Below are 72,089 nucleotides of genomic sequence, written 5' to 3'. Positions count from 1 at the left end.
TTTGATTGATAGTGGAATTCCATTTATTGCCGAACTCACAAGTCCTTTTAGACTTGCACTAGGAACTAGTACTAAAGTTTAAAATAACATTTACGTAACAAACAAAACATACATTTTTAAACCTATACTAGCTTGTTCAAAACATAAACAAACAAAACATAAACTTAGTTGAAACTTTCGTTGAAATCTTAGATTAATCTAAAGTTTATTTAGTTTTAATAACTCTTTACGTCTGTGATGTAACTTAAGCAAGAAAATAAATTGTACAAAAGAACTAAAATTGAAACATTTAACAAAATAATTTAAGTGGTTTCTTATTTTATTTTTCGAGTCCACAGTCAGACTTGTCAAAGTTTCTTTATTATATTTTACCTTTAAATGACTTTTAAATAGTTATTAATTTAGAAAGTAGAATGATCAAATTAAGTTTGTTTACTTATATTTTTGTGTTAACAACTGTTCTTTCACCCTATTTTTTTAATAGTCGGTAAGTTTATGTTGTTAAATTTTTTAGACCTTACATTTAAATTATGTTCAAATTTTTTTTTAATAAAAAGCTTAAAATAAATAAATACTGCAACGGCTTTGCGTCGGTTAGCGGGGAAAATTACTTTTCTTTTTATTGGGTTCATTTTATTGTACTGTTATGGCAGTAACTTGTTGCCGTTGTTATGAGCTCATTTTGGCTGTGCTTTTGCACAGTTAACTTGACGCCATTATTATCTTGCTCAGTTGTTCAAGAATTTAGTTTAAACGAAAATTTTGTGTTCTGTTTCTTTGATTCGGTATTTCGATTAGTTGGCATTCATGTTCTTTAGTTTTTTATCATCTTTTTGTTTCGCAGTTTATTAATTGTAAATACACCATTTCCTTGACTCGATTTTATTAAAACTAGTCTAAATTTAAATAGTTAACTGTTTTTTAAATCCTTTTTAATAAACAATAGTTCGTTTAGCACCTATAAAATATTAAGTTAATAGTAAAAGTTTAATTCGGATTTAATACATCGACTTTATTAACATGTCAACTTAATTTAAAAGTAACTTAAGAAACTATCTACGACCTATCTTATAATAACGTGTTAAGTCAGTTAAACGCTAAACCCGCATATATAAAAGTAACAATATCGGCAGATGGTAAAATGCAAACATGAGTACAAACACTTTTGAAACAATCGGCTTAAAATAATCAAATAAAAAATTTACTGATCAAACTTCAAATTGTACTATTTCTTAAAATTTAAAAGAACAGAAAACCTAAATAGACAGGGAAAATTGTAAAATAGTTTTATTTACTTTTGTTGCAGTCTATATATAAATTTCACACATTTACAGTTTTATTTAACGTATTTATTAATATACTAGTATTTATTAGTTGCTAGGTACTTTTGTTGCTAGGTTTAAACAAGTAGTTTTACGTTTAAAATATGATAGTAAATATTTAAATACGTTAGTTAAAATATCTTAATAAAATGATTTGATAGAATTCTTAAAATTATATTTGTATTGTTATTATTAAGTTGAGGTTTGCCATAGAGTAACTAGTGTAATTCTATATTAAATACAAAGTTTTAGTTGAAGCTTTAACTTGAAACATATTAAAAGCTTGTAGTATTATGTTGCATAGTTTATTTTTATATTTTTCAACATAACATATAAGCATAAACAAATGTGTCATTCCATGCTAAAATGACGCCGTGCGAAAGTGTCACACCGTGCTAAAGTGACGCCGTGCTAAAGTGTCATCCCGTGCTAAAGTGTCACCCCGTGCTTAAGTGACGTTGTGCTAAAGTGTTACCCCGTGCTAAAGTGTTACCCCGTGCTTAAGTGACGCCGTGCTAAAGTGTCACCCCGTGCTAAAGTGTCACACCGTGCTAAAGTGACGCCGTGCTAAAGTGTCACCCCGTGCTAAAGTGACACTCCGTGCTAAAGTGACGCCGTGCTAAAGTGTCACACCGTGCTAAAGTGTCACACCGTGCTAAAGTGTCACCCGTGCTTTTCTGACCCGTTCCCTTTATATATACAGTTTTTGAACGACAAAAAATATATTTGGTTCTAGGACCTGGTGCACAAAAAAATCTTTCGGTTATCGAGTCGCACATCAGGGATACCTTTTAGTGTCTTGTCCAGTACAAGACATTAAACCATTGCATTAGGTTGAAATTGATCCAAGTATCCGAATCAGGCCAGATAATGCATTTTTGGATCTAATTTGAAAGTATTATTCAGATTCGGATCCGGATTAGTTAAATAAAAAATATCCGTATTTGGCTAGATCCTATTGTGAAAATTTTACCCCAATCAGGCAGGATCCTAATATTATGGATATGGTAGATAACTGAACATATTTTACTCGGTTTTGTTCTTTTCATTGGTCTGCTTAAACAAAAAGGTAGTAAACATAGTTGAGAAACTTGTACTGGGTATTTTATAGTTGTTCATCGTGAAAAGAAAAAAAATATGCGTGTTACAAGGTAGTTTTGAAAATTACAATAGATATTACGAGAAAATTTAAACTTACATTAGATAATACTAGAAATTTAGAAAACTTAAAGTATTATAGTATCTGGCCGGATTCTAATTTTAAAATAAAATGAGGATTCGGTTCCGGCCGGATCTTAATTTTAAAATAATGTCCTGAAATGGACGGAAACTAATTTTATGGATCCAGTATATTACTAGATAAAATGTTTCTATAATATACGCTTGTTTTGTCTTTTTCTCTATCAAAAAATGAATTTAATATATAAAATAGCACTTCCAAACAATTTTTTATGTATAAATGCAATCAAAATTCTGAAACAAAATAACTTCAAAAATTAATATGTTTTTTTTATAGTTAAGTGTGAACAGAATTTATTTTACAGTAATATACATTGAACGGCTTTTAATTTTTTTCTAGCTCCATATTTTTATTTGATCCCCATTTACAGATGTATTGTTGTTAAGCTATTTATATCTATTTACTACTAAAAACTTTCGTAAGATTTTTATGTACCAAGGGCGTGTCTAGGTTTTTTCAAGTGGGATAGCACTTTTTTTCTGTTCATTAATAAAGATGTTTTCTTAAGGTATTTTAAACAAAACTCGTTAGAAAATGAATTATGTGGCTATTATTATGTTATAGCGTTTGTAAGTTATAAAGTAAATAAAATTATGCTTTAACTAAACTTTTATTAAAAATTTGAAGTGGTCCTTTATTTAAACTTATTTGAGGATTTTTTTCAAATAAAAAAGTTTTAAAAAACAAAAGGTTTTAATTTCTTTATCTTGTACAAATATTATGATACTAGTTTACTCTGTATACTAGCCATTTATTTAAGATGCAATAGTTAAAGTTGTCATAGCTGTTTATGAATTATATGTTTTTTATTGTTAGTTTAATTATGTTACCACAGTGTCCTTAAAAGCTTTTTTTTAATTATTTTTTATTTCTTTATATTTAGTTATTTTCAGATAATTAAAGTAATTAACTTAAAATACTTCAATTTAATTTAAAAAATTAAAAATACAATACGAATAAAAATATTTTAGAGTTAAACTATACTAATCAAATTAAATGATGAGAAATAAGTAAGATAAAAAAATTTAAGAAAGAAAAAAACTTAAAAAACATGTTGAAATGTCAATATATATTATGAATTTTGTAGTTTAGTAGTTAATTAGATAATTTAACGCTAGGCTTTAATTTAGTTTTGCAATCCTATTTTTTAATGTTAAGAAGATCGGGCCAAGAATTAAATTTACGATTCTTTATGAAACGTCTGCTAATTTACATTTCTACTTATAACAATATGGCAGTGTATAACTTTTTAGTTACCACAAGTTTCAATAAATATTGTTTTTATAAGTCTAGTGTCGTAGTTGGTATGCTATTTACAATAATTTATATATTTTACACAGATTTAGATTTAGCTTATAACAAAACAAAATGGCATTTAACAAATAAGAGTACAAGCAAAATTAAAATAAGTAATAAAAGTTTTAAATACGCTAAATTTTAAAATAAAATTTTCTAAAGTGCGGGCAGGTGTAAAAGAACTCTTGTATTTTATTTAAAATTCGTTTCTTGTTAGCAAGTGCTATTTCAATTTTTTCCAGGTTGCAAGTTTTGAAGATTTTACCTATATTTTTTATTTCTCTTGTCGCTAACCGAAGCTTCTACTTATACACTATTATTGGCCTGATTTATTACGCAACGTGCGCTCTAACTTGTATAATAGAAGTCCCCAAGATAACGCTTAAATTATAGTTGACTTAAATAAACTAATATTAACTACTTACTATTTACTAAATGTATAATAAATCAGTCACTTATACTAATTTAAACTGAGTTCGAATTTGTGATAATGATTATATTTACAATGAATTTGCGAAACGAAAAGATGATAAAATACTGCACAACATTACACTAATAAACCAAATTATCAATTCTTTTAAAAGACGACAATACTCGAATAAAAGAAACTAAAAACTAAATGTTTAAACCAAACTCAAAAAGTGTTCTAAAGTCGAAATCAACCATTACAACAACAAGATTGAAACCATTAAAACTTTAGTGCAGCGAAAAGCTGCACTGACTTCACACTGCTGCCATGCAGTTGAAACTAAAAGCCCTCTCTATTACTCGAGACTGTTGAACTTATACTCGCTTGAGAAAAAAGAAGAAAGTAAAAAAGAGACAATTACCTCGTAAGCGGTACACTCTAACCTTATGCATGATGTTCCACCTTTAATCGTAGCAAGTGTTATTGTTTTTTTATTCTCCAAATGTACTTGGAAAGTTCTGTTCCTTTGTTATTTTCATTCCTAATATCACTAATGTGTGCATACCATCTCTTTTTGAATTGGTCTCCGGTGGGTCCTATATACTCCTCTGTTTCGATCTGACTAGTGATTGTCGCTTTATATACAACATTGTCCCGCAAGCATTTTCCACTTAAGTGGCAGGAGTCTTTGTCGCGGCAAATTCACGTCTTATTCTCTTTGTCGTTCTTTTGATTCAATTTACTTACTATCATCTTGTTGTGGTTACTTATTAATGATTTATTATTTACATACAACAGTACGATATTTTACAATTGCTTCTGTTGAAGATCTTTCTCATGCTCTCTGTTTTGAAGTGTTTGTCAATTAGATCTAAGAACTTTCGCTTAATCTTAGTTTTAACTGACTGGCAGTATGGGGACTAAAGAATATAATTTTTCTTGTTGGTTTACGTTTCTTTTTGTCAACAGGGTTGCTTTTTTTTCATATTTAAGTTTGTGTTTGAAGTTAGATTGGTGTAGAGCAGAGGTCGGAAAACTGCGGTCCGTGGGCCAATTGCGGCCCTTGAAGGATAAATCTGCGGCCCGCGAGCACGATTTTTTTTGAATGGAATGCGGCCCGCGAAAGAAAATTATGCGGCCCGCGAGCATATAAATGTGGCCCGTTGAGCAATAATATATTCTAAGTTTAATTTTTTATGGTAAAAATAATGTAATTTGTTTAAATTTTATTAGTTTCATTTGAAGTCCCTGTATAACATTTTGAAACAATTAAAAGGTTTCACTGCTTTGGGTTGAAAATGTAAAAAAGACAGATTAGCATTCGAGCAGTGTTTTTCTCAGTTGAATAATAATTTTTTTCTAACAATAACAAACTATGATCTGAAAAAATAGTTTTAAAAGTATTTGGACTTAAGTTATTTAAATAACACTTATTAAGTAAATGAACAATGTGCAAATGTTTTCTCTTAGAAACAAAAGTAATGCACAGTTATTAACAAAAATGTCATTTCTATACAGTTTATATATTTTGTTTAATACGTAAATTATACCTAAGATATTTTATCACTATATTTTAATGTACACAAAAGCATTAAAAATAACATAATAAAAATAAATAAGGTTCATTTTATTTAGATTTTAACACATTTTGAATGTTGTATAAGTTTTCTGTGCACTTTAAGCTAATTCCTATGCACAACAATGTACAAGGTACAATGTTCATTTTTAAACTTTTTTCAAAACATTATTAAAGTAAGATTAAGTTCAATTAAAGGGAACGGGTCAGAAAAGCACGGGTGACACTTTAGCACGGTGTGACACTTTAGCACGGGATGACACTTTAGCACGGTGTGACACTTTAGCACGGAGTGTCACTTTAGCACGGTGTGACACTTTAGCACGGTGTGACTAATTTAACTCTTAGGAATAATGTAAACAATTTCAGGGTTGCCAAAGGTTTTTAAGAAATTTTTTCCAGGTTTTTTGAATTTCTTCTATGTTTTTAAAAGTGCAAGTTTTTTGATCTATTTTTTGTATAAAATTAAGTTTAAAGAAAAAAAACTGCCTAAAAAAGTAAAGCAACATTAAAAAGATACTGTTAGGCGACTTTAAATGAGTTTTTTAATAAATAAAATTGTTTAAAACAAAAAAACATTTAAATGATAGATCTTTTGTATAAAGTCTAAGTTTAATTACTTTATATGTAAAAGTTATTTAAAACTCAAGGTTTTTATCGAAAATTCTCGAGTTCCAATTTTTTTTAGCCTAAAATGTTAAAATTCAAGTTTTTTTCAAAATTCAAGGCTTTTTGGCTACAACGATTGATCAAATTTATATGTAAACAATAATAAAAACAATATTTTCAACTATAGCAGCTGCAAAACTTAAAACTTAACATATATCATAAATAAAACCAAAACTGTGAAATGAACAAAACATACATCATAAGTTTACTTTGCCACTCTTCAAAGCAAAAAATCCTGCCTGAGTGGTCAAAAAACTATCCTAATATTTTAGAATAAAAAAAAAAACAATTTAAATCAAAAACTGAAAAATGTATAAATAAGCCTTATATTCGGAAAGTTTATAAACTAGCCTGATTTAGTCTGAGTGTGTGGCAACGTTAAATTGTTTATTTGCTTAAATTTAAACTACAGTAACCTCTCGGATCTTTACGCACTCGTGACGTTACGCACTCTCGTTTAGTTACGCATTTCAGAATTCTATAAAATTCAGAAAATAAAAACTTTCATTTTTTTTAATATTGCACAAATTAGGTTTAATGAAAATTTTGAATTAAAATATGTTTTTTAATGCTAACACACCTCTCTATATCTTTAGACTTTGTAAATTTATGTTACTTGACTAATTGATAAACATTTAGTTATACCTCAGTATATCAGAAATTTTGTTAACAATAAGAGATTAAATTAAAATTCTGAAATAAACATGACTGTGTTTAATAATAAAAGTATAATAAAATAATGAGAGTTTAAAACACAAAGAAATAATACAGCAGTCTTGCCCTATATATTAATAAACACCATTTTATAATTGTAAAGAAATGCTTAATTATAAATTGAATTTGCTAAGTAGAAAAATATATAAATGTCACATATAAATAAAGATAATTTCTACTTATCATAAAAATAGTAAAACTATTTCTACTCGTATTATTATTTTACAGTAATTCAAATCCTTTTTTTAATATATGTATAGTTTTATCTGTTGTTTTCATATTTATAAATTAAGTAAACTAATAGTTAAAAGTGGGAAAGTGCCCAGTCTGCTTTTAACTAGAAGCATAATTAAAAAACAGCTATTATAGTCAGTATATTTGGTACCTCTCGTTTCTTTATGATCTCTCATATCTTTACGCACTTTTTCTGTGGACACAATGTGCGTAAATAAGCGAGAGGTTACTGTACTTTGATTAATAATACACAGACTCAACAAATTTATCATCCCTAAATCTAGTTTGTATTAAATAGGTATTTCCGAAAAAGAGAATCTGCGTATATAAAAGTGCAATGCAAAGAATTTAACCTAAGTTGCCAAAAAGTTTTGTTTGTAAAATAAAAATATATACTGAACAAAAACCAATTTAATTATGTCATATTTATTGTTTTAAATTTGTCTATACACTCTTAGATATTGTATGTAAAAAGAATTCTAATCTAAAGTAATGTTTTAATTGAACTTAATCTTACTTTAATAATGTTTTGAAAAAAGTTTAAAAATGAACATTGTACCTTGTACATTGTTGTGCATAGGAATTGGGTAGGTGTCAGAAAAGCACAGCGTCACTTTAGCACGGGGTGACACTTTAGCACGGTGTGACACTTTAGCACGGGGTGACACTTTAGCACGGTGTGACACTTAAGCACGGGGTGACATTTTAACACGGAGTGACACTTTAACACGGGGTGACACTTTAGCACGGTGTGACACTTTAGCACGGCGTCACTTCAGCACGGAGTGGCACTTTAGCACGGAGTGACACTTTAGCACGGAGTGTCACTTTAGCACGGGATGACACTTTAGCACGGCGTCACTTTAGCACGGAGTGTCACTTTAGCACGGGATGACACTTTAGCACGGCGTCTCTTTAGCACGGGGTGACACTTTAGCACGGCGTCACTTTAGCACGGAGTGTCACTTTAGCACGGTGTGACACTTTAGCACGGAGTGTCACTTTAGCACGGCTTCACTTTAGCACGGGGTGATACTTTAACACGGAGTGTAACTTTATCACTGATTGATTCTTTTGCACAAAATGATTCTTAAGCACGGAGTGACACTTAAGCGCCATCGATAGTTTTAAGTAACTTAATCAAATACGTGTAAAGTTTGTTTTTAATAAAACGTTTAAAAATTAATTTATATAACCAGCATGCTGTTAATAATGCAATTTAGGCACTTTAAAGTGTGATTTCAAGAAAGAGTGTGTCTTCCAAAATTATTTTTAATAAAAATATTATTTAAGTAAGATGTAAATTGTAAGATAAAGTTTGGCAGTCTTTTCGAACTATATTTAGAAAAATCATTTGTAGGTAGAAAAACGTTAGAAAACATCTTTAGTGGCCTGTATTTTTTAAGAAAAACTATACTTAATAACAAAAATAAGTACTGAAAAACAATAAGTTGGTAAATTAAATGGTAACTAGTTTTAAAAATCCTTAATTATATAAATGTTCTTATACTGTATTGTTTTTTACTTCTGTTAATAAAATAGTAATACTTTACTTACATTTTATTTAATTACTTTGCTCAGCTGACATGGTTAAAATAACTTTATTTATGTAAAACAATAATAAAAAATTTATGCATAGCACTAAATTTTATTATAAAAACGAACACAAACGAAATTTACAAATATATACATTTAATCTATATCAAAATTGTATTGAATACCGCGTAGGTATTCAAGTATATTATTATTTTCATTAAAACTTGACACCAGATAAAACAGACGCTCATCTGCTTGTCTGAACCTTATTCTTTTGGGATCTGGTTTTATCCCTGCCAGAAGGTGTTCTAGTCCCATATCCCGAGAATTCTGAGTCGTTTTCAGAATATTTATAAAACTCCACAGATTGGGATGGTTTCCATTTAATACTGCGTACAAAGCTCGATGCGCTGCTTCCGCAATATTGTTCGTTCGATCACTTTTTGTAAGTACTCGTTCGTACTGACTCCACAAAGGAATTGGAAACAATGGCTCACCTCTAGCACCTTTAAGTTTAATTTTTTTTAACCTAAAGTTTATGTACATTTCAAAATATAAACTCATAATTTAAATTCAAAAAGTTACGCTTAAATTTTAAATAAATATACCAATCAAGCATTAACAAATAAAATATTTAATTTTAATATTTACAATTTTATTCTAACAAACTAAATAACAAATTTAAATAGGCAATAAATTAAAGTGTACTTAACATTAACACAAACTTTTAAATGTATTTAACCTTCAACATAGTAGTGTCGAAACCACTCCAGAACTGTCACTAGTTCTTCAGAAATGTTAGCAATTAAAGCCTCTAAACCGTCAACAACTTTCTCTGTTGGTAAAAATGCTAATGACAGAATCATTTTTGCATCTCTTGCAAAATTAGAATCTGTTTGAAACCTAAAAAAAAATGTAAGCTAGTTATTTGAATAATTAAAATAGTTGTGTTTATTTTTAAAGTGATAACATATGCGCTTTTAGTTTATATTTGTTGGTAAAATGACTAAAAACCTATCCTATCTATTTGAAATGAATTAGTTGACCGTAGTGTTTTAATAATAATATCTTAAAAACAAAATAGCTCTTGTTGTGGTAAAATAGATAGTATATGTAAACCGAACCTTGATTGAAGACCGGACCTTTGCAATTTTCTTAAAACATTTTGACCTAAATGAAAAAGGCACCCTCTAACATTACAGCTTGGAAACTCATTCTGATTCATACAAAGTTACATTTAGCTAAATTTATTACAATAAGCTTTACAGTTAATATTACTTACTTTTACGGCATTTATTAATCCGAGCTCAAAATCGCAGGAAACGGCCGATGGTTGAATACCATGAATGATATTTTTAATCATTTGAAACATTGCGATGTAAGTTCGCTCAAACTTGTTCTGAAATGTTATAGAAAAATTTGTTATAATTTAAAATAAACTGATAAATTATCAACTTATTTTTCATGATAAACTTATTTTTTCATGATAAACTTATTTAACTAAAATTTCACTTATAAATACCTTTTGTTTGATTGTTACAATCAGAAATTACTCAAAATAGTCTAACCTGTAACAAGCAATACAGAACAGGTACCGCCAGTTCTCTCTTCTTGCCTATGATGACAACCACCTGTGAAAATTTTGGCGAAGAAAGCTTAAAGGTTCCATCGATGAACAAACACTCACTATGCATCAAGATATTAAGTAGTGCTTCTCTAAAAAGTCATTAATAACTAAAAGGCAAACTACATTTTAGTTAATTTAAATGAAAGATGATAATTTTTACCTTCCAAAAATTAAAATTCTGTTTGGGACATTCCCACTGTCCCCAAGCAAAAAGTTTTCAACGACTCCATTCCCTTTATAAATCTTTAGATATTCTGGAATTTCGATATCCTCTATTTTGTCTGCAATGGGTGAGTGAACATTATGTGATTTTCTTGCACGTCTAAAATTTATAAGAAGGTTTTTATAAAAAGCTTACTTTTAAACTTGGTTATCTTTTAACTTGGTTTACTTTAAAAGTACAAAAACTCATAATCTAAATAAAATAAAAACTCTATATCTAAAGGATATTGACTGGTATAAGCTAAAACTTACACTAAAATGTAATTTAATTATATGAAAATACAAAATAATAAACACTTTATCAACATATAAGCTCTACGTCTAAAGGATATTGACTGGTATAAGTTAAAGCCTATACTAAAATAAAATTTTGTTTTGTAAAAACAATAAAAATCATGCACTTTTTGGAAATAAAGTTGTTAGTCCAAAAGGTATTGATACTAATTTGAACAAATTGAAATCCGTACTAAAATGAACTTTACTTACATTGCAGCTCTTTTCAATGACTTTTATTTTGGTAATGAGCCTTTGATTGATAGTGGAATTCCATTTATTGCCGAACTCACAAGTCCTTTTAGACTTGCACTAGGAACTAGTACTAAAGTTTAAAATAACATTTACGTAACAAACAAAACATACATTTTTAAACCTATACTAGCTTGTTCAAAACATAAACAAACAAAACATAAACTTAGTTGAAACTTTCGTTGAAATCTTAGATTAATCTAAAGTTTATTTAGTTTTAATAACTCTTTACGTCTGTGATGTAACTTAAGCAAGAAAATAAATTGTACAAAAGAACTAAAATTGAAACATTTAACAAAATAATTTAAGTGGTTTCTTATTTTATTTTTCGAGTCCACAGTCAGACTTGTCAAAGTTTCTTTATTATATTTTACCTTTAAATGACTTTTAAATAGTTATTAATTTAGAAAGTAGAATGATCAAATTAAGTTTGTTTACTTATATTTTTGTGTTAACAACTGTTCTTTCACCCTATTTTTTTAATAGTCGGTAAGTTTATGTTGTTAAATTTTTTAGACCTTACATTTAAATTATGTTCAAATTTTTTTTTAATAAAAAGCTTAAAATAAATAAATACTGCAACGGCTTTGCGTCGGTTAGCGGGGAAAATTACTTTTCTTTTTATTGGGTTCATTTTATTGTACTGTTATGGCAGTAACTTGTTGCCGTTGTTATGAGCTCATTTTGGCTGTGCTTTTGCACAGTTAACTTGACGCCATTATTATCTTGCTCAGTTGTTCAAGAATTTAGTTTAAACGAAAATTTTGTGTTCTGTTTCTTTGATTCGGTATTTCGATTAGTTGGCATTCATGTTCTTTAGTTTTTTATCATCTTTTTGTTTCGCAGTTTATTAATTGTAAATACACCATTTCCTTGACTCGATTTTATTAAAACTAGTCTAAATTTAAATAGTTAACTGTTTTTTAAATCCTTTTTAATAAACAATAGTTCGTTTAGCACCTATAAAATATTAAGTTAATAGTAAAAGTTTAATTCGGATTTAATACATCGACTTTATTAACATGTCAACTTAATTTAAAAGTAACTTAAGAAACTATCTACGACCTATCTTATAATAACGTGTTAAGTCAGTTAAACGCTAAACCCGCATATATAAAAGTAACAATATCGGCAGATGGTAAAATGCAAACATGAGTACAAACACTTTTGAAACAATCGGCTTAAAATAATCAAATAAAAAATTTACTGATCAAACTTCAAATTGTACTATTTCTTAAAATTTAAAAGAACAGAAAACCTAAATAGACAGGGAAAATTGTAAAATAGTTTTATTTACTTTTGTTGCAGTCTATATATAAATTTCACACATTTACAGTTTTATTTAACGTATTTATTAATATACTAGTATTTATTAGTTGCTAGGTACTTTTGTTGCTAGGTTTAAACAAGTAGTTTTACGTTTAAAATATGATAGTAAATATTTAAATACGTTAGTTAAAATATCTTAATAAAATGATTTGATAGAATTCTTAAAATTATATTTGTATTGTTATTATTAAGTTGAGGTTTGCCATAGAGTAACTAGTGTAATTCTATATTAAATACAAAGTTTTAGTTGAAGCTTTAACTTGAAACATATTAAAAGCTTGTAGTATTATGGTGCATAGTTTATTTTTATATTTTTCAACATAACATATAAGCATAAACAAATGTGTCATTCCATGCTAAAATGACGCCGTGCGAAAGTGTCACACCGTGCTAAAGTGACGCCGTGCTAAAGTGTCATCCCGTGCTAAAGTGTCACCCCGTGCTTAAGTGACGCCGTGCTAAAGTGTTACCCGTGCTAAAGTGTTACCCCGTGCTTAAGTGACGCCGTGCTAAAGTGTCACCCCGTGCTAAAGTGTCACACCGTGCTAAAGTGTCACCCCGTGCTAAAGTGACACTCCGTGCTAAAGTGACGCCGTGCTAAAGTGTCACACCGTGCTAAAGTGTCACACCGTGCTAAAGTGTCACACCGTGCTAAAGTGTCACACCGTGCTAAAGTGACACTCCGTGCTAAAGTGTCACACCGTGCTAAAGTGTCATCCCGTGCTAAAGTGTCACACCGTGCTAAAGTGTCACCCGTGCTTTTCTGACCCGTTCCCTTTAATTGAACTTAATCTTACTTTAATAATGTTTTGAAAAAAGTTTAAAAATGAACATTGTACCTTGTACATTGTTGTGCATAGGAATTAGCTTAAAGTGCACAGAAAACTTATACAACATTCAAAATGTGTTAAAATCTAAATAAAATGAACCTTATTTATTTTTATTATGTTATTTTTAATGCTTTTGTGTACATTAAAATATAGTGATAAAATATCTTAGGTATAATTTACGTATTAAACAAAATATATAAACTGTATAGAAATGACATTTTTGTTAATAACTGTGCATTACTTTTGTTTCTAAGAGAAAACATTTGCACATTGTTCATTTACTTAATAAGTGTTATTTAAATAACTTAAGTCCAAATACTTTTAAAACTATTTTTTCAGATCATAGTTTGTTATTGTTAGAAAAAAATTATTATTCAACTGAGAAAAACACTGCTCGAATGCTAATCTGTCTTTTTTACATTTTCAACCCAAAGCAGTGAAACCTTTTAATTGTTTCAAAATGTTATACAGGGACTTCAAATGAAACTAATAAAATTTAAACAAATTACATTATTTTTACCATAAAAAATTAAACTTAGAATATATTATTGCTCAACGGGCCACATTTATATGCTCGCGGGCCGCATAATTTTCTTTCGCGGGCCGCATTCCATTCAAAAAAAATCGTGCTCGCGGGCCGCAGATTTATCCTTCAAGGGCCGCAATTGGCCCACGGACCGCAGTTTTCCGACCTCTGCTCTACACCAATCTAACTTCAAACACAAACTTAAATATGAAAAAAAAGCAACCCTGTTGACAAAAAGAAACGTAAACCAACAAGAAAAATTATATTCTTTAGTCCCCATACTGCCAGTCAGTTAAAACTAAGATTAAGCGAAAGTTCTTAGATCTAATTGACAAACACTTCAAAACAGAGAGCATGAGAAAGATCTTCAACAGAAGCAATTGTAAAATATCGTACTGTTGTATGTAAATAATAAATCATTAATAAGTAACCACAACAAGATGATAGTAAGTAAATTGAATCAAAAGAACGACAAAGAGAATAAGACGTGAATTTGCCGCGACAAAGACTCCTGCCACTTAAGTGGAAAATGCTTGCGGGACAATGTTGTATATAAAGCGACAATCACTAGTCAGATCGAAACAGAGGAGTATATAGGACCCACCGGAGACCAATTCAAAAAGAGATGGTATGCACACATTAGTGATATTAGGAATGAAAATAACAAAGGAACAGAACTTTCCAAGTACATTTGGAGAATAAAAAAACAATAACACTTGCTACGATTAAAGGTGGAACATCATGCATAAGGTTAGAGTGTACCGCTTACGAGGTAATTGTCTCTTTTTTACTTTCTTCTTTTTTCTCAAGCGAGTATAAGTTCAACAGTCTCGAGTAATAGAGAGGGCTTTTAGTTTCAACTGCATGGCAGCAGTGTGAAGTCAGTGCAGCTTTTCGCTGCACTAAAGTTTTAATGGTTTCAATCTTGTTGTTGTAATGGTTGATTTCGACTTTAGAACACTTTTTGAGTTTGGTTTAAACATTTAGTTTTTAGTTTCTTTTATTCGAGTATTGTCGTCTTTTAAAAGAATTGATAATTTGGTTTATTAGTGTAATGTTGTGCAGTATTTTATCATCTTTTCGTTTCGCAAATTCATTGTAAATATAATCATTATCACAAATTCGAACTCAGTTTAAATTAGTATAAGTGACTGATTTATTATACATTTAGTAAATAGTAAGTAGTTAATATTAGTTTATTTAAGTCAACTATAATTTAAGCGTTATCTTGGGGACTTCTATTATACAAGTTAGAGCGCACGTTGCGTAATAAATCAGGCCAATAATAGTGTATAAGTAGAAGCTTCGGTTAGCGACAAGAGAAATAAAAAATATAGGTAAAATCTTCAAAACTTGCAACCTGGAAAAAATTGAAATAGCACTTGCTAACAAGAAACGAATTTTAAATAAAATACAAGAGTTCTTTTACACCTGCCCGCACTTTAGAAAATTTTATTTTAAAATTTAGCGTATTTAAAACTTTTATTACTTATTTTAATTTTGCTTGTACTCTTATTTGTTAAATGCCATTTTGTTTTGTTATAAGCTAAATCTAAATCTGTGTAAAATATATAAATTATTGTAAATAGCATACCAACTACGACACTAGACTTATAAAAACAATATTTATTGAAACTTGTGGTAACTAAAAAGTTATACACTGCCATATTGTTATAAGTAGAAATGTAAATTAGCAGACGTTTCATAAAGAATCGTAAATTTAATTCTTGGCCCGATCTTCTTAACATTAAAAAATAGGATTGCAAAACTAAATTAAAGCCTAGCGTTAAATTATCTAATTAACTACTAAACTACAAAATTCATAATATATATTGACATTTCAACATGTTTTTTAAGTTTTTTTCTTTCTTAAATTTTTTTATCTTACTTATTTCTCATCATTTAATTTGATTAGTATAGTTTAACTCTAAAATATTTTTATTCGTATTGTATTTTTAATTTTTTAAATTAAATTGAAGTATTTTAAGTTAATTACTTTAATTATCTGAAAATAACTAAATATAAAGAAATAAAAAATAATTAAAAAAAAGCTTTTAAGGACACTGTGGTAACATAATTAAACTAACAATAAAAAACATATAATTCATAAACAGCTATGACAACTTTAACTATTGCATCTTAAATAAATGGCTAGTATACAGAGTAAACTAGTATCATAATATTTGTACAAGATAAAGAAATTAAAACCTTTTGTTTTTTAAAACTTTTTTATTTGAAAAAAATCCTCAAATAAGTTTAAATAAAGGACCACTTCAAATTTTTAATAAAAGTTTAGTTAAAGCATAATTTTATTTACTTTATAACTTACAAACGCTATAACATAATAATAGCCACATAATTCATTTTCTAACGAGTTTTGTTTAAAATACCTTAAGAAAACATCTTTATTAATGAACAGAAAAAAAGTGCTATCCCACTTGAAAAAACCTAGACACGCCCTTGGTACATAAAAATCTTACGAAAGTTTTTAGTAGTAAATAGATATAAATAGCTTAACAACAATACATCTGTAAATGGGGATCAAATAAAAATATGGAGCTAGAAAAAAATTAAAAGCCGTTCAATGTATATTACTGTAAAATAAATTCTGTTCACACTTAACTATAAAAAAAACATATTAATTTTTGAAGTTATTTTGTTTCAGAATTTTGATTGCATTTATACATAAAAAATTGTTTGGAAGTGCTATTTTATATATTAAATTCATTTTTTGATAGAGAAAAAGACAAAACAAGCGTATATTATAGAAACATTTTATCTAGTAATATACTGGATCCATAAAATTAGTTTCCGTCCATTTCAGGACATTATTTTAAAATTAAGATCCGGCCGGAACCGAATCCTCATTTTATTTTAAAATTAGAATCCGGCCAGATACTATAATACTTTAAGTTTTCTAAATTTCTAGTATTATCTAATGTAAGTTTAAATTTTCTCGTAATATCTATTGTAATTTTCAAAACTACCTTGTAACACGCATATTTTTTTTCTTTTCACGATGAACAACTATAAAATACCCAGTACAAGTTTCTCAACTATGTTTACTACCTTTTTGTTTAAGCAGACCAATGAAAAGAACAAAACCGAGTAAAATATGTTCAGTTATCTACCATATCCATAATATTAGGATCCTGCCTGATTGGGGTAAAATTTTCACAATAGGATCTAGCCAAATACGGATATTTTTTATTTAACTAATCCGGATCCGAATCTGAATAATACTTTCAAATTAGATCCAAAAATGCATTATCTGGCCTGATTCGGATACTTGGATCAATTTCAACCTAATGCAATGGTTTAATGTCTTGTACTGGACAAGACACTAAAAGGTATCCCTGATGTGCGACTCGATAACCGAAAGATTTTTTTGTGCACCAGGTCCTAGAACCAAATATATTTTTTGTCGTTCAAAAACTGTATATATAAAGGGAACGGGTCAGAAAAGCACGGGTGACACTTTAGCACGGTGTGACACTTTAGCACGGTGTGACACTTTAGCACGGCGTCACTTTAGCACGGAGTGTCACTTTAGCACGGGGTGACACTTTAGCACGGCGTCACTTTAGCACGGTGTGACACTTTAGCACGGGGTGACACTTTAGCACGGCGTCACTTAAGCACGGGGTAACACTTTAGCACGGGGTAACACTTTAGCACAACGTCACTTAAGCACGGGGTGACACTTTAGCACGGGATGACACTTTAGCACGGCGTCACTTTAGCACGGTGTGACACTTTCGCACGGCGTCATTTTAGCATGGAATGACACATTTGTTTATGCTTATATGTTATGTTGAAAAATATAAAAATAAACTATGCAACATAATACTACAAGCTTTTAATATGTTTCAAGTTAAAGCTTCAACTAAAACTTTGTATTTAATATAGAATTACACTAGTTACTCTATGGCAAACCTCAACTTAATAATAACAATACAAATATAATTTTAAGAATTCTATCAAATCATTTTATTAAGATATTTTAACTAACGTATTTAAATATTTACTATCATATTTTAAACGTAAAACTACTTGTTTAAACCTAGCAACAAAAGTACCTAGCAACTAATAAATACTAGTATATTAATAAATACGTTAAATAAAACTGTAAATGTGTGAAATTTATATATAGACTGCAACAAAAGTAAATAAAACTATTTTACAATTTTCCCTGTCTATTTAGGTTTTCTGTTCTTTTAAATTTTAAGAAATAGTACAATTTGAAGTTTGATCAGTAAATTTTTTATTTGATTATTTTAAGCCGATTGTTTCAAAAGTGTTTGTACTCATGTTTGCATTTTACCATCTGCCGATATTGTTACTTTTATATATGCGGGTTTAGCGTTTAACTGACTTAACACGTTATTATAAGATAGGTCGTAGATAGTTTCTTAAGTTACTTTTAAATTAAGTTGACATGTTAATAAAGTCGATGTATTAAATCCGAATTAAACTTTTACTATTAACTTAATATTTTATAGGTGCTAAACGAACTATTGTTTATTAAAAAGGATTTAAAAAACAGTTAACTATTTAAATTTAGACTAGTTTTAATAAAATCGAGTCAAGGAAATGGTGTATTTACAATTAATAAACTGCGAAACAAAAAGATGATAAAAAACTAAAGAACATGAATGCCAACTAATCGAAATACCGAATCAAAGAAACAGAACACAAAATTTTCGTTTAAACTAAATTCTTGAACAACTGAGCAAGATAATAATGGCGTCAAGTTAACTGTGCAAAAGCACAGCCAAAATGAGCTCATAACAACGGCAACAAGTTACTGCCATAACAGTACAATAAAATGAACCCAATAAAAAGAAAAGTAATTTTCCCCGCTAACCGACGCAAAGCCGTTGCAGTATTTATTTATTTTAAGCTTTTTATTAAAAAAAAATTTGAACATAATTTAAATGTAAGGTCTAAAAAATTTAACAACATAAACTTACCGACTATTAAAAAAATAGGGTGAAAGAACAGTTGTTAACACAAAAATATAAGTAAACAAACTTAATTTGATCATTCTACTTTCTAAATTAATAACTATTTAAAAGTCATTTAAAGGTAAAATATAATAAAGAAACTTTGACAAGTCTGACTGTGGACTCGAAAAATAAAATAAGAAACCACTTAAATTATTTTGTTAAATGTTTCAATTTTAGTTCTTTTGTACAATTTATTTTCTTGCTTAAGTTACATCACAGACGTAAAGAGTTATTAAAACTAAATAAACTTTAGATTAATCTAAGATTTCAACGAAAGTTTCAACTAAGTTTATGTTTTGTTTGTTTATGTTTTGAACAAGCTAGTATAGGTTTAAAAATGTATGTTTTGTTTGTTACGTAAATGTTATTTTAAACTTTAGTACTAGTTCCTAGTGCAAGTCTAAAAGGACTTGTGAGTTCGGCAATAAATGGAATTCCACTATCAATCAAAGGCTCATTACCAAAATAAAAGTCATTGAAAAGAGCTGCAATGTAAGTAAAGTTCATTTTAGTACGGATTTCAATTTGTTCAAATTAGTATCAATACCTTTTGGACTAACAACTTTATTTCCAAAAAGTGCATGATTTTTATTGTTTTTACAAAACAAAATTTTATTTTAGTATAGGCTTTAACTTATACCAGTCAATATCCTTTAGACGTAGAGCTTATATGTTGATAAAGTGTTTATTATTTTGTATTTTCATATAATTAAATTACATTTTAGTGTAAGTTTTAGCTTATACCAGTCAATATCCTTTAGATATAGAGTTTTTATTTTATTTAGATTATGAGTTTTTGTACTTTTAAAGTAAACCAAGTTAAAAGATAACCAAGTTTAAAAGTAAGCTTTTTATAAAAACCTTCTTATAAATTTTAGACGTGCAAGAAAATCACATAATGTTCACTCACCCATTGCAGACAAAATAGAGGATATCGAAATTCCAGAATATCTAAAGATTTATAAAGGGAATGGAGTCGTTGAAAACTTTTTGCTTGGGGACAGTGGGAATGTCCCAAACAGAATTTTAATTTTTGGAAGGTAAAAATTATCATCTTTCATTTAAATTAACTAAAATGTAGTTTGCCTTTTAGTTATTAATGACTTTTTAGAGAAGCACTACTTGATATCTTGATGCATAGTGAGTGTTTGTTCATCGATGGAACCTTTAAGCTTTCTTCGCCAAAATTTTCACAGGTGGTTGTCATCATAGGCAAGAAGAGAGAACTGGCGGTACCTGTTCTGTATTGCTTGTTACAGGTTAGACTATTTTGAGTAATTTCTGATTGTAACAATCAAACAAAAGGTATTTATAAGTGAAGTTTTAGTTAAATAAGTTTATCATGAAAAAATAAGTTTATCATGAAAAAATAAGTTGATAATTTGTCAGTTTATTTTAAATTATAACAAATTTTTCTATAACATTTCAGAACAAGTTTGAGCGAACTTACATCGCAATGTTTCAAATGATTAAAAATATCATTCATGGTATTCAACCATCGGCCGTTTCCTGCGATTTTGAGCTCGGATTAATAAATGCCGTAAAAGTAAGTAATATTAACTGTAAAGCTTATTGTAATAAATTTAGCTAAATGTAACTTTGTATGAATCAGAATGAGTTTCCAAGCTGTAATGTTAGAGGGTGCCTTTTTCATTTAGGTCAAAATGTTTTAAGAAAATTGCAAAGGTCCGGTCTTCAATCAAGGTTCGGTTTACATATACTATCTATTTTACCACAACAAGAGCTATTTTGTTTTTAAGATATTATTATTAAAACACTACGGTCAACTAATTCATTTCAAATAGATAGGATAGGTTTTTAGTCATTTTACCAACAAATATAAACTAAAAGCGCATATGTTATCACTTTAAAAATAAACACAACTATTTTAAATATTCAAATAACTAGCTTACATTTTTTTTTAGGTTTCAAACAGATTCTAATTTTGCAAGAGATGCAAAAATGATTCTGTCATTAGCATTTTTACCAACAGAGAAAGTTGTTGACGGTTTAGAGGCTTTAATTGCTAACATTTCTGAAGAACTAGTGACAGTTCTGGAGTGGTTTCGACACTACTATGTTGAAGGTTAAATACATTTAAAAGTTTGTGTTAATGTTAAGTACACTTTAATTTATTGCCTATTTAAATTTGTTATTTAGTTTGTTAGAATAAAATTGTAAATAATAAAATTAAATATTTTATTTGTTAATGTTTGATTGGTATATTTATTTAAAATTTAAGCGTAACTTTTTGAATTTAAATTATGAGTTTATATTTTGAAATGTACATAAACTTTAGGTTAAAAAAAATTAAACTTAAAGGTGCTAGAGGTGAGCCATTGTTTCCAATTCCTTTGTGGAGTCAGTACGAACGAGTACTTACAAAAAGTGATCGAACGAACAATATTGCGGAAGCAGCGCATCGAGCTTTGTACGCAGTATTAAATGGAAACCATCCCAATCTGTGGAGTTTTATAAATATTCTGAAAACGACTCAGAATTCTCGGGATATGGGACTAGAACACCTTCTGGCAGGGATAAAACCAGATCCCAAAAGAATAAGGTTCAGACAAGCAGATGAGCGTCTGTTTTATCTGGTGTCAAGTTTTAATGAAAATAATAATATACTTGAATACCTACGCGGTATTCAATACAATTTTGATATAGATTAAATGTATATATTTGTAAATTTCGTTTGTGTTCGTTTTTATGATAAAATTTAGTGCTATGCATAAATTTTTTATTATTGTTTTACATAAATAAAGTTATTTTAACCATGTCAGCTGAGCAAAGTAATTAAATAAAATGTAAGTAAAGTATTACTATTTTATTAACAGAAGTAAAAAACAATACAGTATAAGAACATTTATATAATTAAGGATTTTTAAAACTAGTTACCATTTAATTTACCAACTTATTGTTTTTCAGTACTTATTTTTGTTATTAAGTATAGTTTTTCTTAAAAAATACAGGCCACTAAAGATGTTTTCTAATGTTTTGCTACCTACAAATGATTTTTCTAAATATAGTTCGAAAAGACTGCCAAACTTTATCTTACAATTTACATCTTACTTAAATAATATTTTTATTAAAAATAATTTTGGAAGACACACTCTTTCTTGAAATCACACTTTAAAAAGCCTAAATTGCATAATTAACAGCATGCTGGTTATATAAATTAATTTTTAAACGTTTTATTAAAAACAAACTTTACACGTATTTGATTAAGTTACTTAAAACTATCGATGGCGCTTAAGTGTCACTCCGTGCTTAAGAATCATTTTGTGCAAAAGAATCAATCAGTGATAAAGTTACACTCCGTGTTAAAGTATCACCCCGTGCTAAAGTGAAGCCGTGCTAAAGTGACACTCCGTGCTAAAGTGTCACACCGTGCTAAAGTGACACTCCGTGCTAAAGTGACGCCGTGCTAAAGTGTCACCCCGTGCTAAAGAGACGCCGTGCTAAAGTGTCATCCCGTGCTAAAGTGACACTCCGTGCTAAAGTGACGCCGTGCTAAAGTGTCATCCCGTGCTAAAGTGACACTCCGTGCTAAAGTGACGCCGTGCTAAAGTGTCACTCCGTGCTAAAGTGCCACTCCGTGCTGAAGTGACGCCGTGCTAAAGTGTCACACCGTGCTAAAGTGTCACCCCGTGTTAAAGTGTCACTCCGTGTTAAAGTGTCACCCCGTGCTTAAGTGTCACACCGTGCTAAAGTGTCACCCTGTGCTAAAGTGACGCTGTGCTTTTCTGACACCTACCCTAATTCATACAATTTAAAAACTTATAATAAATATTGTTTGTATTGTGAATAGTTTGAATTTATAAACATTCTAATTTTTTTAAAGAAAAAATTTATGACAGTTATAAAAATTAAAAGGTGCAAAAAAAAACGAGAATAAAGTTAATATACTTCAAGCTGGCTTTACTGTAATAAATAAAAAGTAAATATGTTGTTTTTAATAGCTTGTCTGAACAAACAGTTTATTAAAGGAAAAAGAAACTTGATTGAGTTCTGCTTTAGGTTATACTTAATTTAATTATAGTTAATTTATTACTCTATTTCAAAATGTTTTTTAGGTAATATTTAATTTTTACTTACGTTTTTTTAGCTTTTCATAGTAAAGTAAATTAAAAAAAAATATTTGTCAACTAAAATACTAATTTAAGTCGTAATAGAAACATTTCGTTTATTATATAAATTAAGTAAACGTTTTGAAAAACAATATTTGGGCGAAAATTAATTACCGTCGGACTTGTTATACAAATAAACATGTCTATTTATTTATTAGTGGAATTTTTTGTTCTAGGACTTACACTAAGTAGCAATTTATTAATGATGTGAAATTAAGGCGGTCAATCGACTACTTTTGCGGTTTGTTATATGACATAACTGTTTAAATACCTAGGTTATACCTAAAAGTCATGCTTTTTCACTTAATATAACAAATGTATTTAATTTCTCCTAGTGTTTGTTTGAATTCCATTATTTTACTAAGCCTATACGAGTTGTTAAACAATTTGTATAAGTAATTAAGATGAAACTTGAAACGAACCTACTATAAAATATTAATAAATTAGTGAGCAATTATACAACATTTACGTCAGACTTACAGTGTACTTTTATACCGAAATATAAAAGTTTTTGTATCAGAATATTACAATTATAAAAGTTTACATTTTAATATTTGCTTAAACTAAAATTATTACAGTCACGTGAATTATAAGGAGACCCAATTTAATTAAAGTTTTAACTGCTTAATTTAAAATCCAACAAAAAAAGTTTGAACTATTGTAAAATTAATGATTTAGTGAATTAAATACGATTAACGAAAAAAGTCTGTTTTATTAGATTGAAAAAACAAAAAAGTAATAAATAACGAACAAAGAAAGTATGTGAAGTATGAAAAATCTAAAAATGAGGTAATAAAAATTAATTAAACTTATGTTTTTTTAGTACAAAATTAAAATTTATACTAAAATAACGTTTTACGTAACGTGATTATTTTTAATGTAAATAAATATTTAAGAAAATTTTATTATTTTGAAAAATTTATTAAAACTAGCTTGATTTTGCATGACATCTAGATAACAAAACAATAATAAAAACAAATAAAATGGGTTAGAAACGATCAGGCTAGAAGTGATCGGGTTAGAAATGATCTAGTTTGAAGTGATTGGGTTAGAAGTGATCGGGTTAGAAGTGATCGGGTTAGAAATGATCGGGTAAAATCGGGTTAGAAGTGATCGGGTTAGAAATGATCTAGTTAGAAGTGATTGGGTTAGAAGTGATCGGGTTAGAATTGATCGGGTTAGAAGTGATCGGGTTAGAAGTGATCGGGTTAGAAGTGATCGGGTTAGAAGTGATCGGGTTAGAAATGATCGGGTTAGAAGTGATCGGGTTAGAAATGATCGGGTTAGAAGTGATCGGGTTAGAAGTGATCGGGTTAGAAGTGATCGGGTTAGAAGTTATCGGGTTAAAAGTGATCGGGTTAGAAGTGATCGGGTTGGAAGTGATCGGGTTAGAAGTGATCAGGTTAGAAATGATCGGGTTAGAAGTGATCGGGTTAGAAATGATCGGGTTAGAAATGATCGGGTTAGAAATGATCGGGTTAGAAGTGATCGGGTTAGAAATGATCGGGTTAGAAATGATCGGGTTAGAAATGATCGGGTTAGAAGTGATCGGGTTAGAAATGATAGTAAACCAAATTTTCAAACATTAAATTTTGACTAATTAGGGACAACGAAAATTTTAAAATTTATCGGAATGATTGTTATTCTAATTAAAAGTATAATATGTTATTTTAAGTTTTTATATTTAATTAGAAGAAAAATATAAATAGTAAAACGTAATAGTACAAAACAACTAAAGAAAACTTTTAACTTGAAATACAGTTCATTGTTTTGTTATATTAATTCAAAACGTCAATTAAATAATTATTGACTTTTATTAAAAAATTATAATATTAATCATAAACCTATGTAGAAAACTTTAAATTCATGTCATAACAAAAAAATTTTCAGCCCTAAAGCTAACTTTTAACAAACAAATTTTGCTATTAGTAAATTTGTAGTAAAGAAATAAACACAAAAACTTATTAAACAATCTAAGTTAAAATAAAAAAGGTTTTTTATAATGAAATTAAAAATTTGTTACGAAAAGAGTTATAACACAAACTAGAAAACAATTAAATCTTCAATTTTTAAGTCGATTAAGAATTAATTTAATCGAAGAGTCTAAAAAATTTACTAAATTAACTAATTCATTTTACAAATTTTTATCGTACTAAATGACTTATCTTTATTTATTTTGTACGTTGTTCTAGTATAAAAAATTTATTAATGTAGAAATTAAATCAGTTTTGTTGTTAATTCGATTTAAGATTTTTTATAATTTTCCACAAGAATTAAAATAATATTGTCTTAAATAAATACCTTAGCAAAAAGTCATGATAGACTTTTTTTTGTGTTTAGTATTTTAGAAGTTGCATCATTTAACGCAACATACACTTTTATGCCAGTTTTGATGTTCTAACTCGTTCTAAGTTAACAACTAAATATGATTTTGAAACTTTTTTTAGTGTTTGAAAAATCGACGTATGTATTAAACTTTTATGTCTTTATTTATGCTTGATTTAAATAACCTTTAAATTTAATTAGAAGTATATATATATATATATATAGATATGTCCGTACATATATAAATAATAGTAAGTATATGTATATTAGATATGTATGTATAATGTGTTTCTTAGATGTTTATTGTTAATTCAGTAAATATTTATGTGTGAGTAAATTGCTTATAGTTAGTATTGTGCATATGATAGAAAATGTTTAAAATCAATTTTGGCTGGTAGTATTTGTTATCGTGATATTGACTTTGTAGAAATTATTTTTCAATGTATCGTTGTATACTTTTGTTTGAAATTAAAAAAAATCAATTCTAACACTTTAATTCTTCTTTGATAAGGAAAGAATTTTTTTTTATTAATTGTTTTTTATTTTCAGGAACATAAAAACCGAGTGTACAATTTGTAATACTTTTAGGCTTTAAGTTTACTTAAAGTTTTTTTGAGACTAACAAATTTTAAGATAATAAAATTCTTTTTTTTTGCTTTACACTTATAGATAACTTTCTTTTTTATTATTTCTAATATTAGCATATCAACTAAAAATAAACTTAAGTTCAAGAAAATTTAAACTGAAAATAAGTATAAAAACATACTCTAGATGAAGTTATAAAAAGTTGCAAAGCTTTGAGAAACTTTTGTTTATTTTGAAATACACCTGCTAAAACTCAATTAACGTCTTTTTCTGAACTAGAAAAAATATCAAAAAACAATAACACCCGTCTGCTTTACTTTTTTCAACACTACGTCATTAAGACCTGTTTTCATAACTCTATAAATACAGAATTGTAAACTTTGGGAACAAATTAAAAAACAGTTACGAACATTTTTGATGTTTCTTGACTTACAATACTGTACAAAAAACAGCTCAATTATAACTAAAAAATAAAGGCAGGCACAATGTTCTGTCGCTTAATATTGAAAATAGCTTTCATATTTTTTATTGTGTTGGAATTTTGCAGAAGTGCTCGACATTCAAAGAGGCGTGATGAATCAGGTAAGTGAAATAAGCAACATTAATAACAAACTAAAATAGCTAAAAAGAAAACAATTTTAAGACATGTCAATGAAATTTTAACTACAAGTAAAACAGAAGTCTTTTTTTTGTAGTAAAAATATAACTTTTATGTTTTATACAAGATTTATAAATCTTTTCAACGAGTTAATTAAATTAATCAATTTCTTAAATTATGTAAATGAAAAAATTTATTACTTATTTACGGTTAGAGAAAATAAATCTATCAAAATTAAATTAATTTAAAACAAACCGAAGGCTTGTAGTCTGATGATCGAATTGGTATGTTTAACCCTTTTTATATTTTAAAACAATACATTAATTTTAAAAACATTTTCATTAGTAGTACAAATTGTTAAAAAATTTGCACACTGTTTATACTTAAACTTAAGGTATTACTGTTTAAGTTATTAGTATTTTAATTACATGTGAGTTTGAAATGTATTAAATTGGATACACAATTAAGTGTATACTATTACAGTAAAAATTGCTAACATAACTACTACTGTATATTTACACTTTGTCTTTCACTGCTAACTCAGTATCAATAAACTTTATAGTTTTTGGAAAACGTCCTTTTAAAAGACCAACAAGTAATAAAAAACCTGAAAGATTAAGATCACTTGGTGGTTTTATAAAAAATGAGGAAAATGCAAGATTTGGTCGTTTAAGAAGTTCAAGAAAACTTGAAACTGCTGAGTACAGTAGTGAAATGGTTAGATTTTATTACAAAAGAAAGTAAATTAAAAAAGCGTTTAATTTCTAACAAGAAACTTTAAAAGTTGTGTAACGGAAACAACTTTCGGTAAAAACAATGTACTAATTTTTTAAACAAATTAGATTTGGTTAAAATTAAATTATATGAATTATATATAAATCAAAAAAAATGTACTTAAACTTTTTGTTAATTTATTGTTTCAAGTCATGTAGTTTATATAATTGTTAGAAAAAAATATAAGGGTTACAATATAACGAATGTAAATTAATTAACAAAATAAATTGTTCACTTAAAAAATATTATAGGTTGAAACGTTCAGAAATAATGTAAAAAAGCTAAGAGAAAATGAAAAGTTAGATCTGATTTTTTTGATTGATGCCTCTGACAGCGTCGAACTTCATAATTTTAAGGATATGGTTTAGATTGTTTTTTATATAACCTTTCTACTAAACTAATTTCAATACCTTTTTCTATTCTTACAAGATAAAATTCGTATCTCGTTTCGTGAGCGGTATACCTGTATCAATGGATACTACCAGAGTTGCTGTAGTAACTTTCGCAGATGCTGCAGAAGTTTGGGTCGATCAAGTAACAAGTGGAAACATTCATGAGCATAAGTGCTCTCTACTGGGAACATCTCTACCTAACATAGATTACGCGTTAGTTGAATTCAAACAGGCAAATAGTTTAAACTAACTTAAGTACAAAAACAATTTTTATATAAAAAACTTACTGGTTAAAAATAAAAAAAAATTACGTTGATATTTACATTTTATTGCTACATTATTTGTTATGTACATATCTTAGTGTAATAATTTATAATTTGATTTAAATAAAAACAAATTATACAGTACTTCTTTTTTTTATACCGACATATGTTACGTGTGTTAACGGATTAACACACTTCAACTAGGTTATGAATGAAAGAATAAACTTGAAAATTCATAATTTTATTTAATTAAAAAAAAATTTAAAATTTACGAAAATTTACAATCAAGTTGAAGTGTGTTAATCCGTTAACACACAGAAAAATATGTCGGTATAATAAAAGAAGTACTGTATATTTTTTTTTATAATATATTCTAGTGAACTTGTTTCACTAGGATCTTTTATTAGCAAGCACTTAAATTTATATTTTGAATAGTTAATTTGATTTTATGCATTTTGAAAACATAAAAATATTTTATGAAAAATCGTTGCAAAGTAGAGCTTAGTACATAGTTTGTAGAACTGTCGGTACATACCGATTTTAAATTATAAGCTTACAAAATAAGTTAGAAACCGTTAAAGTAAAACTCTAACAATCAAAATAATATTTTTTTTGTTAATTTACTTTTTCGATGAAAATTAACTATTTTAGCTAATAGTTAAACTCAGTAATAATATTTTAGGAGTGGATCTACTTATACATTTGGAGCTTTCCAAAAAGCATCCGTTAGTTTTAATACCTTTGAGCATTTATTCTATTATATATTTTGAAAAATATTCAAAATATAAACTTTTTTATTGGTATTCTTTAAACACAACTTATCAAAGTTTTGTTACAAGTATAAGAAGTACATAAAATAGTCAAATTATAAATCAAAACTGTACAAGCATGTATAAAGTTTAAGCTATATGTTTTATTATCTTTTTTAGTACAGATAAACTTAGTTTACTTTTCAACCTAAAAAAATTAAGTTAAAGCAGTACAAAACATATTGTTACAGGTACTCTAGTCTGACGCAATTTGCTCTTTATAATAGAAAATAATTCATAAAAAATTATTAGGAAATAATAAACGAAGCTCGTGCGGACTCCAAAAAGGTAGTGCTACTTATCACCGATGGAAAATCAAACGGAGGGGATCCTAGAGGACTAGCAGAGAGAATTAAGAGATCTGGTTTGTTATAAACTATTAAAATTTTTTTACTTAATTTATCATTCTATATTCTTTATTAAAAGACGTACGTATTATTTTAAGTCTTTAGTTTAACTCAAAAAAAAAATAAACAGCTTACAATGTTGATTTTACAAAGTTACATAAGTGCATATCAATATTTAGTAAATGATTAAAAACTAGTCTAATTAGTTGTGACAAAAAATACTTAATATTTTTTTCAAAGAAACAGAAAATGAAGTTAATAGAATTTATTTCATTCAAATAGTTTTATGACTAAAATTACTAGGGGTCGAGATATTCACATTTGGAATTCATTCTGGTAACCCTGAAGAAATAAGGACAATAGCTTCTGAGCCAAAATCACAACACGTATTTATTCTAAAGACTTTTGCTGAGTTCGAAGCAGTAGCTCGTCGTGCTTTATATGCAGGTCAGAAATAAGACTAAAGTAAATTTTAAAAGTTTTTAAATTTCCTTTAAGTTTAGTTTATTTTATAGTGACTCGGCACATTTTATTATTTTTGATTAATCTTTGTTATAACAAAACTTTAAGAATTTTGTTTGGTTGTTTATATACATCCAATTAAAAAAAAGGGTTTAACATTTCAAAAATTTCAATCGACGTTCAGCCCAAATTAAAACTCTAGGACCTTAAAAAATAAAGTGAACATAGATCAAAACTAAAAAAATTTAAAACCAAAAAAAAAGTTATACTATCACTACACATAAACTTTTTTTATTACCATGCACAAACTTATTTTTTTAGTAAAATAATATAATAGCAAACAATTAAAAAACACATACATTTTAAATACAAAAAAGTTTTTAATACAAACGATATATTACGGCATAAAACGTTATTAAAAATTTTATTATAACAACTTAAACTATCAATTATAGGGGGATACAGTTTCATAAATCACACTTATTTAATAAAAGGTTCGAAGTAAAAATGCTCTAGAATATGTATACAGTGGCTTTTATTAAAAAAAGCTTCTATCAAGAGATTTTAATAACTTCATTTACAATAAAGTCATAATAAATTTTCTAAAAGTGTGGGTTTTACAAACAACATTTAATAATAATGTTACTCAGCACAAAGTAGATAAAAACTATAGTAAACAGTAGTTTTTTTACAGTAAAAAGTTATCTATAAAAAGTACTAAAAGTTTTAGCTAAAAAAACACTACTTTATCCATATACTAAAAAGATTCCTTATAGCAATGTTAAAAACTTACATCAAAAAACGTTTTTTCAGGAAGTTATTTCGGGAAGAAAAGTAAAATTAAGTTTAATTTATTTGATTAAAACCTTAAAAGGTATTTAAGTATAGCAGCAAAATAAAAATATTGAATAAAAGGAAGACAGCTGAAACTGTTTTATGTACGCAGATTGCTGTAAAAACAAGTTAATTTTACTTTTTGTCTGTATATATGAGCTTACTTTTTTATAGACTCTGCTGGTGCTGCATACATTGAAGACGACTCGCACTTTTGCGATAGTTTTTGCAGTGGAGGAATGTGTTGCCATTGGAACGGAACATGCAGATGCGGTATATACACTGGTCAATATGAGTGCGTGTGCAACTCAGGTTACTTCGGTTTTGGTGTCAAACCAAGCGGATGTAGTGGTAAGTTTAATATGGTATTTTACAAACTTTATGAAACGTTTGTTTTTAATATCAACTTTTTTAACGGTAAAATTAGTTAAAACAAAGTATTCATATTTGAAAATACTTTAAAATTCTTACCTATATTTTAACAATCAAAATTGGTTATTTATTTAATTATTTTTCAAACACCTAAAATATAGAGTCTAATAAAAAACTGTGACGTGACAGATGTTCTTAAAATATTTTAAGTAAAAGTAAAATTAATCATTTAAAACGAGCATGTTTTATATTATAGGCTTTTGTAAAAGTTTTAAACGTATATATTAAATAACCTAAACTAGAATCTAGAGTATGTCATCCCTTTAGATTATTGTAGCTAACAGTGAGCGTTTATTTGTAAGGCGGCAAACAAGTAAATTGGTAAATAACTAGTAAAGGAAATATTTATAACAAATGGTTGCAATTATTTTCTAAATTTCTACAAAGGGAGCGTTTACGAAAATAAAGTTCTACTCTAGAGAAGATTTTTACTTGATTTGTCAAACAATTAAAATAAAATTTAGTTATAGTAAACCACTTTTAGTTATTATGTCAGTACTTAAAGAGGAGTTAATTTTAAAATTGATAGTATTTTAAACATTAAAACAATATCGAACATTTTTTTTTTATTTCATAAAATATATAAAACAATACTGTTCTATTTGGGTGTGCGGCTCGATGACTGAGAATTTTTACGTGCTTCCAGGTCCTTTTACAAAAACTTTTTGACCATCTTTTTTTTGATAACAACATTTTAATATTCTAGCATGTCCAAAAAACACATACAAACCGCTGCCAATACCTGGTGAAATAGAATCTTGTCTAAAATGTCCTGATCCAAACATGGAATCACCACAAGCAAGTCAGGATATAAGTAGTTGTATGTGCAAGAAAGGATACTACAAGGTCGGTTCAGTTTATAGAACTTTTTGTTATAGATTAATTTTTTATCGGATATTATTTATATAAGGAGTTATACTTTTAAAAAAACAGAAAAGCTTTTATTTCTAACTCATTATTATTGTATGAAGTAATTTAAAAACCTTCGTCAGCAAGCAAATAAAATGTTCTATTCTATTTTTTTGATTATTTTACTTGCTTGGTGACAAAGTTTTTGAAAGTACTTCAGGCAATAATGTTGAATTTAGAATATATACTTTGTTAATTTTTTTGAACTACAATTTCTATATATAGAATAAGTTATAAAGACAAAGTAAATTACAAAGGATGATTGACGTACCAGGACGGTTTAAGAAACTCAAAAATTATAATTTTAATTCTGTTTTATAACTTATGTAATTAAAAGAAGTTATTAAATAATAACGTTGAAGAAAAGTTAATAATTATTCTAAAAATAGAAATAATTTAACTAATTATAACTTTACTAAAAATGCACTTAAACATTTTTCGATAACTATAATGTTTTTCAGACTGAAAATGGAACCAAATGTGAAAGAGTAAGGTGTGGGAAATTACCTTTACCATTAAATGCTAAGTTTACTGGCGGATTTTGTAATGATGACTCATCTAGTACTTGCGAAATAAAATGCGCCGTTGGTTATGATTTAGTTGGAAGTGACCATTTCGTCTGCAACGAAGATGGCGATTGGAAAGAAATCGGTGGTAGTAACATTACAAACCCAGAGTGCATTAGTTCGTTGTTCACTAGTTTATTTTCACAAATCTTAATAAACATATGTATTTTTTTTACTTCTGAACAATTTTGCTTCCATAATTTTAACTAGGTAAAAAAATTTGTACAATAACTTTTTTAAGTATGAGCATGTGATTTTAGAAAAATATCTAGCTCGTCGATTAGTTTTGTGTTTTATAAATTTTACTATAAACAACTTAAATAAACAAAAGTTTATATTTTTTCAATAAGTTAGTTGACAAATTTACGATTATTATTTTTAAAAAGAGCCTATGGTAATTAATATTTGAATCTATATTTTTATGCAGTTTTATAATAGTCACCTTATGAGATTTTTACTTTGAATAATAAAAAATAACGTAGTGAACAGTTTTTACTAAATTTAGTACGAACATGTGATAAAGTTGTCCCAGTAGAATTCAGTAAAGTGTCCTGTAATCAAGATAACTTTACTTACGGAACTGAATGCAACGTGACATGTGAAGAAGGGTACAGAAATGTTGGTGGCAATAAAGTTATATGTATGGAAGACAAACACTGGAGCAAAGTTAATATTTACTGCGAAGGTTTGTTTATTAACTTTGTTTTTTTAATTAGTCGTACGTTTTGTTTCAAGTCAGATTTGTAACTTACTAAAGAAACTTTGTAGAAAGAAGTAATTAAGGACTGCAAACTATTTGAATTTGAAAGTTTAACAGAAACATAAACGATTAAACTACGCAAACTGTTTGGTTTTCAGAAATTAGATGTATGATACCAGCAGTACCTGCTTATGGATCAGTATCGTCAGAATGCCTTGGAAACGCTAACAGTACTCTAAAACACGGCGTAACTTGCGAGTTTAAGTGCGACAATGGGTTTGTAATTTCTGAAAATCACACAACAAAATGCTCAACTGACAAAGGAGAATGGGTTCCTGTGCATCCAACTATCATAAAGTGTACAGGTTTCTATTTTTTTTTTAAATGAAAAATAAAAGTATAGAAAAATGTAAAAAACAATTATCATTAACCTTAAAGTTAAAATTCAATTGTTTTATTTTTTATTTTTAGAAAGTAAATCTATTACCAACAGTTGAAGAACTAAATTTTATTATAAAAAATCGAGAAGTAAAACTTAACTTCTTGTAGGGTAAAAATGTATTATAATAAATGTATCTTGCAAACATAGAAAATATCTAAGAATGCTTAAATTTGTTTATGCTTCAAAAAATAATATAATCAAACTTGACATTGAAAATATTTTTTTTGAAAAAGTAATTACTCTGTATTACGTGCAGTTGTAAGAAGTTAAACTTTTCTGAATTTTAGCTAATTTTTTAAAGCAAGATTTAGTCTAAAAAACTTTAAGTAAATATACTTTAGATGTTGAGGAGCCACTTATATCTTGTCCTGAAAATATTGAAACGTTTGCATTGGATTGGGGACCAACTATAGCTATTGAATGGGAGCTTCCAGTTTACAGTGACAATTCCAACCAGGTAAAGTTTGAACAGAAAATAGTTGCCCTTTATAATACAATACTACAATTTACTAATACAAGAAAACTTAATACGTTATGAATCTTAAGATTTATAAAAAGTTTTAATATATACTTATAGTTAATTTAAAAAATAAAAATAGAACTTAAGCTAAACCTCAATGTCTCTTTAAATGTTTATGTAAATTTTAAGAATTTGTTTGTAACCGAGGGTCTCATTAAACTAATTGACCAACTAAGTGAAAAATTTCTTATGAATAAATTTCTGAAATAGTTAAATTCAAAAGTTTTTATTAAGAGTTGAGGATAAAGTTAAATCGACTTTTAACACTTTAGGTACAAACTATTTGTTAAAAAACACTTGTGTTTTGCATAAATTAAAAAAAAAAACGCATGAAAATGATACATGGTAATTTATCAGTATACAAATAATATACTCCCAAAAGTTTTTATAACGTTTTATACATTTTCACACATTAAGAAAAAATGTAATGTAGACTTTTGAAAACAAAAACACAGTTTTTTGGCTTAAAAAAAACTAATAAGTGATAAATGTAAAGTTTTTTCTTTCTTTTTCGTTTGTAGCTCATTATAAACTTGATTAAGTTGGGTATGCAACTCGATGACCGAGAGGTCCTTTTGCATATCCAGGTCCTTGAACTAAAAAAAATTTGAGCAATTTTTCGTTTTTGTTCAATAAACCAATATAATTAGAGCTAACCAAGTAAAGTAGTAATCAAGGCAAAATCAATTATTAAACTAATTATAATATAAACGAAACAAATTGGCCAATTAACTAAATAAAATCACTCTATAATCAAATTCATTTTGTTTACACATTTCTGGTTTATAAAAAAATTGAAAGAGCTTCTAGTTTTACTAGGTCAATTAAGTTACTTTAACTGTTAATAACTTTAAATTCATAAAGCTCAAAGCATAACCAATAATATAATTTAAGTGCTTCGCATTAGATTATCTTTTTCCTGCATTCGTAACTGCTTTCGTCTTACTGATAGCCTTTTCTTCTTCAAAATATTAGTTGTTAATATAACTTTTTGTTAAAAACTTTATGCTTGATAATTTAAAACAGGTGTATCTGACTGTGACTCCTGACATTAATTCTCCTCACCATTTCACCATTGGACAGCATAATATTACTTATTTAGTTGCTGACAGAAGTGGTCTTACAAATACGTGTGTCTTTACTGTCACTGTTGTTGGTTAGTATAACTGAACTAGCTATAAAAGTGAACTATGTGAATAATTGATATAACTTTAAGTTTTAATCGTTGATAATAAACATATATAATTTTATAACATAGATAATACTCCTCCGAGTATTGACACATGTAAAAACCCTGAACCTATACTGATACCTAGAAATGAAACCTTTGTAGAGTATGTGAGATGGGATATTCCTCAATTTTTTGACAACTCAGGTACGAAATTAAAAGAAAAAATACTAGAAAAAGTAAAAAATAAAAAAGCATAATTGAATATTTAGATAAAAAATTAACTCAATACTGTTTTTTATTAGTTGTGAGAATCAAATAAATTAACTGTATCAAAGAATTACAGTAACAAAACTATTAAATAGCAAAAAATAGGTGAGGTTACAATAGTACAAACAAGAGGATTCGGAAGAGTAGAAGAAGGAACAAACAAAGTCAAGTACACAGCAACTGATGCAGCTGGTAACAGCAGATATTGCATAGTCACAATTAGCGTACAGCGTAAGTATAACTTCAAAAAATATTAATTGCATACGAAGTTTCACTCAACTATTTAAAAACCCATCTTGATTACAAAATTTAACACAATCTATTTTGAAAATTTTAAGTTTATGAAGTTTAGGCAACCAAAAGATTCTAAGTATTTTTTTTTTTAATTTCTGTATGATAAGTATTTATTGGTTATAATTTATCGGTATACATTCACCTCTCGCGAATCTACGAACATTGAGTCCTTAGCAAAACTGCTTTAGTAAGCGAAAGAACGTAACTAAACGAGATGTAGCAAATTATTTACTTTTTTAGCTGCTTTCTTATAATGTAATTGATAAATACAGTTTTAAGACTTTCTTACTTTTTGGGCTTCAAAAGTATTTATTATTCAAATTGTACATTTATGTTAAACGTGTTTTTATAAATTTTTTTTAAGTGTTTACAAAGTTTTTTTTTCTACTTTGTTTCTTACCCATCTAAGATTAAACTTGTCTCGCATGGTAATTGAGAAATATTTTTCTTTTTTATCACACAAAACAGATTTAATATAAGCTGTGCAAGGAACAAATTAGCTAAAATAAGAGATTTATTTAGTTGAAATTAAACTTTATCTCATAAACACTGTTAGGAAATGAAATTGTTTAATTTGAAAGTATAAAGGGGCGACTAAGAGAATTAAAATATAAAGAGCAAAGCCTTAAAGTTCAATAGGTTCCTTATGGAATGTACAGACTAGAAATGCAAAATAATGAATTTTATCAAAATCTAACTCCTCCTTTATTTTTCAAAATATATACTTATTAAGTTCTCTTGAGATATGAAAAAAAAAAAATGTCTTGTTAACTCAATACATACAACAAATGTAGAAAATCAAACATTTTTCAAACTTTTTAATTTTTGAGTTGTTGAGAATTATAAAATGCGTAACTAAACGAAAGTGCTTAGCTTTGCAAAAGATGACTGTAAAATATAAATACATTTTCAAACTAAAAATTATCAACAAGTATTAAGTTCAACTGGTATTTTCATAGAACTACTATAATGATATTAAATACATATTGTTTTAAGAAATTAAATAATATCAAGTTTTAAAGTTTTAAAAACTAATAACATCATTTTAAACCAAACTTATTACATAATGAATTAATACGAGTATTGCTAAAATATTTAAGTTTCAAATAGAAGTTCATATGAAAACTTTGTTTCATGATTCAATAAATACTTAATATATCTTGAAAATATTAACGATTTAAAGGATTTGAATAATATATTTAATAAAGTTTATTGTCCAGTTTTTTTTGATTAAAAAAAAATGTTCAAAAACTAAATAAGAATTTAAGCTCATTTTTTTAGAACAAAAATAATGCAGTGATTACCTATATTTTAATACTAAAATAAACTGATATGAAAAGATAAAAACTTTAGTTTTCAAAAGAATTGAAAAGTTTGAATAAATTAACTACTTAAAGTGCTTTAATATTTAAAATTTATATACTTAAAAGGTAATTTACTTAAAAGTCTTATATTTTTACATCTTCAGTTTGAAAGTTACTTTATCAATTAAAAGCTTGTACATTAAGTACCCTAAATGTAATTGTTTTATGTAAATATATCTGCTTAAAGAATATAAATTTCTCCTATGTCAGGTGAAGTAAAAGTATTTGGTTTGACATAATATTCAAAATCAAAAGTAATAAAACACTTTTGTTAAATACACAAACGAAATAAAACTTGTTTACCATACGCTTTCTTATTAGTTTGTTTTTTGCTTTAAAAAGCAATAACAAAGTCTTAGCTGTTGATTTTTAAGTATTTTAATTTTTATCAAGTTTTAATATGAATATTTTTTCTTGTTAGTTTTGCAAAAGTTAATAAAATTAAAAGTATAAAAACTGTGTGCATTATATTGTTCTATTAACATTATTGATTTTTAGTTTAGTAAAAAAGATATAATAATAATCACTTAGAGCAAAAAACCTTTTTAAGCTAAAAAAAAGTGAAAGCTCTGTTAAAAGAAAAAATGCACTTTGTTGCTGATTAAAAAAAAAATGCTAAACTACCCCTCTTACTTGGATTAGTGAAATGATTGTGATAGAAAAAAATATTAAAAATAGTACTAATTATTTTTCTTTATCTTGAATATATTAGGGTTTTGTAAGACTCTTATTATCGAGTTGTATTAGTAGTCAAACGTATTTCAAATTTATACTTTGTAACTAGGAGATTTTGAATAACAATTTAGAATAATACTACTACCAAGATACTTGCGTACCGATCAGACTTAACCGACTAATACAATAAAAAATATTGTCTACGATGCACTCAAAACAGTTTTAGTAGGAATAAAAGGGTTTAGCATTATCTATTGTAAAAAGTTTTAAACACAGTTTTTGTTTTGAAAAGCTTTTTGAATGTTTTTTTGAAATCCTTAGAACTTTTAAAGTCAATGTTGAGCAAAAAAGTTTGTTTTGTGCATTAGTAGTATCAGTACGTTTAGAACAACTAATATAAAATATATTGAAGAAAATATCGCAAGAAAAATTAAAATATCAGAAAACAATAAAATATCTTTACTTTATCAAGTTTTAGACATATTTTATCGATGTTCAAAAACATAAAAGTTTTAGTTTGAGTAAGTCTTATACTTTTTAACTTTTATAAACAATAATTGCTGCAGATACTCTGTTTGCAAAGGGTTAAACGTACGTTCAAAAATAAGTAATTAAAAATTAGCCTTAATTTTTAAATTAAATAGTTTTTCTTCACCTAATTTTAAAAGCTTTATAAACAATTTGATATTATCACTTTAAAAGTCTGACTGTCACAGTTTATGATGGTTGTGCGGTGCAGTCTAGTTTTTATTGAATGATGATATAAAAAATATTTCAGCTTTGATAAAGATAGGATATATATTTATTTGTTAACTGATAAAAAAGATAAAACCACAGGTCTCGTATTATATTGACTATTAAACATGTCTCAGACGTTGAGTTGTGAACGATTTAGTTACATCAGTTTTTGTTTGTACCCACAAACGAACTCTTTAGTATAAAAGTACTTAAATACGTTTGCATTGACTGATACAACGGTTCTTCGTAATTTTGTCCGCCTAATGAGTGCTAATAGGGACAAAACTATGTTGCAGAATGATACATAAAATATTAAAGGTGGTGCGGTGCATTCTGGTGCTTATTTTTGAAGTAAAAATTATTATTTTTTATTCAAACTAAACTATGTATCTTAACTTGTAGCACAAATAGTAAATACTTTTTTAGTATTTATAAACAAAACTAATTCTAAAATTCGTAACATGTATTTTACATGCTATTCTAAATAATAAGTACATTTCGTTTATAAAATTAGCTTTAATGTTTTTTAAAGCTACGTACAAAAAGTAAATATTCTGTGGACACTTCGCTATTAAATATAAAAGTTAATACTTTAAAAAACTAACTTTTGTATGTTTTGAGTGTCTTAATGTATAAAAATCGTATTAATATCAGTAGGTTTTTGATATTCAGAAAAAAAAAAAAGCAAACGTGTACAAAAACTTTTTTTTTACCTTATATAAACTCTGTGAGCTGTAAAATTATTTCTATGCACACTATTATGCACAAGTGTACACCATTGAGACCACTGATTTGTAGCAGTGCAAACACAAAATGGGTAATAATTTTAGTATAATTTAAGATTAAAATATCAAAAATGCTGAAGAAATGGTAATAACCATTAAAATAATTTAAAAAACTATGAGTTAGATTTTGTTTTGATATCAATTCTTAAAAATATGCTTAGATGATGTCTGTCCATTAATTGAAGATCCTCGACATGGGTACAAAGAGTATCAGGTAGAAAACGACATGCTAGGAGTTGAACTCATTTGTAACTCCTACAGGTTGTTATTTATCTTAGATTTTTTTAACTTACTTAGTTATATCATTCTGTAAAAAAAAAATCGAGTATTTTTTAACAAACACTTTATTAATTTTGAATATAAAACTAAATTAACTTCATTACATCAGTTACTATCAACGATTGGGATGGCTTTAGATAGATTAGATACCATATAAATAGTATGCTTATCTACTAAATATTCAAAATTGTTGTATTGCAAACTATTCTCGCTATTTAGGTTTGGTTTTGCAATGATAAAATTTGGTAACCCGTATTACACTTGTATCGATGAGCATGCTGAGTGGTCTCCAAAGTTTACTGTTCCAATGGATTGTTCGTGTAAGTTTAAAAGATTTTATATAAATAAACTAGTTACTTGAATGATAAGCTTTAAAATACTATTTAAATATTTAGACTTCTAATCAGTTCTAATAATAAATAAATAAATTAATTCCGATTATAAAAAAAGAACAGAGGCTACAGTTTGCAATATATTAAAAACTTTTAAATTGCATTAGACTATAAAAATCAGAACTTTATTATAAACTAAATAAGTTAAATGAAGAAATTTATTTACATTAATTTCTTTTAAACGATTTTATATAATACTTTTTACTCAATTACAGTCTCTTTTGCTTTTATTTTACAACATTGCTTTTAAATAAGTATTTTAAAATGGTAATTTTTATTATTTTAAGATTTTTAATAAAATCAAAGCGTTTTTTAAATAACTTTTAATTCTGATTTTTTAAAAACTGATATCCTGTTTTGTATTAGTTTAATGATAAAGATGATAAAGCATGTTTAAATATTTTCAAAAGCTTAAGTACAAAATCTGAACATTAAAATAAGCTAAAAGAATAAACGTTATAGGTCATCAAAAGTACTAACTATTTTAAATTTTACAAAAAACGAAAAGGTTTAATCAATTAGATATTAGAACTAAATTTTTTATATCTACCACTAAAATTTTAATGTTACACATCAAAGTACTTGATGATTATTATAAATTTTTAATTAGATTTGTTTTTATCAACTTTCAGTTTTGAAAGTTATAGTAACTTAATGTCCTAGTTTGTACTATGTCAATAATTAAAACAAAGACAAATAAAAAGTAAAACACTTAATTTATTGATACTATTTAATATATGCTTATAAAATACATTTTAAGTTTTAATATGAATTAATTCTAATTATAATTATTAATAACCCTATTAAATAAAACTAATTCTGCCTGACAAAAGTAACTTATTTTATTATAAAATTAAACTATTAGTAAAGTTAAGTTGATTTATATCTGTATACTAAATTTTATATCGATTTCAATGATTTAAAGTAAGTTTTTTTAATTTAAAAGCCATACTTTACAGATCAAAGGTATTCTAATGAGGTTCACAAAGGTTTTAGATTTGAGTACAATTTGTTAAATGGACAGAATTGTAGTTATCCTGGATTTTTAGAAAAAGCTAAGCAACTATATTACGAAAAATATGTTAATAAGGTAACTTTATTACGTAAATGAATCTTACTATGTAATTATTGATTAGAAGTTTAGAAAAGGTACAAAAAATAAATTCTACTTATTTAAAAAAAAATCTTATCAAAAAAAACTTTGGATTTAAAATACTTATTTTTTACAAATTTAAACTATTTTCTAACAAATATCAAGTCATATTTTGCTTTACAAAATTATAAGGTAAACCAATGGTGTGAAGATGCACAAACAAAGCTAAAATGCTCACTTATCAAAGTAGAAGTTAAGTGCTTGACAATCCAAATACAGAACAAAGAGGAACAAATTAACGAACAAAATGATCATTACGATGAGTATGATGATTACTATGATTACAACGACTATGATGACGATAATTATAATTATGGAAGTGAGTTTTTTTTTGTACATAAATCTATAAAAGTTTTTAAGTTTTATAAGTTCATGTTTTGTTAAACTTTTAAAATAAAGCATTTAAAAGTTTAATAAAAGTTAAGTAAGTAACTATTTTAATTTTTAATAAGAACGTCGAAGAAGATCTATTATAAAGTTCATGAATGAAAAAGTATACAGATCTCGTAAAACTAGAAATAAAAGGTTAGTTTTCACTCTAAAACAATTCAGTTATCACATAAATAAACACCAAAAATAGGCTTATATATTTTATTAACAACATTCAGTTTTAAGCATCTATAACATTTTTTTTGTTGTATTATATAAGGGACAGGGGAGATAGACCTGATTATGAACCTTCTCCACCACCACGTCACGAAATGGTTAAAACGAAAAAAGACTCTGATTACATTTATGAAGCTACACCTCCATCTTTAGAAAATTACAACTATCAGGAAACTCAACAAAAAGAGATTGGGCAATACGAAACGAAGTATGATTATTACGGAGGTAATAACTTGATATTTACTTTATCAGCATAGCAGTCTAAAACTTAGTCTTTTTTACTTCACGATATAACTGTGTAAAGCTACAAGTTTTTTTTAATTTAGTTTGATAATTTAAATTTATGTATATATTTAAGTTTTATATCCTATTATATTTTCGACAGCTTATATTTTAAACAAAATTAGAAAGCGTACATTTCAAAAGCTTCATCTTCAGGATTCAGTTTACAAAGCAAACAGTTATATAGCAACCTGAAAAACTATACCTTATTTATAAGTAGTTGAAAAAATATTAATAAACATTGACGGAAGTCACCAGAACATCGAGTTTTATTTACAGTGAAACAAGCTCAAGTTAACAAGAAGTTTTGGTCATTAGACAGCAAACTATTGATATACTGATACCCATGTTTCATTTTTATTGGTACTTATTAGTCAGTCACTAATTGTTTGTAGATTGACGACTGAAAATTTTTTCGGTTGTACTGGCTGCTATACTTATTTAATTAAAAAATAAAAAATCTCGGTCTCAGTTTGCCAAGAGCTTGTTGCCTGATGGTCAAAGTGTGATCAAAACTTAGATGGATTTATAAAGTTAAATAAGTATTTAAACTTTCTGATTTTAAATTAGTGTGCTACTCGTAGTAGTGTTTAAAACTCTTTAAGTTTAAATGTACTACTAAAAATTAAAATGAAATGGGGCTTTGATAAAAATTTAAGGGGTCATGAGGAGCAAAAAGAAAAGGGAGGGGGGGCATAAGCTGTAAAGGGGCCATAGAGGGGCTTTGAGGTCACAATTTGAACTTATAATAGATATTCTGGACTTGATGATGAAGAGCAAAAAAAAGGTCTTTATTTCGTAATTTCTGAGTAATATTGTTGAAGAGGGCCATAGCTTTTTTAATTTCTGTTAAGGGGGCCTTTTGAAAAAAGTTTGGGAAATCGTGTTATAAAAAATCGTGTTGCTTACTTAGTGATTAATTAAACTTGTTTTTTATTAAACTGTAGAAATCGTATTAAGTTTATGTTACAGTAAAAATTTAGTTAAAAATATTTCAAAGGAAACATATACAACAGATAACCCACAGCAGTATATTGAAAAAGACTACGAGCCAGCTCCTCCTGTTTACTACGACCGTTCTTCATCGAGTATCCTAAAAGGCAATGAGTTTAATAACAAGGTAAAAGAAATGGAGCCTGGCGACATTATTAAAGTTGAAAACATGGAAGAAATTGACGAAGAGCTACTAAAAGTAATAACTAATGAGGGTGGTAGTGGTGTAACGTACAAAATACAAGTAACACTATACGTCAAAGGTTTGAAACTTTGATTGTTATTTGGTTTTTGACTTTTACTTACTTTTTTTACATAACAAAAGTTTTTACAGTTGTGTATTTAACGAATAAAATAGTTATAAAAGTCACAATAAGTTAAAAGCCTTAGTAACCTTTTTAGAATACGAAAATAGAACACTTTTCAAAATAGTCATTAAGTTATAAAAAAAAGTCTGATTGTTAACACAAGTTATATTGAAAAAATTATTTAGAACTTTGAATTAGTGCGAACAACTACTATAAGGCCAAAGTTTTTTTTAGATTTTTAAACACGACCTAATAAAAACTTATACAAAAAGGTGAAGTTGAACTTGATGATAGTGATGTAGAAGGAAGTAGGATGAAGCATGGAAGTATGGTTGAATTTTTTGGAAGTTTACATATTGAAGAATTTGCAGAAGGCGGAGTAAGGTTAAAAAGATATTTATTATACCTCCTTGATAAAAACGATTGTTTAAGTTTAAAGCTTTTTAAAGTTCTATTTGCAACTTTTAATAATTACAGAGATTATAACCCGAACGTAAGTGATAACATGGTTAATCTTCCATACATTGAGGGATCTTACATTACGTCTGAAAGAACTCTTATATGTCCTCTTGGTTCTGTATTAAGAAACTCTGCATCATGCGGTTTGTATATACATTAAAAATATTATTTTTTATCCTATAGAAGCTAAATAACTCTTTTTTTAAATACTGGCTAATAAAACTTGATAACAAAAAAATCGTTTTAATTAATCAGCCGTAGTAGTTTCTTAGCTGAGGAAATAGTTTAAGTTAAACAAAGATAGTCAAATTCGTTAAGTTGATAAAAAAAAATATTAAAGTTAAAAAATACTCTAAACTTAAAGCTTAAGTGATATGTTTAAGATACTTAGATACAACAGAAAAACTTACTCAAGTTTTAAAAATATACACTAAATCTGGTGTTTTTTTTATGTTGTAGAAAATTAACATTGTTTTTAACTTTTTTTTACACACAGTAAGTTGCCCAGTCGGTACCTTTTTTCAAATAGGAGAAACTGAAAGCTGTGTGAGCTGTCCTGTAGGTTATTATCAGGATTTAGAAGCTCAACTAACTTGTAAAGTGTGTCCTGATAACTCATCTACCATTAGTATACACGCAAGATCTGTCAATGAATGTATAAGTAAGAAACTTATAAAGCTAAAAACAAACATTATATTCAATTCATTTCTGTAGTTTTAAACTAAAAAAACAGAACAAAACTTTTTTGTTTTAACCTCATTAAAAGACGGTTTTTATATACTTTTTATTTTCATGAAATAAAAGTTATACTCTTTATAATATTATTACACAATCATTTCTTAAAAATTAATAAAAAGTATACAGTTATCTCAAAGCTTAAATAATTATAAAATATAGGAATGTGTCCGCGAGGAAGTGAGTCTTCCAGCGGCATGGAGCCATGTCGACCATGCTCCATTGACACGTACAGTGATATAATAGGAAGCAAGTCATGTACTAAATGTATTGATGGATTTGGAACACCATACATTGGTTCAACTGAATATACAGATTGTGAAGGTAAACATTATTGACATAAAGAAAAACATTAGTTGTAATTGTAATTTTGAAAATTTTTACTTAAATGACAGAATTTTTTTTTTTGTTTCTTGTGTTTTACAAAATAATTTCAAGTTAGCCAACATTTTACTTTTATAACTGGATTCAGTGAAATAATTAACTAAATATAATTTATAACTGATAAAAAAATAATATAAAAAAACAGTAAAGGTAAAATTTCCTCAAGCTTTTAAACATACAATTTTCATATAGTTGTGTAGCGTAACTCAGTATTAACTGTTTTAGTAACTTTATATTGTCCCAATGAAAACTTATAAGTTATAAAACTACGGTTATAAAATTACGTTCTTTACTTAAAACATAATTATTTAGTACTTATACCTTTTAACTTAGAAAATGAAATGTTTAGTTTAATTTCAGTTTATTTTTTTTATTAAACATAAATAACTTTATTTTCTATTTAAAGCAAAATGTAAGCCTGGATTTGTTTCTTACAACGGCTTGGAGCCGTGCTATATGTGCCCTTACGACACTTTTCAACCTACAATTGGAAATAACTTTTGTTTCATTTGTCCCCTAAATGGATTTACTGAGCAAAGAGCTTCTACTTTTGACCATCAGTGTATTGGTTGGTAATTCGTCTAATCATTAGTTTTTTACAAGTTTACTATAGTAAAAACAACATTAAACTTGTCAACTACTCTAAGATTTTATTTAAATATATGTTATGAAAAGCTTTTATTAATATGTTTAACCGTCAAAATAAAATTTGTTCTAGTTTTTAATACTTCACGTTTCAGTAACAACAAAGTTTACTACTTGTTTATTTCAAAACTATCTACATAATTTTAAAAACTTAATCCAATTTCTTACATATGTTTTATGTACGTAAACATTATTTTTTTACTGTCAAGACTACTGTAAAGACTTAGCAGTCAAACTTTAAGTAACCAAGCTCCTTTTTTTTATTGTTTATTTTTATAAAAGTATAGCGTTTCTAAGCTATACAACTTTACAATACTTACCTACTTGTATTACTAAAAGCTATTTTGAAACTACATCTTGTATAAACTAAACTATAAAATAATCATAATTTTTTTATGAAGTTAGAAAATTTTATAATTATGTTTTATAAAATGTTGTTATACTTTAAATTAAATTAGCTTCAAGAAAGTTTATTTTTTAATTCAGAACTTTTATATATTTAGTTTAACATTTAGCTATTTTGATTAACAATCAGTATATGTTAAATTCTTAAATAATCTTAAAAAATACGTTTCCTCAAGGTAAAAGTTTAACAAAACAAAACTTGTATTGGTAAAACAATTTTTTTATTTAATGTTGTTTACAATACTAGCGAAAAATATAAACACTAAAAAAAAAAAGTCTTATATAAACCATTAATTCCTTGTATATCTATGACTTAGTATTAATCATAATTACAAAATGTTTTTAGAGAAAAAAATGCGTACAAGCATGTTGTTTTTAGATACTTTTAAAAAAAATGAAAATTATGTTAAACTTTTTTAGTTAAATGTTTAAACACAAAAAGTTCATATAAAACTGAAAACCTAAAAATTATACTAATAAATGTTACATTTTTTTTTAAATATAGAAAAAAGTAAGTTATATATGAAAAATTGAAATTAAATGAAACGCAAGAGATTTTGTTAAAATAATTTTTGATTACATCTTTTGATTACTTGAATTAAACCAAAGATGTATAATCTAAAAAGTACAATTTTTTATTTTTCAATAAAGCAAAGAATATCATTTTGTTCTTAAAGTCTAACAATATAAGATTAAATTAAAACCAATTATATGTGTATTAAACTTTGTATTGACTTACAATCTTTATTTGAAACATACTTTTATTCAGGTGAATACGATATAAAAGGCGTCCAGTTTAGAGATGAAAAAAAATATTACGAAATTTGTTTTACTGGTATGTAAAATAAGATATAAAACCCTTTTAAAGATATGTTTTTCAAACTACTTTTTAAATGAAACATTTTACAATAAATAAAGTGAAGTTAATCAAATATAATAAAACTGCTGAAAATTAGTTTTATTAAAAGTACTATAAATTTACTTTTTTATTATTAAATGACTTACTTTAATTTAAAGGCTCGTTACAACAAATAGAAAACTGTAGTGATTAAAATTTTAACTCTTTTACAAAAATTTTTTTCTATATTTATAAAACTTTCAATAAAAGTTTTCAGTTACTGTTTAATAAAGAATATTTCCTTTAAACTTTACTAAGTCAAAAAAAATTCAGTTTTTTTAACTACTTTTAAATGACATTATACAACTAAAAACCAAAAAGTTTCATTTAGTTTTATTTAAAAACGTATTTTGGTATAGTATGTTGTTTTTTAAATATTAAAAAAAAAATAAAACAGATCCCTGTGAAAACAATGCACCTTGTTCTAACTTAAAAGATGGTGGATATTTTTGCAGTTGCCATCCTGGTTACATCGGTTTGTATGCTTTAAAATTCATTGACTGGTAAAAAAAGTATTTTAATAAGCTGTCAGAATAATTAGTTTTATAATTAAAAAATAACTTTAAGCTGTTTATCTAATTCTATAAAGTCAAAAATATAAAAGCAACTAACGTTTAAAACAACAATAAATATTTTATTCTTTTTAAATATATTTTTTATCTTAAACCATTAAGGTACTACCTTTTTGTATTTAGAAATTATAAAAGGACACGTAGCTCTCTTCTGATTAGTTTTTGCTATGAAAAAAAGTTTTATTTTAAATGAGTTTTCAGTTGACTTAATAAGTTAAAGTAATCAGAAAAAATATTGAATAAAAAATTTACAAGTTTGTAAATAATTTTATATAACACATTCTTAGAATAGTGAAAAAAACTAACAGCAGCCAAAAATTCACTTTTAATTGCTGTAAACAAAAAAGTATTAACAATATTGCTTATTGAACGATAAAAAAAGCGCTCAAAAATTTTGGTCTATGGACCTGTTGTACAAAGGAACCTCTCGGTTATCGAGTCGTACACCACAACTAGTTTATAAAAAGTATCTATAATGGTAACAGGTAAAAAGTGTGGAATTGAAATTGATGAATGTAGTAGCACTCCGTGTTTAAATGGTGCAACTTGTATAGACCTCATTAATAAACACGAGTTGGTTTATTTTAAAATAATTTTTACATTTAGTTTCATTGATTTTATCCCGTTAATATTTATTTGGCATTTGTTGAAAGATCACATTTTATTAGTTATCTACCGAATCCAAATATTTTTTTCAAATTAAGATCCGGCAGGATGCGGATCCGAATCTTATTTTGAAATTAAGATCCGGCCGGACCCGAATCCAAATAATAAAATCCAGTAGATCACTTTCTCACTTTTATTGTTATCATTGATATTTTTAGGCATATTAGCTTGATTAACAGGCTCTTAATACTTTATTTTTCAGTTTTCAAATCAACTCATTTCTTTTTGTTAGGTTAGTTTTTGGTCACTTAGACTGGATTATGGGTGTATTAAAAAACTTTCAGCTTATATCGATACAAGACTAATAACAATAAGATATAAATTTACAATGATCAAGTTTTAGTCAATTTTTTTTTGTTGATTTATTTGTTTTATGTCTGGGTAAAGCTGGTTAGAGTTAACGGTATCCAATTTAAAATAAAGTAGTTAAATAAAAAAATAGTTTTGTATTGATATATGCATATTAATTGCGGGTTATAAATGTTCTTAAATTTTTTGTACCAATTTGTTCGTAACATTGTTTTACTTGTAAGCAGAATTTTATTAGAAGAAAAAATGTTAGGGTTAAAACGAAGTGCGACACTTACTCAGTAACAACTTAGCATGTAAAAATGTACTCCAATCTTCCTCTAGCTGCTAAAGCAATACACATATGGATTGTTATATAAATAGAGCATTATACTTTTATAAAATATTTGTCGATTTCAAAGAAGAACTTTTAAAAATCAATTTAAAAACTGAAATAAAGAATTTTCTTAAACACCATAAAATCGGAAAGTTAATTTTTAAACAATAAAAAAAAATAAGTATTGGTGAAAACTTTGAAATCCATCAATGTTCATACTTTAAAATTATCTACTTAGGAAATAGCTCATTAAGGTTTTTTAAATGAATTCAAACCTTCAAAACATTAAGGTATTCTGTTTTATAACCGCAATATAAAAATAATACCACAAATTAGATCACAAAAAAGTATTCGAATACTAATATTCAGAAATATTAGACTGAAGTGTAATAAACAAGTATACCTGCTCTTTAGACAAGAGAACCTCGTACATAGGACAGATATCGGACCAAATTTATCAAACAGTTGCTGTTTTTATAGCGGTATTTTCGATTGTTTAAATGAGAGTATACCGTGTTAAAACTCAAAAATCGAGAACAGCTTAGAATTTCTAGAGGTGCGCTCGAGGTGAGCTTTATGATTTAGAATTAATGCTTATCGAAAAAGAAAGAGTTAATGCTATTCGAAAAAGAAAAACCCAAGTTAAACCTACAAGTAGCCGCAAATGAAAAGATAGCTTTATACAATACATTAACTTATGTTCGTTTCAAACTTTAAACTGCTTGCTTTTTTATAACCTTGTATATTTTACGTGGTAATAGATTTTAATATTTTTCCAAACAGTTTTACTTTTTATTTAACTTTTGACAAATAGTCGATTATAATTCAAAAAGCTAAAAGTGATCTACCGGATATATAAAACTTTAGTATCCGGCTGGATCCGAATCCGAATCTTATTTTCAAAATATGTATCCGTTCCGATCAGGTTCCAAATCTCATTTTGAAATTAGGATTCGGCCGGATACGAATCTAAATATAAGGATTCGGTATATCACTAATTTCTATAAATAATTAGCTTAGAAATTTAACTTTAAGATACTACAAAAGTTCAATGTAAAGTTGTTCTAAAGATTAATCAATTGTAAAAAAAACAACTTACAAATTTAAACCTTTGTAAAAAAAAAATAAATTTAAAAAATATATATTCTTTTCAAAATAATAACAACTAAAAACATTTAATTATAATTCATAAACGAAGTAGCACTAGTAAAAATGTAATTTTTTATCGTTTTTAAATAAGGTTTAAAGTTTAACATTTACTTTTATTTTGAATTTTTTATTTTATTCGAAATAATTTATATAAGTATAACTTATATCAGTAAGATTTAAACTAAAACTTCAATAAATTTTAGTTTTGTATTGCATGGTCCAAAAAAATCAATTAGAACTTTAATAACAGTGGTTAAAATAAAAACAAATCTTTTTTTTTCTGTAAGTTATACAAATATTAATCAGGTGTATTTGTGCTATGGGATTCACTGGAGACGACTGTGAAGTTGATACAAACGAGTGTGACTCTGATCCATGTTTTAATGGTGCTACTTGTAACGATCTTATTGGTGGATTTTCATGTAGTTGCTCACCTGGGTTCACAGGTAAGAGTAGTTTTATTAATGGTCGAATCGTTTTTCGTTGTTGTTGTTGTTGTTGTTCTTGTTGCTTTACTGAAACGTTTAAAAAGTGAAACTAAATTGATGGAAAATTGTAATATTTCTAAATTACAATTCTTTACTATCTGTTATTAATTCAAAGATTTTTATAATTATACTAATAAATATAATAGTTAAAAACAACAGTATACTTACAATTATGAAATTTTTAATTCCTAACAAGTTAAAATATCTGTAAATTTTAAACTAAAAAAATATTTATTATTGTATTTGTTCTTAATAATTTTATACTTTTCTCTTTCTTAGTTTTTATTGTATAATATTTACAATGTTGTAGTAAAAACACAGCTTAAATTTAATTTTTGAAAATTGATGAATAATATTGTATAATAGTAACAAATTTAAACAGTACTATTTCTTTATTACACTAACACATGTTTCTGTGTGTTAACTCGTTAACACACTTCAACGGAGCTATGAAAGTTCAAGAAATACTACTACAAGAAATACGCTAAGATCTTTATTAGCTAATACAGACAATTAATAATTTGAATAGTTAAGTATTATATATATTTTTTAAGATATCAAAATTGGTGTCTTCTTACAGTAAGGTTTTTAAAGTTTTACTTTAATGACTAGTTGTTTAAGTTAGATTTAATTATCATGAACTGCATCTGAATAGTAAAACGTTTTTGTCAAAAGTTAAAGCAGATTAAAGAAAACTAAAGTACTTTTAACAGCCTACATTAAATAAATCCGTTTAAAACTTATAGTTAAGGTTATAATAACAAAGCGTCATTAAACTTCAGTTTACTATGGATTTGAATCTTAGTTTTAAAAACAACACAAAAGTTAAAGCTAAAATTACTTTGAAAAACCATATGCTGCAAAACAACAATAAAAACATTCTGTATTATATTGTTTGTATGATTTTAGTTTAGTAAAAGTTGCTTAGTTTGTACTTAAATATATAAATTTTATCATATCTTTATTAACTAACAGCATATTTAAATGTAGAAGTATTGCTTTATTCGTAAACAATTATTTGTAATGGACCTTTTTGATAAACAAGATCTTGTTCCTAACTAAAGCTAACATTTTTAGGGTATCAGTGTGATACTCAAATAGACGAATGTTTATCTAACCCATGCAAAAATAAGGCACTTTGCAATGACAAAATTAATGGCTTTGATTGTACGTGTCAACCAGGTTTTCTTGGCCAGTTTTGCGAATTAGATATTAACGAATGTGAATCTAACCCTTGCTACAACGGTGCTAGTTGTAACAATTTGTTGAACAATTTCACGTTAGTTAGACAAACTATTTTTAGGTTAAGTTGGTTGATTATTTTATTTACTGAGAAAAGTATTCAACATAAAACACAATAAAATTTCTTTTGTATTTTTTTAAATGTAAAATCTTTAGTTCATATTGTTTTTACAGCTTAATTATTTATAAAGTACTCTTTTGAATAGCTTGTATAAAGCGTCTAAAATGAGCAATACCTTTTGTTAGTAATTCCTGTCTGCGTTAAAAAATTACTTTAAACAAAACAGGTGTGATTGTGTTCTGGGTTTCACTGGTAAGCTATGTGAAATAAATTTAAATGATTGTACTGCTGGTGTCTGTGGTAATAATGGAACTTGTATAGACCTTGTAAACTCATACAACTGTCAATGTGATCCCACATACACTGGGGAATATTGTGAAATAAGTAAGCTGCTTTTTACTTACTACATAGAGTATGTTTAGTTTAAATTGTTTATATATTTTTGTAATATTTTACGTTAAAATTATTAATGACTTTCGGTGAATACTAATACTTTTTTATAAACTTATTTTATCAGCTTAAAGTAATTTGTTTATAAGTAATATTTTTTTAGAGTTAGAACCTGACTTTGACTTAGTTTTTGGTAAACCTAAAACTTATCACCATGTAAAAATCGGTTCCGGAATACCGGACCTAACTGCATTTACTATTTCTATGTTTTTCCGATCAAATGAAACTGGTATCGAAGGCACGCCGTTTTCATATGCCGTTGGTAATGGAATTCTAGCTGACGAAATCACAATAACTAATCTTGAAGCTCTTACTTTGTTTGTTTTACGCTAATTTTGCTTATTTCATAAAAAGCTTACAGAAAAACTTAGAGATGAAAAACTTTCAAAAGTTACTCTAAATTACAATAAAAGATAAACACAATTTTCTTTATACTTCTATAAAAATTTTCTGTCTTTGTTTGTTTTTGTAATTTATTTAAACCAAAAGAGAAATAAAGGTTCTAATATGTTTTAACAGGATAGTTAAAGGAGAAGAACGTGTGACGGACATTTTACCCTTAAATACCGGTGAATGGTATCATCTAGTAGTAACTTGGTCATCTAAAGAAGGAAATTGGAAATTATATATAAACAGAAGGTTAGTGTCAGAAGGAGAAAATTTGAAAAAAGGAGAAATTGTTAAAGGAGGTGGAATTCTTGTAATTGGTCAGGAACAAGATTGTCTTGGAGGGTGTTTTTCATTGTCTCAAGAATTTATTGGTAAAGTTTTTTTTTGTTTATGAAACAAAATAGATGTAATATTAATAAAATAACAATTGTCAACAAATCTTATTCTAAATGCCTTAAATTTTGTAAATAAGCTTCTTTTTTTTTAAGGACTTCTTCTAGTATAAGTTGAAGAGCTTAAATCATTTTAGAAAGCTTATTAGTAAATTTAGTCAAAAATTTACTTTTTTACTTTGTGTTTTTAAACAGGAAAGATAACTCAGCTTCAGTTTTACGACTATGCTTTCACACAATCGCAAGTGTCTGGAGAATTTATCTACTGTGTTATGAACCAAGGCAATATCATTGCCTGGCCTGACGTTTTGGGTCGTATTGTTGGTCAAGTAGATGTAATACGACCCCAGACATTCTGTCAAGCTTGCCCAGATCTAAAATTTTCTGAGAAATCTCACCTTGTAACTAAAACAGTATGTGTCATTTAAAATCTTTATACGTAAAACAAAAAAAAAAGCTAAAATTTAAAACTTATAGTTATTTCTTTTAGCAAGTTTATGTAGTACTAATGAATATTGTAACTCGGATTTTTACTACCATTTCTTAGAGTTAAAACGAATTTGTTTTTGGTTTTTTAAAACTAGTTTGTCGTAAACTTTAGTAAACTAGGTTTTTGAGTGATTTTGAAAAATAACTTTTTGATAATTTTATCATTACACTGAATATTAAAAAAAATGATCTCTATACTTTTTAAGAGGCTTTGCTTTCATTCTTGTTTATAAGTAAGTTATTACTTTAAGCAAAGACTAAACAATTTAATAGTTGAAATACATTTTAAAAGATAAATCAGTTAGTAATAATTTACTTATAGTTTTTGTAAATACTAATAAACATCATTTAGAAAGAACACATTGTGGATGTATCTTGCAAATCTACTTACAAAAATGTCGATAAAAGATTGAAATGTACAAGATTTGGTCAATGGAGAATCGAGGGACAAAGAAAACTCTCAATAGAACCGGAAAAAGATATACTGTGTCATCTTATACAGTGTGGAGAAATAGATGAGGTTAAACTTTCTCTGTTTAACTTAATTTTTTAAATTCTATTCTTAAACATTAGTTATACAATTTGTTTTAGTAATAAAACTTTTGTTTGTAGTATCCAACTTAAACTATAAAATTATTATTTTTTATATGTAATTTAAATAGTTACTAAAAACTGTAATATCGGTTATTTGAACACTTTAAAAAGTAAATACTTCTCAAGCTGTTTAACTCTGCTTAAGGTATTTTCAACTTGGTAATACATAACTTAAAGTTTAACGATAGATTATGAATGGAAAAACTATTTTAAATGGAGTAGGATTGCAAGATAAAGCACAATTTGAATGTTTTGAAGGTTTTCAACTAAATGGGCCTTATGAGCTTATTTGTAATAAAAATGAAGTTAGTGACTTGTATGTAAAAATACCTGACCAAATAACTTATGTAGCAATTTGTTTTATTTAAAATGTTAAAAGTTGTAGAGTACACAAAATGTTCTTCTAATTACAGCTCTAAAAGTTTTTTCACAAAAAAAGAAAGCAATTTAAACTGTTTTTGTACTGTATAACAACCTTACTATAACACATATAGCAATGGAGTGGTATACCACCAAGTTGTATAGACATAGACGAATGCACATCAAATCCATGTAGTAAAGATGCGACTTGTATCAATACTGCTGGAAGTTTTTCTTGTGTTTGCTTACAAGATTACTCTGGTAAATTTTACACTAAATATAGAAGACTTTGGATTTAAAACTAATTTTATCCAAAAAAAGCTGTAATTAGGCCTCTATCAAATAAACATACTGTCGTAAACACTTTTATAACTTTTAAAGCAGGGGTCAGCACACTGCAGCCAGCAGGCCAAATGTGGCCCTCTTGGTCAAAATCTGCGGCCCACCAGCTCCTTTTCAGCCAAAAATTTAAATTTTAAAAACTATAAAATTTTAACATTTTGTAATAAAAACATATAGATAGGCTGTTGTTTAAATAAATACTCTTTATTAGTGCTTTAATTATGATTAATTTATAATATTTTTTCTACTGATTACTGGAAATTTTTTAGAATAATTTAAAATAAATGCGGCCCTCAAAGATTTTTCCTAAATAGTGCGGCCCGCGAGCAATTTTTCCTAGGAAAATTGGCCCGCGAGTTACAGCTGCCACCCCTGCTTTTAAAGTATATTTATAGCAGCAAACTTTTAAAATTTATTATGTTTAAAAAGCTTTTTTATTCAGTACCTTTTGAAAAATGTATTATTTAGAGTCTCTGTTTTATCTTTAAAAAAAATACTTTAGAAATTTCAAAAAAAAAAAAAACTTTACTATTTCTGTTCTACGTCGTGGTTTAAATGTTTCATATAAAATTGAATAACAAATCTAATTACTATAAAAAGGAAACGGTTTTGAATGCTCAATTGTTGACTGTGGTAGTCCAGGCTACATAGATCATGGAACAATATCAGGACAAAGTTTTAATATTGGGAGAAAAGTTTTTTTTACTTGTTTAGTTGGCTACAAGCTAATTGGCCCAACTGTACGTACTTGCGAACAGAACGGTTTGTAACAAAACTACTTAAAAATTAAAGATTTTTGTCTATAAGTTATAATTGTCTAATAAATTTGTAAATTTTAAAAGGTTTTACGATTAAAAAAAAAGCATAATTGTATGGTACCTTGTAATCTTTTATGTTTATGAAATTTAAATATATGTATAACATTATAAAGTTAGTTCATTAACACTTAAATATAGTTCAGCTTATTTAACTAAAAATTTCTTGTTTATCTAGTTAAAAAGTTAATAAATAAAAACCTGTTATGTTTAGAAGGTTTATAAAAGCAATTACTATAAAAGTTTACTCTTCAGATACTAAAAAATTGTATAAAATAAAAATATTTGTAAAAAAAACTAATCAGGAAGCTGGTCTGAAAAACCACCATTATGTCAATTGGTAACATGCCGACTTCCTGAAGAACTCAGAAATGGTAAAATGGAATACAAATCATTACAGTATAAAAGTGAAATTTCTTACAGTTGTGACCAAGGCTACATTTTAAACGGTGTTTCAAGTAGAGGTAGTTTTTTATTGCTTTAACTGTGAGAAGCTTATAATTTATTATTTGTATACTTTAGTGGTTTGTACTAAACACGTCTTTTTATGGTAAATTTTAAGCTTAAACAAATGTACCGGACCCAGCTGTATGTTTTAAATAGTGATGTACCGGACCCGGATCCGGACTTTTTTTTCAAATTAGAATCCGGCCGGAACCGGATCCGGACTTTTTTTTCAAATTAGAGTCCGGCCGGAACCGGATGCGGACTGTTTTTTCAAATTAGAGTCCGGCCGGAACCGGATCCGGACTTTTAAAAAAAATTAGAATCCGGCCGGATCCGGATATCAGAGAAAAATGGCAATATCCGACCGGACCCGGATAGTGAGTCCGGTACATCACTAGAATAAACTAGCCTGAGTCAGAATGAGGTTTTTAAAAACTGAAAAAAAAAGAACTTTAATCTAATAATAAGTAGAACAGCTAGCCAAAAAGTTTACAAATTTAGGTGTTATTTACAATTAAAAATCGGAAATCGAGTTCTTGAACAAAATACACTAAAAAATTACAAAATATTGAAAACTGGATCAGCTCAAACCCATTCAAAATCTAAAAGAAAACTAGCCTGAGTTTTTATAAAAAACTAAACTAGCCTGAGGCAGTCCAAGATTTTCTAAAATTCCCAAAAACTTTCAAACTAGCAGGGTTGCCACTGAAGAAATTACTTAATCTAATAATGAGTAGAACAGCTAGCAAAGGTTGACAAATTGGTAGTAAAGTTGTGAACTGATTGTTGTACACTTAACTTATTAGTACTACCCATCATAATTAAATCCTACCTTATTTAATTAATATCTAACAAATACTAAATTCTAACTGAGACTACTTTCTATAATCAGACACGACAGTTTTGAGTGATGAATCTTTTATATAAACACAACAAGAAATACTAGCATATACAAAATTATTAATTACTTTGGGTAACACTTTAAAAACTGGAAGCTATTTAAACCTATATCAAAAGACTTGAAACAAAAAACCAAAAATTAAATAAAACTTTTAGTAAACAAGAAATTGTAAATTTTTAATAAACTTTTAAACTATAAACCTGGCTTAAATATTTTAACAATTAAACACCTGTTGAAATATTCACTTTCAAAACAAAACACTATTTACAATAAGCATTCACAATAACGTTCAAGATATTTTGTTGCTTCAAGCTACACACCAAACTAACTAAATGCTTACATATAAACTGCCTGTCATGTTCTGATGTTTTGTTGCATCAGTATTTAGTTTCAAACATTTTGTCATATGATTCTCATTGGCTCGTACATTCAACCGTATTAACTTAAATATTCTTTGAGCTCAACTTTAAACAATAAATAATGCAAGTATTCATTCCAAAGTTTTCAATTTTACAACATATGTAAAGAGTTGCATTTCATGAAATGTTTATTTCATAGTTTAAATGCAAACAAATGTAAATTTGTCACGCGTACAAAATGAGCCAATAACGGTAGGTGTTTAATTTTAACTGACGAAAATGACTCTTATTAATTTACACAGGGTTTGTTTTTGAAAAAATACTTTTCAGTATGCTCTTTTTTACTAACTAGATCTGAATCGGCAGGATCTCTGTTAAAATCCGGCCGGACTCGGATCCGGATATTTTTTTTCAAATCAAGATCCGGCCGGAACCGGACCCGGACTTTTTTTTCAAATTAGAATCCGGCCGGAACCAGACCCGGACTTTTTTTTTCAAATTAGAATCCGGCCGGAACCGGATCCGGACTATTTTTTCAAATTACAATCCGGCCAGATCCGGATATCAGACAAAAATGGCAATATCCGGCCGGACCCGGACCCGGATAGTGAGTCCGGTACATCACTAGTTTTAAACGAGTTATAAAAAAAGTTGACTATAGTTAAACACATGTTACAAAAAGGAATTTTTATTATAAAAATAATTCAAAAGTTGAAAACATTTTTTCTCGTAATATTAAAGATCAGTTCACTTAATTAACAAGTTATTTTTTTTTATAAACAGTTTGCCAGCAAGTAGGAGAATGGTCAGATGAAAAACCTATCTGTTCACCAAAAAGGTGCTCTGAGGCAAAGACTGTAGAAAACGCTGCTATTATTAAATATCATACTAGGGAATTTTACGAGTATAAAGACAAAATAAACTACGTTTGTGACTCCGGTTTTATGTCAGTAAAAACAAAAAATATTTGTTTTCGGTTACCTTATTGATTTTTTAAAATATTCTTTTGTTTTATTATGAAGTTATTAAGGCGTATTATGAGTATAATTACATAGTTCAGACAATTTATACAGAATGGAAGGAGTTTCAGAAATTTATTGTGGTCCAAATAACTCGTGGATAGGAAAAAGACCAGTATGTGTTCCTAAATCGTGCGGAAGGCCGCTAGATATTAAACACGGATATTTCACGGGTAATAAAAGTTATAATAAAAATAAATTACCTAAAGAAGTTTTTGAAAACTTTGGTTTATATATAACATAAAATTTGCAGAGTACTTTTCTTATTACAACTAACGTTCGTTTTTCTGTGTTAAACATACATGAATAGTTAAAAAAAGTTACCGCAGAGAAGTGTGTGGCAGTTGAATAAAGAAAAAATTACTGCGCAAATTGTTGTTATTATTGAATATTTCAACAAACTTATTTCGTTAGGATCGTTATTAGCAAACTGTTTGCAAGCAATCAAAACAAAAATTTAAACAAAGAACTATTTCAACTTTAGCTTGTACCAATACATAAGTAAATTAAAGAATTGTACATATAGTTTTTTATTGAGTTTAATGATAGCATATTTGTTAGTACATACAAACCTAAAATATTTTACAGATGTGTTATCTAACAAGTTTTGTAAAAAAACCTATAAAATAGCTACAACTTAGAATTAACTGAGTTTTTTTGTTTGCTGTTTGTTACATATGTTATAGCTAAAACAAGCTTAGTGAGGTTATGGTTTTAATAATTCCATTGATTTAAGTACATAATAGTTTACATAATAATTTAAGTTGTTTGTTTTTTTTCTTGAACGAATTAGATATTAAAACAACACATAAACAATAAAAAGTATAATTGCATCCCTTTTAGTCGTAATTATGTTAAACGAGTAATAAAATTGCCAGCAACTAAATTGATTAAATAAAGATGTACACATTTTTTCAGGACAAAGTCGATAAAGTAAAGCATTTTTCTTTGTCGTTTACGTGTGTTACCGCGCAATTTCATGAAAGCAGTTTTAGTAAAGTTCAAAAGTTCAAGTATCTGATTTTAAAGTCACATAATTATTGTCTAATTTAGTATTATAAGTTTCAAGTCTACTGTCTTAGAATTCCCGAAAAGACTTATCATTTTTACACATAAACAGTTAAAAAGTGTACAATTGAGAAGAAAAACTATTTAAGTTCATGCTGCTTAACTAATTTTGTGTTTTTGTTTTTCGTATCTTAATGCTGTACAGTATGATGCATCCAGTGCCCCGATATTAAAACTAAACTTTGTAAATTTTTTAGCGTGAAAAATCATATAAAAAAGCAGTAGAAGGAATTAGTTTCCTAGCTGTTAGCAAACTTGAGCTATTAACATTAAAAAACTACGTTTTTATCGATATTTTTGTAAGATTAACGGGACTTGTTTTTTTTACATGTTTATTTTACATTGTATAACTTTAATACAGCATACATACCAATGGTACGTCACCAGGTCCATCTTACTTAAGTTGGTTATAGACAGTCAACTTACCTTTAAGTGCTGTTTTGCTATTAAGTAGACAAAAAATAGTAGGAGAAAAAAAGAGGACAAAGTACAAATGTTCTTTAATGTTTAAAGCTTTTGAAATTGTTTATAAAAAAGTGATAGATCATTATGAAGAGTCCGATTTGAAAAAGTTGACAGCATTTAAAAATGAACTGTATAAACTAGGTTATGAAAGGAAACTAACAGACTTAGACGGAAACATACGGTTATTGACTAGAAACAATGAAAATTAAATAAAAATAAAATCTTTAAGATTTCTTTATTTGAAAAAGAAAAAAAATCATCAAAACTGACTTGCAGTATCTTCAAAACATGAAAACTGGCAAAGTCGCCAAGCATAGCTTTTTTGATAAAGTAAACACCAGTAGGTTTGATAAATGAAAGCTGAAGATAAGCAAAGAAATCCTAGAACCATTTTGCTCACATGTGATGCCAAGTTAATAAATTTCTGACATCTCCCTAGTGGTTCTACTACATTCCCTATCTGATAAACTGTACTGTAGCTTCAGCAGCTTCTGGCAAAAATTTTGATGTTTCGAACACAGTTCAAAGTCACACAAGTACAAAAACATTGTGTGCAACCTCTGCATTATATGCCACGAGTCGCCATCTATGGTATCTTCTTAAAGAAATAGATCCCTTAAGAGTGTTTGATAATTTTGCAACTCTATCAGTCAAAGCTAAGAGTTCTGATGCTTCTTCAAAAACTTGATCAGTGCACGATCTTTAGAAAGAAGAACAAGCTATATAAACTACCTGTTTATGCTAATGAAAAGAGAGATCTAGAAAACTTTGTTGAAAGCAATTACTTTTTTGATTCTAGATTGCAGATTCTTTTCTTACTAAAACTCAAGAACAATGTATTGACAAAAAACATAGAGGTAAGAGCAGAAATTTAATGGCATGAGTGTTGTTAATGACGTTGTTGAACGACGTTTTAAATTGTACAAAAATTCATTAACTTCTTTAAGAAATAAGGACATGTTTCAAAACAATCTATATATTGTCGAAAAAGTAGAAAGAAGTTGCACACATCAGAATAAAGCAAAGTTCAAGAACCAATCTTGTGTGAAAACAATTACTTAAACCTGTTTAACTTTCTTTTTAGGAATAAAATTTTTACTGTCACAAGTATTTGTGATTATTGTATTTAAAAAAATCTAAACAACTGTTTAAAATATTTTTCTAGAGAAGTACAAAAATTACAAAAGTTGTTGTAAGCGCAAAACTTAAAACAAAGTAAGAAAATCTGAAAAAAATCTCTATTAACCATTTAAAAACACCTTAAAAACGAAACTTTAAAACTTAACAGCTATGAAGCTAATCAATACTTTGCTGTACTTTTGTATGATTTGCCACGCTAAAAAAACTACAAGCTCTACTAAATTTTTCATTTTAGACCCGCACCAGATACACCCTATTGTACAGTTTGAATTTTTTAAAATAAGTTATCTAATACTTAGAGATTTTATCAATTTTATAAACAAATATTTTATAATAATGCAGGTTTAAAAGCGAACACAACTTTAATAGTTTTATTAATACTTACAATTTTTTTTATTTTCATAATAGAAATATAAATAATCTAGCTTTTTAAAAGCTAGTTAGGTGTAATTCTTTAAAAATAATTTAATATATTTAATATATTTAACATAGAAAGAAAAGTAGTTCGACTAATGTGGTATGTAACTTTTGCTTGTAAAGCTGTTAAAAATTTTACTTTTTATCTTCCAAAAATCTTGGTAGAAGCGTTTGTATTTTACAATTTAAAGCTATAACTTTGTTTAAAATTAAAGTTAACCACTTAAATTTTTAGACGAAGTATTTTTTAAGAAATGTTAACTTTTCAAAAGTTTCAACTAAAAATCTTGTAAAATGTATACTAGATATTTATAGTTCCAAAACAATACAAAAATTACCCTTGAAAACTACAAACACAAGAACTATTTTTAATGGCAAATTTTGTTTTCTAGTCAAATGTATCTCTTATAAATTAAAATGGTGGAAATTAGCTTATTACTAAACACTGTTTAAAATGAAATGACTACCAAATATATATCAAAATTTATAAACTTGTTTTATTTATGTAAAGTTATACAAAACGCTGTAAAAATCTTAAAATGTAAAAGTATCAGAGTTTAAAAACTCGAAGTAACTTTTAAAATATTAGTAACTGTGTTTAAGCAACAATTTCAAAAAGTAAGTATAAGTTTGGTAAGTAAATCATTAAACCTTTTCAACAAACAATTAGAATAAAAAAACTATTCTAGTTATAAAACAGTAAGTGATATAAGTTTTTTATAGTTGAATAAGATTATATGTAATGCTTACATCACATAAAATATGACTAACTTGTAGTGATTGTTTTTTTTTTTGATATATTATAACTTATTATAATCACCTTTCTCTTTACTACGTACTTTTTACCAAAAAAGTTATTTGCGAAATTAAAAATAGTAATTTTACAACTTTACTTCAAAAATTCTCTTAGAAAAAATTGATCGTAAAAAAAATACATTTTGTTGAAGTTTTCTTGAGACTAATGAGTCAGGAGTGAGTTGGCCATCAAGGGTGACTTGAAAGAAAAGGTAAATGAAATCGAAAGAAACTTTTTAAACTTTTAGGGAAATAAGCAGTAAAAAATAAACCTTTTAGAAGTTTTTATTAAAAGTTTAATTTAACTCTGAATCTCAAAATTAACTTGCAAATGTTCTTGTGTTTAAAACTTTATTCTAGACGAAAACAAATTATACAAATTTTTTTTATTCAGTTATCCAAAAAATCATTAAGCTTTAGTTTTTGATAAACAATAGATTTAAAAAAGAAATTAACAATTACTTAAAAAAGTTTAATCTTTTCATAACATTAGTGACTCAAATGTTACACTTGTTCATTTTTAAAAAAAGACCAACGTTTATTAAGTACAGACTTCCCCTTGAGTAAGAACTTTTGGTAGTTGTTGAAATATGTACTCAAGATGAAGGTGGCTGTGTTTATAAATTTGATTTATTAAGTACATAGATCCTTAGAAGTTTAATTTATAAAAGAACTTTACTTTTGAACAATAACAAAAAACTCTACAACTTTATTATCTAGATAAAGTGTCTGCAAAATAAGTTTAGATATTTTTTGTAACCCTTGAGGCATGTATTAAGGGATTACTTTTATATGTAGAACTAAAGCTCCTCTTAGTTCTACTACTATTTTTTAACAGCTTAGAGCGTTTGGTGCTAGGGGCAAAATCTACATTTTCCTGCTCCATGGTTATGAAAATGTTTAAGAAAATAAATATTAAATTCAAAAAATCAAGTATAAAGTATCAGTTTAACAGTTACACATAGTTTAATATTTTTAATTAAAATTAATAACAGCATTGAGGAACAACAATTTATAAACATTATGTACAAAGTTAGTGCAAAAACACCTTGTATCAACAACTTAATAAAATAAACATTTACCGCCAACACACGAAAAAAATGGCCGAAAATTAAAACTACAATTTAACAAAAAAAGGCGAATTTCTCACACTTTCTTTAATTTTGCCCTTCAACTGAAACTCTTACGAGGGGTTTCTATTATCATGTTTCTTTTTTTAATCAATATTAAAAAAATTAAATACATTTGAACTCAAAAAATTAATCAAGCGCTGCTTTATATCAAGAATTTTGTAAAAGATTAAAAAATTTTACTATGAAAAACTGATATACAGCATTACTTCAAAACACAGTTAAGTTATTAGTATTACTTAAGTCTTATAACGTTTTTATTCCTCAAGCGCCAGCTGCCGCTTTACCATAAAATCATCATCCTCTGAACCGTTTCAACTCATCACGGCTTAGAAATGTTGCTGCTGCTGCTTCCTCTCAAACTCCTCTCCTTCTTGACCTCTCCCTCTTATCACTTCATTATAATAATGTCGCTTATGTTCACGTCTAAATCAGGTCCCGTGACTAGTCCTTTAATCTTCTACTACTTTACTCTCAATGGCGGGGTTTTTTGGCACTTATCTCACAGGAATTTTCTTACCTGTGGTGCTCTCTAAAACACATTTCACAGGAATTTTCTCATCTGTTGTGCTCTCTGACACTTATTTTACACATAATATTTCACAGGAGTTTTTTCATCTGTTTTGTTTTCTGAAATATATTTCACAAGACTTTTCTCATTCATCAAGGGGTTATGTTAGCAACACTAACTAAGAAAGCAGTTTTATCAATTCTAGCTTATAGTTGAGTAAACTTAGCTTGTTTCAACGCATAAGAAAATCCGGGCTTAGTCTCTGTAGACTTTTGCCGCTGTTTTCTTTGATCGCTTTTAATACGAGCGTACTTGCTGTCTTGCCTAGTGGACAATGTATTAAGCGTTACACGGCAAAAGACAACGCTGACGTTACTGATCAATACCTGCAAACGGTTGCTTCATGGTTAAACATTTTAAATTGTTTGTTGATTGAAGACTGAAGGTTTTTCGGTTGACTAACGAATTTCAATGAGATTTAAACCTTGGTCTCAGTCTACCGAAGGCTTGTGGTCTGATGATCGAATTGATATAATCAAACTTTATTTTAATATGTGTCAGTTTCTATTTTGTAAGTACTTTAAATAAGGTGTATGTTATTTTAAAAATCAAGTATCGATTTTAAAAAGTATTTGATAAATACAAATAAAATATTTTTAACCCACTACTAATAAATAAACAAATATTTTAAAACTTAAAAAGTAACTGGCACGTGGAAATAACAGATAAGAAAAAAAAATTTTTTAAAACCTACTTCTAGAAGTCCCATAAGTAGTCAGTGTATTTTTTATATAAACTATAAATGCAACTGTTCATACACCAGTAAAATGATAAAAAGAAAAATAATTGTTGTTTTATTCAAACGATCTTGTTTCGTTCTGGTTTTAATTAGTAAACATTATTTAAAATTGATAGTTTTTCATCATTTATATAGAAACTCCATTTTTTTCAGGAAGCTCTTTCATTTACAAGCAAGCGGTTGTATACCACTGCAACGAAGGCTATCATAGAAATGGAATAGAATGGATAACATGTTTGGAAACCGGTATGTGGAGTGATCATCCACCAAAATGTGATCCCAATGTTTGTGGAAATGCACCGGATATAAAAAATGGAAGACGTAGAGGTTAAAAAATTTTTAAAGCCTGGTTAAAATTTTTTACAGTTTTGACTAAAAAGTTTAAACATAAGTCACTCATTTTAAAAAAGGTTTAATAATTAATTTTGTTTAGCTCTTCATCAGAATTAAATGTTAAATACTGATACCAATATAGTGCAAATTTAGTTATAAACAGTAATTTTGAAATACATAGCTTAAAATTGTTACGTCATAAGCATAAAAGTTTGTTTAAAATGTTTAAACTACAGTTGATTTTTATATACTTTTATGCAATATGACGTAACAATTTTAAGCTATGTATTTCAAAATTACTGTTTATAACTAAATTTGCACTATAGTATCAGTTTTTAGCAAGTTTATTCTGATGAAGAGCTAAACGAAATTAATTATTAAACCTTTTTTTAAATGAGTGACTTATGTTTAAACTTTTTAGTTAAAACCAGTACCAAAACCAAACTATTCATATTTACAGTTTTGCAATTTTTATACAAAGATATCCTTAATAAGACTTTACTGTAAATGTTTAATACTCAAAAACAATAAATGTTTTTTATACAATTTTTTTCATTTTAATTTCATAGGTTAACTTATTTTTAGTTTATACTAAAATTTTATTTTTGTTTCAGTTTTTAATTTGTATTATCATTAAATTAATTAGAGCTAAAACGTTTGATTGTTTATTTGATGGTTCGGAAAAAAAACAAATACTTGTAGGTTTAAAAGTTTAATATTGTTTTTATAAAAGTTTTAATAATTTTATAAACTCCTGTGTTTTATAGACAATAAAAGCTATGTGAAAATTACTTTAGATTGGTTTAAACTTTCGATTTAAGGTTTAAACCTTTATATAAACAAATATTTAAAAAAATTGTACTTTTTTTTTTATAACAATTTTGAAACTATTAAGAAATTTTAAGGGTGCTAAAAACAGGCTAAAAAACTACTCTCACAAAAAAAATTAATACACCGTAAAACAAGTTGTATGCTTACTACTGTACAAATTTAAATGCTATCGCCATACTAAATTAAATAAACTAAACCTACACAGGTAACGCAAATGCATACCAAGATGTAGAATCTTATTATTGTAATGATGGTTTTTACCTCCAAGGTGTAGTAACTCTCACTTGTCTTGCTGACGGAAATTACGGTGACCTAACAACAAGTAGTACTTTGACATCTCTTCTTTAGATTAAAAAAACATTTAATTCTGGTAATGATATACATATATTTAAAATCATTAGAAATGGTCTAGACTTTAGCTTAATAAGTTTTATCTAATAAGAATGAGATGAACTTAAAAATTAAAAAATATTCTTCAAGTTTAAAAAACTTTTATCTCATTAATTTAAGCACTAAGACATTAACAGAATCAATAGAAATTAAACACATATACTACTTTTCCTTACTTAAATGACGATAATTACTAAAAATAAACAAAAAGTATTCATTTGATATCAATTTTACTACAAAATTTTTTTTTAGTAGTTTAGTAAAAAATACTTTAAAATTTTCTACTTCATTTAAACGGTTGCTTTTTGTTTTTTGTGAAAGCATGATAAGCCATTTGAAGATTGAAGACTGCAAGTTTTTTGGTTTTGACTGACTGATGAGTCCTAATAAGGACGAAACCGGTCTCAGTCTTCCGAAGGCTTGTGGTATGATGATCGAATTTGTACGACCAACCGTTTTGTTAAACTTAAAGTTGTCTCACGGTATACGAAATTCAAGACTTCTGTTTTGCAGACTTTCGCCGATGTTTTTGTTGCTAATATTTTCTATGTATAAATTCAAACAGACAAAGTACAAAAACCTCCAGAATGTAAACCAGTGTTATGCGAAGATGCACCATTCATATTGTATTCAACTTACACTATAAATAACGATTCAGATAGAACCCAAGCATTTTATAGAGATGTTCTTCAGTAAGTTTTACTTTTTGTTTTTGCAGTTTACATGTGAAAAACTAATATATAGATAACAATAAGTTTTCTTAAATTATAAAGTTACTTAAGTAAGCTTATATTTTGCTTTGAAACATCATATTTGTTTTGAAATATATAGTAACATTTTTACGTGTTATTTATTTTAAGTTCAGAAGTACTGTTTATCACACTTTATACCTTATTCACTGAACAAAAACAAATACTTGGTGCTTTGAGTTTTTCTGTTCAAACTTAAAAATAATAACAAAGTTAGGACACTTAATTGTTTAAAAAAATCTTATTTAATCGTTTTTTACAGAAATCTGCAAGTACAAACACAAAACTAGTGAATTTTAGTTGTTCAAATTTTATGTATAGTTAAAAATTTAAGCTATATTAATAAAAGTGAAGTTAAGTAGGCAAAATCTGATTTATATTTTAAATATTTTATCAAATTAAGTTTCTTGTTTCTATAAAACAATTTGTTATTTGACGGATTTTTTTGGTGAATAAATTATAACTTTACTTTGGTATCTAAATTTTATTACAGTAGAACTAACGTACTATTTTTTGAATTTTATCATCAACAATCATACAATTAGTTGTTTTTTTTAAATTATACTACTTAAACTATTACTTGGTTCCATTTAAACTTTTTATACAATTAGCAACTTTTTTTTTAAAATTGTTTCATCTTTTACTTATAAAAAAAAACATAAGTTTAAAGTATTTTTTATAACTGTCATAACTATACAAATAAAAATAGTTAGAGCATAATTTAAAAAGATATTACCGTTTGTTTTATCACGCTGTGTTACTTAAAATAAAAAACAATAGTAAACTATTTACAGTCTCTAATATTTTTACATTTTAAACATCATACGTTATTTATAATAAATATTAGAAGTCTTTGGTTCCTTTACTGTTAACTAATCTCTATTTGTTTAGGTTTACTTGCATTGAAGGATTTTTTTCAAAAGGAAACTCTCTAACTGTTTGTCAATCTGATCAGTCTTTTAATTTTACTTATGGAAGTTTTGAGTGTCTTCCAATAGCTTGCGATGTACCACCAGTTGTAAAATACGGAACTTTTAATATAGACATGAGAAAAAATAACAAAGTATTTTTTTTTATTTTAAAAGTTTAAATACATTTATAAACTATGCCCAAAAACAAATTCAAGCTTTAACGAAAAGCGATTTAAAAAAGAATCACGTTTAAAGTAAACAAAGCCTGTCTGTAGAAAAAACATTATAAATGTTTAAATTTTAAATATAGTATTTTAGCGTATTTAATTAATGAACAACTAAAACAACTATGCATCTTTACTAATAAGGTTGGTTTTCCTTAATACCTAAACTAACTTTTTTTTTTTTTTTCCTTAGTTTTCTAATCAAAAATAAGATTAATTATTTATGAAACAAATGTAATCAACAAAATCGGCGAAAGTCTGCAGAACAAGTCCGGACTTTCGTTTGCCGTGAGACAAGCTCAAATTTAACAAAAGGGTTGATCATGCCAATTCGATCATCAGACCACAAGTTTCGGTAGACTGAGACCGAAATTAATAAGGACGAAACCGGTCTCAGTCTACCGAAACTTGTGGTCTGATGATCGAATTGGCATGATCAACCCTTTTAGACAAGTGTAGAAAACAAAAACAATAATAACTTTCACGAAACTATCGCAAAAAGTATTTTCAACTTTTAAATATATTTAAAGGTGCTTAACCGCTTGAAGGATTTTATTTTGTAACATAATTAGTTGTTATTCTTCAACTATTAAAGGTTTATATATTGTTAAAAAATATTCTAAAATTAATTGAAACTACTTTTTTTTAAACAGACATATGAATATGCAGATCACGTTTTTAAAGACATTCTAAAATACAGCTGTGATATGGGATTTCATTTAATGTCTGAAAACAATCAATTAAATTGTGATTCGTCTGGACATTGGTCTAATAGCAAACACTTGAAATGTTTACCAGTTAATTGTCCGATAGAAAACATAGAAAATACGGAATACACGTAAATAAATAATTAATTTAGTAATTTAGACATCAGACTTTATTTTATAATTTTTAATGAACAAATGAACACTCAAATTTTTTTCTTTCCAATATATTTTGTCAAATTCTCTTCAGGGAAATAACAATTGAAACAATACAATAAAACACAACAAGTATAAATACAAAAAAAGTTCAAATTAATTAATTAATTAATCGAATAAGTAAACGTAAATGTAATCAACAAAAATGTAATCAACAAAAACTTTAAAAATCAACACAAAATGGTTTTAACTAAATAAGGCTAAAGTGTAGTCAAATTCTTTCTTTTAACATAAATTTGGTTTATTTAAATATATTAAGCTGGCTTCAAATCGATTTAATTCCAATGTATTTGAACATTGTCGCATTACACTGAAATTAGATAATGCAAAATTTTTTCCACAACTTGGATTATTCACAAGGTGTTGTGCTTTCGCGGAGTTTTTTATTGCATTTTTGACTGCAATACTCTTTTCGTCTTTTTTGTCTTTAATATACGAACTGATACACTTAGGAACATATTCCTTTATTCTAGTTGTGAGGTGTCTCGATGTTCTGATTGTTAAAAAAGATGAAAATTCACAACAAAAGTATACAGAAAGCCTACCTTCACCAACAACTACTTAAACTTCCAATCATTTTGTATTAAACGTAGAAAAATTGTTTTTTTTAAGACTCTATCAGTAGAGCACAAAAATCTGCTCACCAGAATACTTAGCTGATGAAGTTAACAATATAAAGTCAATTCTTAAACTCAATGGGTGTCCCGAAACGCTAGTAAACCGAGTAATAAAATCACAATCTACCAATTCAAATATAGCTAAACCTTATGGACCAGATAAATGCCCAATATTATTGAAACTTCCATATATTGGTGCCGAATTGAAATTAATTGAAAAGAAAATAGTGGATATAATAAGTAAAACATATCATGCGGTGAATCCTAGGGTTCTATTCATGTCCAAACCAATACTTCAACGTTCGGGAAAAGACCTAATGACACCACAAGAAAAAAGTCTTGTAGTTTAAAAGTTTAAATGCTGCTGTGACAGTAGCTACATTGGTAAACTTCTCGACACCTCATAACTAGAATAAAGTAACATGTTCCCAAGTGTATCAGTTCGTATATTAAAGACAAAAAAGACGAAAAGAGTATTGCAGTCAAAAATGCAATAAAAAAATCCGCGATTGCAGAACACCTTGTGAATAATCCAATTTGTGGAAAAAAGTTTGCATTATCTAATTTCAGTGTAATGCGACAATGTTCAAATACATAGGAATTAGTTAGACTTGAAGCCATTTTAATTCATTTAAATAAACCAAATTTATGTAAAAAGAAAGAATTTGACTACACTTTAGCCTTATTTAGTTAAGACCATTTTGTGTTGATTTTCAAAGTTTTTGTTGATTACATTTACGTTTACTTAATTGATTAGTTAATCAATTTGAAATTTTTTCTTATATATATACTTGTTTTGTTTTATTGTATTGTTTCAATTGTAGTTTCCCTGAAAAGAATTTGACGAAATATAATGGAAAGAAAAAATCTTGTGTGTTCATTTATTCATTAAAAATTTATTTGTTGTCGGATCTATAGAAAAAGTAAAAGAACATATCAATAAATATAATTTTTTCGATACTTTACAGCTTGGAAAACAGTAAATATGGCGAAGGTGCAATTTATGGAAGTGTTCTTAGTTATAAGTGTAGTGAAGGATATAAACTAAGCAAACGATCAAATTCTGTCAGGACTTGCCAAGCTGATGGTTTTTGGTCCGGTAAGTAAAATATGTCTTATTAAAAAGTACTTCGGGTCTTATATTTTTCTAACACATTCATTTTAATTTGTAAAAGCCAAAGTTGTAAAAATAAAAGTTACAAACTCGGTAATTCAAATCAAAAGGGCTTCATATGTTACCTGTGCACAGTAGTGTGCTTAGAAATTGCTTTACTATGCATTAGGTAAAAAATAAGTAAATTATTTAATTGACGTTTATTCTGTCATTTATTGTTTTGAAATCTAGCAATAACTTAGATTCATAGGTCTTAAACCGTTATTTGTAAATTATGGCCCGTAATACAGAAAAGTAGTATTTTTCAATACTAGTTTATATATTTTAGTTTGTTTAATATATGATATGCATATAATAATATCTCAAAGATTATTAAACTTCATAAACAATATTTTAGTAAGTGTTAAAGAACTAAAATAACTAAGAAACAATGGGTAACTCAAAAGTTGTATTTATTCAGAATAAGCATTAAAAAATATGAAACTTAAATAAAATTGTCAACAAAATTTAATTTATAGACAGTTACAAAAGTTTTATTAATAAAATATTGATGAGATTGATTTTTACAATAACTGACTTATGAAAATAGACAAACAACCAAGTTGCGAACTTATATACTGTGGTATACCTCCTAGCATTGAATTTTCTTACCATAGAGCTTTAGTACCATTATCTTACGGACAAGTATCAACTTATTACTGTAATGATGGTTTTGAAAGCAGCGATGTTATGAATGTTCGGGTAACTTGTTTTGAATATATTATCAACACCTTAAACATTTTATATTTTTTGGTTAGCGATAGCCTATTTTTAGTTCGTTAAGCATTAATAATTGTTATAACTTCTTTTTAGTGTCAAATATCAGGTGAGTTTACAAAAACTCCAGTATGTACAGCTATAAGCTGTGGGGAAGCACCTTTGAGTACTCATTCGAATATTGAGTATAGTAATAAATATGGTGCTTTTACTTTTATGACTAAAGCTAAATATACTTGTGATGAAGGATATTATCTTGAAGGAACCCAAGTTTTAACATGTTTACCGAATGGAAAATACGGAAACATTGATACAGGTTATTTTTTTTCTTCAAAAAGGGTATAGATTTGTATTGACGCATTTTTCAAAGTTTAATTATATATTCATTTTAATTAAAAGTTTGAAATAATCTGTTAACTTGGTATGACTTTGAAAGTTCTAAACTAAATAAAAATAATATGCAATTTGCTTCAATAAACTTTAGGAAATAGTTTAGCCGCTCCTTTCTGTAAAGCCAAACCGTGTGAAAAACCTCCTAACTTAAGCAATGCAAATTTTTACTTAGTAGATGAG

General features: G+C 27.1%; 1 protein-coding gene across 1 annotated transcript; it reads left to right on the top strand.

The window, feature by feature from the left end:
- Positions 1-20,197: 20,197 nt before the first annotated feature.
- Positions 20,198-68,951, top strand: LOC145833448 (sushi, von Willebrand factor type A, EGF and pentraxin domain-containing protein 1-like). The gene is made up of 47 exons (XM_082940623.1): positions 20,198-20,323; positions 20,494-20,610; positions 20,677-20,768; positions 20,990-21,150; positions 21,387-21,647; positions 27,265-27,419; positions 27,906-28,081; positions 28,814-28,856; positions 29,193-29,304; positions 29,591-29,734; positions 30,758-30,934; positions 31,722-31,861; positions 32,386-32,608; positions 32,996-33,175; positions 33,349-33,555; positions 33,974-34,089; positions 35,179-35,308; positions 35,411-35,527; positions 35,696-35,821; positions 39,608-39,707; positions 39,945-40,039; positions 41,077-41,207; positions 41,490-41,589; positions 41,723-41,795; positions 41,920-42,101; positions 43,175-43,414; positions 43,732-43,843; positions 43,937-44,061; positions 44,816-44,977; positions 47,383-47,460; positions 48,043-48,130; positions 50,304-50,443; positions 51,563-51,764; positions 52,015-52,172; positions 52,342-52,555; positions 52,758-52,999; positions 53,216-53,355; positions 53,862-54,029; positions 54,292-54,408; positions 54,598-54,724; positions 58,111-58,273; positions 58,401-58,519; positions 64,825-64,998; positions 66,041-66,157; positions 66,791-66,917; positions 67,866-68,037; positions 68,763-68,951. Exons 1-47 carry the CDS (start codon positions 20,198-20,200, stop codon positions 68,949-68,951), a joined length of 6,858 nt encoding a protein of 2,285 aa, XP_082796749.1.
- The last annotated feature ends 3,138 nt before the right edge of the window (positions 68,952-72,089 follow it).

This window comes from Thalia democratica, chromosome 4 (assembly GCF_965202585.1).
Source record: "Thalia democratica chromosome 4, ktThaDemo2.hap1.1, whole genome shotgun sequence".
NCBI lineage: Eukaryota > Metazoa > Chordata > Thaliacea > Salpida > Salpidae > Thalia > Thalia democratica.
The sequence above is the reverse complement of the archived record's forward strand: the minus strand, read 5'-3'. Positions and strand labels throughout refer to the sequence as shown.

Bases quoted from the DNA above. Each gene is read 5' to 3' on its own strand.
- LOC145833448 (XM_082940623.1), top strand. From the start codon at position 20,198: ATGCATAGTGAGTGTTTGTTCATCGATGGAACCTTTAAGCTTTCTTCG. The intron at 29,305-29,590 runs GTTTGTTATAAA...TAAAATTACTAG, and splicing joins AGAGAGAATTAAGAGATCTG to GGGTCGAGATATTCACATTT. The intron at 58,274-58,400 runs GTCAGTAAAAAC...CAATTTATACAG, and splicing joins GTTTGTGACTCCGGTTTTAT to AATGGAAGGAGTTTCAGAAA.